We start from the raw sequence: 72,089 nt of genomic DNA on the forward strand, positions 1-72,089 counted from the left end.
TTCTATGTTGGTCATGTACAATATTTTTCTGAGAACAAAACAAATATTTGCTCTTATTTTTTCTGCTCGACCAGCTAGCACCTGTCACAAACTCTTACAATCCTCCTAATAAAAATAATGTTGATCACCAAAGCACAAGCAGTTGGACTCCCTGTTGTGTGCAACACAAACTCCACACTTTACTTTGTTCTATTAGCCAATAATAGTGGATCTTTGTACAATGCTCCTAATATCATTGCCCCGCAAAAAATGCTTCTAATATGATTACCCCGCAAAAAATGCTTCTAATATCATTGGACACAAATAGTGCTATCCTACCCAGTCCCTAAACCTAGCCCACACTGGTTCATGAGAGTCTTTGTTGCCTCGGTAGTGAAGCAAGAATGTTGTACCAAGACTTTACTATTTTTATTATAGTGCGATATTTTTGGGGCATCACCGCATCACTAAGGAATGCCAACAAATATGTGAAGAGATACTCGCAACCAGGTAGATATTTCTGTGATTTAAATTGCACACACCTACAGTACAATTATGAATTCCTTTCACAGTTATGTTTTTGCGCAACACATCTTTTCATGTTGTTTTTCATGTGGTAATGTGGAAGATTTCAAAGAGTTTACTAATGTCATCATGTCTGGCAGTCGGGCGTGGGAGGAGGACATGTCCGGCAGTCGGTCATGGGAGGAGAAGAGGGAGTCTTGAGCTATTTGGTTTAGGACGTATGGTTTTTTTCTTCTCCTCCCATTGCAACGCACGGGCATTTGTGCTAGTAACACATAATAGATGACTATAGACTTGCAAGATAGGATCAAGAACTCACATATATTCATGAAAACATAATAGGATCAGATATGAAATCATGCTCGCGCCCTAGTGACAAGCATTAAGCATAGCAAAGTCATAGCAACATCAATCTCATAACATAATGGATACTAGGGATCAAATCCTAACAAAACTAACTCGATTACATGATAAATCTCACCCAATCCATCACCGTCCAGCAAGCCTATGATGGAGTTACTCACACACAGCGGTGAGCATCATGAAATTGGCGGCGGCTCCGTATCATAAAACACGATGAATCCTTCTCTTTGATTTTTTCTCCTCGAACGTGAATATATAGAGTTGGAGTTGAGGTCGGTGGTGCACCAGGGGGCCCACGAGGCAGGGGGCACGCCCCCACCCTCGTGGACAGGGTGTGGGCCCCCTGGCCTTGATTCTTTTGCCAGTATTTTTATATATTTCAAAAATATTCTCCGTTGATTTTCAGGTCATTCCGAGAACTTTTATTTCTGTACAAAAAAACACCATGGCAATTCTGCTGAAAACTGCATCAGTTCGGGTTAGTTCTATTCAAATCATGCAAGTTGGAGTCCAAAACAAGGGAAAAAGTGTTTGGAAAAGTAGATACGATGGAGATGTATCAGCGCCACCTCATGTGGCCTGCCTCCTCCTCACCACTATGGCCCATGAGGCCCATTAACTTTCCCGGGGGGGGAGGGGTCCAGGAACCTCCCGGTACTCCGAAAAATCCCCGAACCTCTTTGGAACCATTCTGGTGTCCGTACCTAACCTTCCTATACATGAATCTTTACCTCTCGACCATTTCAAGACTCTTCGTCATGTCTGTGATCTCATCCGGGACTCCGAACAAACTTTGGTCACCAAAACGCATAAGTCATAATACAAATCGTCATCGAACATAAAGCATGCGGACCCTACGAGTTCGAGAACTATGTAGATATGACCGAGACACATCTCTAGTCAATAATCAATAGCGGAACCGGCATGCTCATATTGGTTCCTACATATTCTACGAATATATTTATTTTTCAAACCGTAAAAACAACATATGTTATTCCCTTTGTCATCTGTATGTTACTTGCTCGATATTCGATTGTCGGTATCATCATACCTAGTTCAATATCGTTACCGGCAAGTCTCTTTACTCGTTCTGTAATACATCATCCTGAACTAACTCATTAGTCACATTGCTTGCAAGGCTTATAGTGATGTGCATTACTGAGAGGGCCCAGAGATAACTTTCCGATACTCGAAGTGATAAATCCTAATCTTGATCGATGTTAACCCAACAAACACCTTCGAAGACACCAGTACATCATCTTTATAATCACCCAGTTATGTTGTGACGTGTAATAGAACACAAGGTGTTCCTCCGGTATTCGGGAGTTGCGTAATCTCACAGTCGGATGAATATGTATAAGTCATGAAGAAAGCAATAGCAATAGAACTTAACGATCATTATGCTAAGCTAACGGATGGGTCTTATCCGTCACATCATTCTCTAATGATCTGATCATGTTCATCAAATGACAACACATGTCTATGTCCAGGAAACTTAACCATCTTTGATTAACGAGCTAGTCAAGTAGAGGCATACTAGGAACACTTTGTTTTGTCTATGTATTCACACATGTACTAAGTTTTCGGTTAATACAATTCTAGCATGAATAATAAACATTTATCATGATGTAAGCTAATATAAATAACAACTTTATTGTTGCCTTTAGAGCATATTTCCTTCAGTCTCCCACTTGCACTAGAGTCAACAATCTACATTACATATTCGTCTTCCCTGCTCCTAGCGCTCCCCACTCCCCTTCTCCCGCGGGTGGCCACTCTGGCACTGGCGTCCAGCCTCCTATGCCGGCGACCACTCCGGTCCAGGGGCCCACCCCCTTCCGCCAAGCCGGTTCCCTCTCTTCACTTACGCATGGCCTCCAGTGCCTCTAGCCCGGCCTCGGTTTCGTCCCTACTGCAGCCCATGGTCTCCGGGCTTGGCCTCTCCGCCTCGTCGGGTTCCTCCGCCGGCGTGCGCCCTGCAGCGGGTGGGGAGGATCCGGACCCGGCCGTTGGCACAGGCCCTGCTGAGCCATGGAGGAAGCTTGGTCCCTCACGCAAGGCCCGCTGGCGCGGAAGGAAGTGGGAGATGCGGCAGCAGCAGCTTGCGGCGGTGGCGCGTCCTAGGTCGCGCTCTCCGACATCCTCGCAGGAGCGGCATGAAATCCCGTCGGATCTATTCGGCCTATGCTTCAAGTGCTTTAGGGAAGGTCATCACCAGGAAGATTGCACCTTTAAGCCCCTCTGCATCTGCTGTTGGTTGGAAGGGCACATCTCTTCAGAGCGCACGCGCCCGAGGAGTCTGCTCCCAAGGAGGAGCAGCTTCGGTGCGAGGCCAGGGCTAAGGTGGCATGCTACGGCCAGCAGTTGCCGCCAGCACGACTTGCGGGGAGGTTGTCGCTAGAGACCTAGGCATGCCTCCCCTAAGAGGCGGCCCTCGTCAGTCGCGGTGGACACCGTACCTGTGGGGTCTTGGCTGGTGCCGTCAGCTGCGACCGGTGATGTCTATGCCATCTCGCGTTCGCTGGAGGTGGACGACATGGAGCGGCGCCTCCGTTTGTACGTGGTCGCCTACATCGGTGGCTCGCGCCGGCTGTTTCATGTGTGGATGCGGCAGAGGCCATCGCAGAATAGTTAGACATTCCAAAACATAAGTTCTTTGTGCTCAATTACCATCCGGAAGACTTCCTCGTGGTCTTCGCGGTGCCGGATCTTTGCAACAAGGCGCTGGACAGCCAACTCGGTGGAGCATGGCTTCTTCAAGATCTTCTTAAGGCCATGGCTTTGACAGGCGCAGGCAGTGACCAAGGTGATGCATTCCCAGGTGGATCTGATGATCGAGGGCATCCCTTCCCATGTCTGGACGAGGGACACGGCTGCAGAGCTCCTCGGCACCAATTGCCTGGTGGATTGTCTAGCACCGGAGACAACCAACCGGGACGATCTCTCGCTGTTCAAGCTGCGGGCGTGGTGCGTCGATCCTGATGAGGTGCCAGTGGCCAAGCGGCTATGGGTGCCGGAGGCTGAGGTGGTTGGCAACCCAGCGGATCACCGGCCGTCGTCCTGCCAGTTACTGGAGTACAATACTCTCGTCCACATTGGCAGAGTCAGGGAGCATGCGGGTTGAGAGGGTTGGCTTCGCCCTCCTAGCTCCGATGGCAGCGGTCTGCCAGAGGACTCCGGCATCTTTTCGGGGAGTGGTGAGTGGCGAGTTCTCCCGTGGACGCGTGGTGTTCATGATGCTCGTGGTGGCGCTCCGGCGAGTGGTGTTCCGGGCGACTCATATCAACATGCTCTCTTGGGACGTGTTGGTCCATCCGATTGGTGCATTCCTCCGATGACCTTGGGAGTCTCTAGTGTGCCACCGCAGCCGCAGCCCGAGCGTTATGTGCCACCGGCGAGGTGTGCGGCCAGTACGGCGCCTACTGCGGTTGCCACAGTGGATCTTGGGCTTGGAGTTGTGCCGCAGTGGAGATTTCACCGACCGTAGGATTGGCCACAAAAGATCATAGTGATGGGACCGCGGGTCAAGAGTTGGTAGTGGTAGAGGTTGTCCGTATGTTACCCCCTTCTCTGGGCCAGGAGTTGCCCCCTACAGCTGGCATAGAGGAAAAAACGGCTGATTCGGTCCTGGTGGAAGCAGCGAATCCCGAGGCTGGTGCCACCGCGACCGTGGGGACTGGCCTGGATGTCCCTGCGATTCCGAAGGAGACCGGTCAAATCATGGTTCCTGCGCAGGTTCTTCGTCAAGAGGGGCTGATTGGGGCTTCGGTCCAGGAAGGTGTGCCTGTGCCCGGCAAGGCCCCGATGGAGGAAATTTCGTCCGGTGCGCCGCTGCATGCTGTGGTGGGGCCGGACCGACCAGTGGGGACTGGCACCGATCCTGAGCCAGAGACGGGCGGGGAGCTGGTTGGCTGCATGGAGGCGCCTTGCCTGATGGGTCATGCCAGCTGCGTGGATGGTGACACCCCCATGCAAGTTCAGGGTGATTTTTGGCTACGTCCTAAGGAGCAAATTGCGGTGGCGAATTTAAAAGCATTCTGCACTGGGCTATCGAAGAAACTCGCCCCTTGGCTTCTCAAAGAAATTGAAGATGTCCGCGGCAAGGGTGTTGCGTAGGAAACACCACGTCGGAACACGCCTTCCTCATCTGCTTGCGCACCCAAAAAGAGCCAGCACCACAACAGCGGAGACCATGGTCCTGAAGGCACTTGGTATCACACCGGATGGACTGGCGGTCACGGACAACGCTCTGGGTTAGCCGCGGCAGATGTTTGATTCCCCGATCCAGGAGCCGCAGCTGAGGGCGATGGCAGCGATCTTTGGGAAAGTGATCTAGTTTGATCTTGGGATGGAGGAGGCCTCGAGGGTGGCTCTGCTTGCTTCAGCGGTTTGCTACGGAGTTTCTAGGCCGACATCATGTTTTCACCCACCTTGGAGTTGGCGTGTTGGAACATGTGCGGTCTCAATAGTTTGGTCAAGAAGAAGGCACTTCGGGAGTTTGCGGATACGGCACACCCTTCGATTTTTTGAATCCAAGAGACTAAACTCGCCTGTATTGATACTTTCACGGTGATGCAATGCCCGGGCCCAGTGTACGATGGGCTTTACTACTTACCAGCCTCTGACACTAGGGGTGGAGTCCTATTAGCTTGGAAATCGGAGTTGGTGAGCATCACGAATTGCGTGCGGGACACGAACATCATTTCTGGCTTCGTTTGGCCCACGGATGGTGCGCCCTGGTGGCTTACCACGGTTTACGGCCCCCTGGAGGATCAGGAAAAAACGCTTTTCCTTGTGGAATTGGACGCTAGGAGAGCGCTATGGCCGAGCGCATGCCTGGTTATTGGAGACTTTAACATGATCCTCCAAGCCACGGACAAGAACAACTCGCTCATTGATAGATGCATGATGCATAAATTCCGCTAGTTTGTCGACCACAACGGTCTCAAGGAGTTTTACATGCACAGGAGACCCTTCACTTGGAGCAATGAAATAGACTCCCCCACCCTTACGAAGATCGACAAGGCCCTAGTTTACGTGGATGGGGAGCTAGCGCACCCGGACTGCCTCTTGCAAGCTCTCTCCACTTGCTCCTCGGATCATTGCCCTTTGCATCTTACCCTTCAGGAGAACATGCATTCACAGAAGCGCCTCAGATTTGTGGTTTTTTGGACCAAGCTCGAAGGCTATGAGGATGCGGGAGGGAGGCTTGGGTGTGCGACCCATCCATGCATGACACCTTCAAACACTTGGATATGTTTCTAAGGAACGTGGCATGATACTTAACCGCGTGGGGGAAGAAAAAGATAGGCAATATCAAGATGCAGATTGCGATCGCGAACTGGATCATCTTCCAGTTGGATGTGGCGCAAGAAAAATGCCCGCTCTCGGATGGGGAATGGTGGCTTAGGAGGACGTTGAAGTTCGCCACCCTTGGTCTTGCCTCGCTCGAGCGCACGATCGCACGCCAAAGATCTAGGATTCGTTGGCTACACGAGGGCGGTGCAAGAACCAAGCTATTCTACCTTGTGGCAAATGGGAGAAAGATGAAGAATTTCATACCAGCAATATCGCATGATGGGAACTTGATCACAGATCAGCTTGGGAAAGAGCGGCTCTTCTTTGATGCTTATAAAGATTTGCTAGGCATGGCAAGGAGGCGGGACAACACCATGGACATGGACTTTCTTGGGATCCACCCCATCAACTTGAATGACTAGGATGCTTTGTTTACGGAGGACGAGGTGTGTGCACCATTAAAGAGATGCCCGCGGATCGGGAGCCCGATCCGGATGGTTTCATTGCCTTGTTCTTCCAAAAATCTTGGAGTACTGTCAAAGGAGATGTGATGGCTGCTCTGCACCACTTGTTTCTTGGAAATGGCCATAGATTTTGGCGCCTCAACCAAGCGCTTATCATGCTAATCCCGAAGAAGCGAGGAGCTTGCCAGGTGGGAGATTTCAGGCCCATTAGTTTGGTGCATAGCTTGCCAAAGATTGGCTCCAAGTTGTTGGCAAACATATTAAGACTGCACATGAATGAACTCGTGCAGCCCAACCAGTCAGCGTTTATCAAAGGAAGGAACATGCACGACAACTTCTTGCTTGTCAGGCAAGTGGCTCGGTCGCTTCGCCGACGAAAAGCTAAAGGAGTTATGCTTCAACTGGACATCTCGAAGGCCTTCGACAGTCTATCTTGGCCTTTCTTGTTCGAAGTCCTCCGAGCCAAGGGTTTTTCAGAAACATGGCTATCTTGGATATCTACACTCCTATCCACGGCATCTTCCCGCGTGGTAGTTGTCGGTGTCAAAACCGGTGGATCTCGGGTAGGGGGTCCCAAACTGTGCGTCTAAGGATCGATGGTAACATGAGACAGGGACAGGATGTTTACCCAGGTTCGGGCCCTCTTGATGGATATGAGGGTTACAAGAGTTGATCTACCTCGAGATCATATGTTATGGTCAAAACCCTAGAGGTATGATAAGTAATATCATAATAATCTATTGATTAGCCTGGCCTCGGCTTATATAACATACCAGAGGCCTAGGATAACAAGAGTCCTAGTCGAATACGTCGGTGGAGTGGAGTCCTTGTCTTGATCACCAAGTCTTGTGGAATCTTCCTCGTATATGTCTTCGGCTGTCCGAACTGGCCCATGAGTAACCGGCCATGGGGATCCTCGGCCCAATCCAACTGATCGGGAAACGATGTGGTGAGTACCCCCTAGTCCAGGACACCGTCAGTAGTTAATGGCTATGCCGGTCAGAAATTCTTGCATGCTCAAGGTTTATGCCACGGAGACCCTGTTTCACCACTCCTATTCGTCATTTCTATGGACGTGGTCACATCTCTCATCATCCAGAGCACAGGAGTGCAATGTGTTGAGTACTATGCCGAGTTGCATGCCGATGCAAATGATTTATATCTACGCGGATGATGTGGTTATGTTTATCAGGCCCACTGCCTCTGATCTTCGGTTTGTCAGAGAGGCTCTGCACATATTTGGAAATGCCTCGGGCCTGTGTATCAACTATGAGAAATCGATGGAAATCCTGATCAGAGAGGAAGATGGAGACAAGGATCTTTTCCAAGGGGCGATGCCGTGGCGTTTGGAGAACTTTCCCTGCAAGTACCTAGGCCTCCAACTGTCCATTTGGCAACTAACGCGCTCGGAATGGCAGCCGTGGTGGATAGCGTGCTTAACTTCATGCCGGGCTGGCAGAAGGGTCTCATTACTAGAGCTGGGCGGCTGGTTCTCGTTCACGATGTGGTCATGGCGCGGCCGACACACCACTTGATCATCGCGGACGCCCCAAAATGGGTTATTGAGAAAGTGAACAAGCGATGCCGTGCATTCTTTGGGGAGGGATCTGAGGAGATACATGGAGGGAAGTGCTTGTTCGCCTGGCAGAGAGTATGCATGCCCAAGAAACTGGGTGGACTCGGGCTGATCGATCTAAAGCGTTAGTTTTTGGCCTTAATACTGAGGTGGGAATGGTTGCGGTGCACTGATGCGAGTCGCCCTTGGCATGGATTTCCCATGACTAAGGACCCGCAAGTTCAAGTGGCCTTTGACAGCTTAGTCCACTAGAGAGTTGGCGATGGGGCCACCGCGCTCTTCTAGAAAGATAGATGGATGGGAGTTGTGTCGGCCAAGGAGGTCGCACCGGTTGTGTGGGGTGCAGTTCACATCCAGACGGTCAATACACGAACAGTGAAAGAGGGCCTGCTTAACCATCGATGGACGGCTGAAATATCAGTAGACCTTTCTACAGAAGGATTGGTGCAGTTTATCAGGCTCTGGGATCATGTGCTGGCCGCTCGATTGGACCCTAGCTTACAGGATGAGGCATTATGGCCATGAAATGCAAAGCAAGTCTACACCTCCGCCTCTGCCTATTGGATGTTCTTCAAGGGTGGAATCAGTGTTACATTTGCAAAGTGGGTGTGGAAGTGCTGGGCACCGCTCACCTGCAAGATCTTCATATACCTCTCGCACATGCATGTTCAAGGTCTCCTATGTCTCCATACATAATTAATTACCGTCAACCATAACCTACCACATCAAATCGTTCTCTTCTTGTATGCAGATAACTTCCGCCTGGATGGGTAAAACACACACTCACACTTAACAATCTCCTTCTAGCTACCCCCCTCTATCGCTCTTCCCCTATATCCCCGAAACCAATAAGACCATCGCTGCATTTAATTCCCGCCTACATCCACCATCGATATATAGTAGTCTTCCTTAGTGTTCGTCGAACAAACACGTTCTCTCGATGTCGACTCCTCTCACGCGCACACGCCTTCTCTTCCCTCTCTACGGGCCTTTTCTCTCTCACACCCCCTCGTTGGTGGCCTCGGACATACACATCACCTCTCTGTGATGAAGCCACACACACTTAAATTACTTTCGCCACCGAAGACTCCTCATCACACACACACACGCACCCACCCAACCATGCACCCACCCACCCCCCACACACACACTAAGACTCCATCTCACACACACATGCTCTAGGCGGAGCAATTATTCCTACCACCCTTCGTCCAACCTTAACCGTATGATAAACAATCACCTTAATTTACTTGTATAACATGGACAAATTCCACTTTACTTTAGTAGTTAACAAACTTATCAAAATTATATAATGCAAATCACGAGTAGGAAATGACATTTTTTACACAACCACATTAACATGGCCACGTAAATCACTAGCTAAAGTGTAATACCATTATACTAATATCCCGATGCAAATGGTTGAGTAAATGTCCGAAGAGTAGAGTCACACACACGTACTCTGTCTCTTAGAATATCACACACACACACACCAGTTACATGACGCCCCCTTAAGCAGACATTACAATTTGTACACCCGCGGGTGCACTTGATGGTACACATTTATTTAAGACAGACGATGAACCCAAACAGTAGTTGCATTCATTCCCCTCCCGATGCCTCTTCTCTGGTCGGTGTCGCCCGATAGCCATTCCTCGGCCAAAGGTAACGAATACACCATACTCCTACCAGAGCGGCGCTTTAATCTGGAGGCGGCCCGAATCCTGGATCGCAGCCGCGCCCTGCCTCCGGAGTCTAGACTAGCCGGAGCCAGAAAAGGAGGCTTTGGAGGCGGAGCAGCATGCGGAGGCGGAGGACGAGAACGACGATGCAAAGCCGGAACAGGATGACGATGATGTGGGCGAAGCAGAGCTAGAGGAGGACGATGGTTTCCATTATACTCAGACACAAAGGACCTTGAGTTTCATGCCACATTTATTTCATAGAGATAAGAGAAAGGAAATTTTAGTGGTCATGTATGCATCTTTTGTGCTAGCACTCCTATATAACGGTTGAACGGTCACTTCCCGCAGACGTGAATGGGCAGTGGAAGAGGAAGGAGAAGGGAAGCGGGCTGTAGAGTAACGTTTTTACCACAATTTCTTAGGAAACTGAGTGCAATAATTGAGTAGTTTTGCAAACTACCAGTACTACACCTGAAACGGTTCAAAACCAATACCAGCACACGCCCGCGTCTGATCGCCCTAGCTGACCCAACCCCCTTCCCTTGCCAGTGCATGCTTCCCACATGAAACAATCAACATCACCTCGGAGAGTTAGTGAAGCATTAATACCTGGCCAGAGCGGAGGCGACCTCTCACTGGCACCGGCTTTGAAGCAGCGCGACGGCCGAGAGAGCGCCGAGGCTAGCCATAGTTTGGATGAGTCTCCATCGTGGGGAGCCACACTAGCTGCGATGATATGGACTCACGTTGCCCATAGTTATGGATCATTCCATCTATGAAGAACACGTGCGACTAGAACTACGAGATGGACATGTACCCAGGAGTGGACGTATGAACCTGAGTAATGTAGCGCAGTTCGTGAAGTAGAAAGGCACAAATAGTATGAACATGTGTGGCATATAGGCATTTGTCTCTTACTACCACGAAATGTTGTACGTGCAATGTACGGTGATGTTATGATGTACGTTCCTAAGTACTCTACTTGTAACACCCGGATGCAACTTTACATATTCGTAACTCCGACTCTTGCCATTTTCGGCTCGAAGTTATGAGATTCCCTCATGGTTGGGTTTTGTCTTCCTTTTGCACCTTGTCCATGTCATGCATTTCATGTCATGTCATCACGTGCATCTCATTTTGCATACGTGTTCGTCTCATGCATCCGAGCATTTTCCCCGTTGTCCGTTTTGCAATCCGACACTCCTATGTCCTCCGGCGGCCCCTTTTGCCTCTTTTCGTGAGCGGGTGTTAAACATTCTCGGAATGGACGGAGATTTGCCAAGCATCCTTGGTACACCACCGGTAGACCGCCTGTCAAGTTTCATGCCATTTGGAGTCCATTTGATACTCGAACGGTTAACCGGGGAACCAGAAAGGCCTCGTGTGTGTTGCAGACCAACACCCCTCCAAAGTGGTTCAATAACCCATCCATACCAATCCCACGTCCACCGCGCCGGACACAGTCGTCGCCGGCGCCCGCGCCAATCCAGATGCTCCACGTGGCGTCTGCCACTGCTCTCCGCCGCCGGCCAGTGAGCCCGCAGCGGGCCCGCGAGGCCCATCCACCGCCGACCACGTCCCGCGCCTCCGCGCCGCCCGCGCCCGCTCGCTAGCGCTGCCGCCTCCACCTATCTCTGCCGCCGCACATCACCGGTCAATGCCGCCGCCGCCGTTCGCCGCTCCTCCGACCACCGAGCTCCGTGCCACCGCACCGGAGGCCGTGCCCGTCTGACCCCGAGCACCCGCACCGCGCCTCCTCTCCGGCGAGTTGTGTACCCGACGAGCCCCGAGCAACTCCGGCTGCCTCCTTCTTCCACTCCGGCGATGAACTCCGGCCAGTTCTCCGTTCATCCTCGATCCGCGTGAGAACCCTAGATCTGGACCAGAGGTTGACCTCGGTTTCCTCTCCAAGTCATTTTCTGCTATACTATTAGCCCCAGTTCATCATGCCATAACTTCTCATCCGTAGCTCTGTTTCGTGCGTGTGATATATCAAACTGTTCATCATGATGTACTCTTAATTTTGTTACATTGTGCCATGCTTGTTTGAGTCCATCCTGATGCCCAAATCGTGGATGCAAGAGTGCTATAAATTGTTAGGTGCTGATTCTTATCAGAGTATGAGGATTTGCCATTTTTGCTACATTTGTTGTGTGCATCATATGGGAATGAGCTCTACATGTGTTTTGATATATGCCATGCCATATTTGAACGTGTTTATGCCATGTATTTTTGTGATATTTGTGGTGACTAGCACAAGCATGCTAAGTAGCCTTCGTGATATTGCTGATTTATGGATCTTAGGATTTTGGCTAAGTCTTTGTCTGCTGTTATTTTGATGCCATGTAACCATGTGGCTACAGTGAGATACATGCTTTATTTTAGTTGTTTCTGTAAGGATGATTTGGACATATGGTTATGCTCTATCCATCCATGCCCCTATTTGCGATTATGGAGTGCCCTAGCATGTCTTAATCTTGCTCATCTTTTGCTATAAAATGTTCCTCGCAGATTGTTTACATGTTAATCAATTTTGCCATGGTTATTGTAGTTGATCCATGCATGCTATGAACTTGCTATTGCCTTGGTTAGCTTCTTGAGCATGTCTTCTTGCTATTGCTATGCTTAGTTTGTCATGCAAGGCTTTGTGATGGGTGAATCGAGCTTGCAAAGATGCCTTAATAACTCTGTTTTTCCATGCTCTGTTTTCTGCTAAGTCTAAATCTGTAAACGAAACTTGCTATGTTTACTTGGGTGCCATAATATCTTCTGTGACTTTTTGGCTCTTGGTCGGTAAGGGACTTTTGTTCTATGCTTTGCGTAGATTCATGCCATACCTTTGTTTGCTATGATATGTTCCTGTAGCATGTTGTTATCTTGCTCTAAACATTGCTTACAGATGTTAATTCCTGACATGTTAGAATTTTCACTATGTCTGTGAAGCTGATATCTTTTGCACTTTTGCCATGCTTGTTTGAACCTGCTCTTCTATGATTTAGCCTTAGCTCAGTGTTCATTTTTGTCAAGCATCTTGAGTAGATCACTGCCATATGTTTTGTTGCTATATTGTAGGGCAGTAGCTTAGTTTCTTGTTGCATTCTAGATGGCATCGTGTTGTTAATCGCAGAATGGTGCCATTCTTGTTTTGCTTGCCATTTGCAAACCGTGCATCCGATTCCGGTGATATTTATATCGATTTCGACCGAAATCATCTCATCTTTCCAACAGCACACTTTGGTTTCCAAGTTGATGCCTTGTTCATCCTTTTCCTTCCGGAGCACGCATATGCATTGCATATCACATCTCGCATGTCATGCCATGTTTTACATCATGGTGCTTGTTCATTGCACCGTGGTTGATTGTTGTTCCTTTGCTTGTGTTCTTGCTTTGGGTAAAGTCGGGAGACGAGTACGTGATCGGGGTACCTGTTGAGTACGCTTACGAGGATCAAGCTTTCGTCAACTCGGAGAACTTTGCAGGCAAGATGACCATACCCTCGAAATCACTTCTATCTTTGCTTGCTAGTTGTTCGCTCTATTTCTATGCCACGATAACTACCACTTGCTATATCATGCCTCCCATATTGCCATGTCAAGCCTCTAACCCACCTTTCCTAGCAAACCGTTGTTTGGCTATGTTACCGCTTTTCTCAGCCCCTCTTATAGCGTTGCTAGTTGCAGGTGAAGATGAAGTTTGCTCCATGTTGGAACATGGTTATTGTTGGGATATCATTATTATATCTTGTTTGCTTTAATGCTCCTATATACTTGGTAAAGGGTGGAAGGCTCGGCCTTATGCCTGGTGTTTTCTTCCACTCTTGCCGCCCTAGTTTCCGTCATACCGGTGTTATGTTCCTTGATTTGGCGTTCCTAACGCGGTTGGGTGTTATGAGAACCCCTTGACAGTTCACTTTGAATAAAACTCCTCCAAGAAGGCCCAACCATGGTTTTACATTTTCTTAACAACCTATCACCTTCCCTTAGGCTCTGCAGACCCGAGGGTCATCTTTATTTTAACCCCCCGGGCCAGTGCTTGTCTAAGTGTTGGTCCGAACCGAGTAGACTGCAGGGCCACCTCGGGGCAACTTGAGGTTTGGTTTTACTCATAGGATGTCTCATCCGGTGTGCCCTGAGAAGGAGATGCATGCGACTCCTATCGGGATTTGTCGGCACATCAGGCGGTTTTGCTGGTCTTGTTTTACCATTGTTGAGATGTCTTGTAACCGAGAGTCCGAGTCTGATCGGGTCGTCCTAGGAGAAGGAATATCCTTCATTGACCGTGAGAGCTTGTGATGGGATAAGTTGGGACACCCCTATAGGGTTTTGAACTTTCGAAAGTCGTGCCCGCGGTTATGGGAAGATGGGAATTTGTTAATGTCCGGTTGTAGAAAACTTGACACTTGACTTAATTAAAATGCATCAACCTAGTGTGTAGCCATGATGGTCTCTTTCCGGCGGAATCCGGGAAGTGAACATGGTTTTGGTGTTATGCTTGAACGTAAGTAGACTCAGGATCACTTCTTGATCATTTCTAGTTCATGACCGTTGCATTGCTTCTCTTCTCGCTCTTATTTGCGTAAGTTAGCCACCATATATGCTTAGTGCTTGCTGCAGCTCCACCTCACTACCTTTCCCTACCCATAAGCTTAAATAGTCTTGATCTCACGGGTGTCAGATTGTTGAGTCCTCGTGGCTCACAGATACTTCCAAACAGATGCAGGTGCCGATGATGCCAGTACAGGGGACGCTACCAAACTGAAGTGGGAGTTCGACATGGATTCGGGCTGTTACTATGTTTCTTTTCCGGATGATCAGTAGAGGAGCCCATTTGGGGCGATCGGGGATCTAGCAATTGGGGTTGTCTTTCTTTATTTAGGTTCCGTAGTCGGACCTTGATTGTATTCTGGATGATGTATGCTATATTTATGTATTGTGTGAAGTGGCGATTGTAAGCCAACTCTTTATCCCTTCCTTATTCAGTACATGGGATGTGTAAAGATTATCCCTCTTGCGACATGCCTACCATGCGGTTATGCCTCTAAGTCATGCTCCGACACGTGGGAGATATAGCCGCATCGTGGGTGTTAAAAGTTGGTATCTGAGCCATCCCCGACTTAGGAGCCCCCTGCTTGATCGAATCGCTGACGTTGTTGAGTCTAGAGCAAAATGTTTTGAGTCTTAGGATTATATATATCGGAGAGTAGGATTCTTTTTACTCCGTAGTCCCTTCGTCTCTCTAGTGAGGTCTCCTGACGTAGAAGTTTTGACTCTTCTCTCCTGAAATTTCATGGAATTTTTTTAGGATCACGCGGGTATCTTGGAATCGTTCCGATGGTTTTGTGACGAGAACATTGTTCTTGGTGCCTCCTGACATTTAGGGGTTCTGGCAGTGTCTCGGGGAGTTGAGCTCCGAGGTGTTGTCATCACAATTTTATCGTTGCAGTTCTGGAATACCTGAGTTTGCCGACATCAAAAATCTCTTTTATGCAGTTGTTGGTGAGATAACCTCGACGCCACCTAGTACTAGGGCGGGAGTTCGGGAGTATTGCCATAAATCCTATAACGGATGCTTTTTGAAGGTTGAGGTAAATGATTTCCAAAGGTTTCTTGGTTATGTGTTGAAGGATGGATACAGTTCGATATAGGATTTGCTAGTTTTGGGTGACATATTATGCTTCCCCTGTATCCCCAACACCTAATTGCATAACCAGAAAGTTTCGGGAGTTTATATGTGGGAATTCAAGTAGCTCCTAGAATTTCTTTCCAACAAACAGATGATACGATATGGGATCTATCATATGTTTGTTTCCGGCTTATTTTGCAAGCCAATCCTTTTTTTATTTTAAGCTGTGGTATTCGAGTTGCTTCGAAGTCAGGTTTTGACACTAGTAGAAAACGGAGCTTTAAAACCGGTTCTCAAGGGCCTTTAGTGCCAGTTCCATAACCAGCACTAAAGGGTGGGCACTAAAGGCCCCCCCTTTAGTACCGGTTCGGTACGAACCGGCGCTAAAGTGCCACCATGTGGCGTGAGCTCGTGCCCTGGTATGGGGGACCTTTACTACTGGTTGGCGTACCAACTTCCCGGCCGGTCACCCATCTTCTTACTCCCCTAGCTTGAGCACGCTTAACTTCGGAGTTCTAGTCCCCCTACATTCCAAGTCTGCACTTGTTGTTTTCGTGACAAATGTAAGCTGTCAATCCTATTAACCCTCAGCATTTTAGCTTGAGCATTAGGTCACACGTTTCACCGTTTGAGTTTGCAACTATTATTCTAAAAAACAGTAATTATTTAGTAACACTAATATTTCTTGAATAAGTTTGACCATAGATTGACCACAGTTTGACCAGATTTGACCAAAATTCAAAAAATTGTAACAATTATTTAGTAACACTAATATTCTTGAATAATTATGTAGTAACATTAATACTTCTTGAATAAGTAGTTTGACCAGATTTAACCAAATGTTTTTAAAAAAACTGAAATTTGACCATATCTTTTTTTCCTTTTGTAATTTGAGGATTCTAAAAAATTGCAAACAGGCCGTAGGCGGTCTCCATCGGATGCGGATTTTTGTGCTGAATTTTTTGATATATTATACATTTTTTTCCGACAACGTATGCAAAAGTTATAGCCGTTTTACATTTTCCCTACAGTTTTTGCAAAACATGTCCAAATTTAAGTTTTCAAATTTTCCTAACTAGTAGATGTAGTAATATAACTACCTCTCGAAGGATTTTATTTTTTGAAGTTTTTATCATTTTCTTTTGATTTTTTCAAAACTGAAATGGCGATACACGGGGCAGGGGGTAGAGTTTGAAAATTGGCCCCTTTAGTGTGGGTTCGTGGCACGAACCGGTACTATCGGTTAGACCTTTATTACAGATTTGTGTCACAAACCGGTACTAAAGGGGCTCGTGGGGACCCGGCCTAACGCCAGCCTGCCACTACCCCTTTAGTACCGGTTCGTGGCACGAACCGGTACTAAAGTCTCAACATGAACCGGTACTAACGCATATGGTGCCTTTAGTGCCGGGCCAACTTCAAACCCACACTAATGTGTCTCACATTAGACCCTTTTTCTACTAGTGTGATTCCATACCTTTCCTAAGTGGTTTTCTCATATTTCTATGTGAATACAAATCCTTCTTGATCTTTGAGTTTGCCATCTCAATTTCTTCTGAACCGGTGTGTTTCTCTTCAAGTGGATCCGATCTTTTTCAACATCCGCAAGAGCAATTCAAGTCTTCTCAACGTTGTTTGTTTCATCCGTCCCAAGTTGCCTTTGTTTTCCCGCCCTCCCACCCTTTTTCTTCGAGGACTAAGATTTCTTAATCAAGTACCCATCTTATTGATGTGAAGTCTCTCCATTCTTTTGCGTCAGTATTCTTATCTGCTGATTCTCAAGAAGATACTAAATGGAGCTGCAAGATCATCATTCTTCGTTCTCTTTCTTCTTCGGTGAATTCAAGTCAAGATTTGCCAATCATATCTTGTCCATGTTCCAAATGTCTTATCATGCCGGTGCACCTCATAATCATTCCCCGCTTTCTATTCATTTGTTCGGGAGTGCTGAAGATACCTCGAAGATTCCTGTTTCCACTCTGCATTCGTTCAAGGTCTTTTGAGGATGTTATTTATTTTGAGCCATTTAATTCAACCGGTGCAATTTCTTTTCAAAATCGTTCAATGGTGTTTCTCTTGAGTGGGCCCTAACCCACAGGTCTTTTCCCAGGATCTTACCTGACTCTTCTAACTTTTCCCGGAGCTATCCCCAAAAATCTTTTTAAAGTTTGACGTAAGAATGAGTTATCATCTGTTAAATGCCTTTCTCGAAGATGTTTCAAATTCTTTCATCGTTGGTTCAACCTTTCTAATTTTCATTCCGGTGTGCCTCAACTATTTTGTGGTGTTCTTCTCGTCATTTCGGATTTGAAGACCGAAGACGAGTTTTTCCTCCAAATCTTATCCGTTCTTCCAAAGATGTGAAGTTCAAGCTTGACACCGTCCTCTCATAATTTTTTTCGATTGTGAAAATTCTTTTCACTCATCCGGAGCAATTCATGAGTCTTTTCAGTTTGATTTTCTGGAGCCCATCATCTCAGAATTATTCATTCCAGCTTTCAGCTCTCGTTCCCCAAATCTTACCGGTGCATCATTCAAATTTCTCTAATCAGCTCGGGATCTCTTCGTTCACTTGTATCTAAATTCTCTCAAGCATCTTCATTCTTTTGCTAATTCTTCCCGGTGTTTCTTTATCTTTTCTTCGTTCATTTTCAATTCTTGCGGTGATTCTTTCGAGATTCTTTTACCTTCGTTTATCATATCAATTTATTCGTTGTTTCAATCCTACCGGTGGCTTGTTCAAGACTTTTCTCAAGTTTACGATATATCTCTCCTCAATCCTTTTTCTAGAAGAATAAGTAGTATGCCCAATCCGTTGCTCGTCATCAATTTAATTGATGAAGGTTAAGCATAAGGTAATTCTTATTCTAGTTTCATCGAGTAAATTCAATTCTTTCCTTATTCCGGAGGCTCATCAAATTCTCGGTTTTATTGTTTCATCTTTTCTTTTCCTGGACTTCCAAGCTCTCATCATCACGAAGATCCATCTAAATCATTGCAAGGCTTCAATGTTATTCTTTTCATCCTTCACTTCATTTTGATCATTCTTTTATTACCGGAGTTCTTCATGGAGGCTCTACATGGTGGTTCATCTCTCCTTGTTGATATCAATCCAATCTATTGTTTTTTGGTAGTGGCAGATTTTCACCTCATAATTTTGAGATGTCTTCCATAAGCCCACATCAATCTTATCCTTTCATTGTTGATAATCCAACAACTCTGTTCTAGCATTTGTTGTAAGCGTGATCTCCGAAGATCTTGTTTCCCTCCGTTCATTCCATTCCGTTCTTTCATTTCTTCCGGAGGCTTTGTGATGTTGCTCTTTTCAATCATCACCTCGTCTGGTGAGGATATTGTTCTTTTTGTGCCTATCCATTCAACCGGAGTGTCGTGTTCTTCATTTAAGTTCTCTTATCTTATCAAGTTTTGCCTCCCTTCTCAACCGGAGTGCTGTCCGAATTTGCTCTTCCTCGTTCCTCTTTTCTAACGGAGAGTTGTCAACTTTGTTCATCTTTGTTGTATTCTTTCTTTCAAGTTGTTCAACCTTTCAAGGTTCTTTGGTTTCACTAGTTTGTAAAAGAAGCAACTTAGTTTACCTCTTATCTTCCTCTTCAGTTTCCCTCCGGTGCCATCCTAGATCTCAGGACGACATCCTCTCATAAAGGTGGAGTGTTGTAACACCCCGGATACAACTTTCCATATTCGTAACTCTGACTCTTGCCATTTTCGTTCTAAGTTATGAGATTCCCTCGTGGTTGGGTTTTGTCTTCGTTTTGCACCTTGTCCATGTCATGCATTTCATATCATGTCATCATGTGCATCTCATTTTGCATATGTGTTCGTCTCATACATCCGAGCATTTTCCCCGTTGGCCATTTTGCAATCCGACACTCCTATGTCCTCCGGCGCCCCATTTTGCCTCTTTTGGTGAGCGGGTGTTAAACATTCTCGGAATGGACCGAGATTTGCCAAGCGTCCTTGGTACACCACCGGTAGACCGCCAGTCAAGTTTTGTCTCATTTGGAGTCCGTTTGATACTCCAACGGTTAACCGGGGAACCGGAAAGGCCTCATGTGTGTTGCAGACCAACACCCCTCCAAAAGTGGCCCAATAACCCATCCAAACCTATCCCACGTCCACCGCACCGGACACAGTCGCCGTCGCTGCCCGTGCCAATCCGGACGCGCCACGTGGCATCCGCCGCCGCCGGCCCGCTAGGCCCTTCCGCTGTCGTCCGCGTCCCGCGCCTCCGCGCCGCCCGCGCCCGCTCGCTAGCGCCGCCTCCTCCATCGATCTCCGCCGCCGCACCTCGCCGGTCAACTCTGCTGCCGCTGTTTGCCGCTCCTCCGACCGTCGAGCTCTGCGCCACCACACCGGAGGTTGCGCCCGTCCGACCCCGAGCACCCCGGCCTGCTCCTTCTCCCACTCCGGCGACGAACTCCGGCCAGTTCTGCGTTCATCCTCGATCCACGTGAGAACCCTCGATCTGGACCGGAGGTTGTCCTCATTTTCTTCTCTAAGTCATTTTCTTCTATACTTTTAGCACCTATTTATCATGCCATAACTTCTCATCCGTAGCTCCATTTCATGCATGTGATATATCAAAATTTTCATCATGATGTGCTCTTCATTTTGTTCCATTGTGCCATGCTTGTTTGAGTCCATCTTGACGCCCAAATCATGGATTCAAGAGTGCTACAAATTGTCAGGTAATAATTCTTATCAGAGTATGAGGATTTGTCATTTTTGCTACATTTGTTGTGTGCATCATATGGAATGAGCTCTACATGTGTTTTGGTCTATGCCATGCCATCTTTACATGCGTGTATGCCATGTATTTTTGTGATCTTTGTGGTGACTAGCACAAGCATGCTAACTCCTACCTCTTGAGCACTGCGTTGGTTTTCCCTTGAAGAGGAAAGGGTGATGCAGCTGAGCAGCATAAGTATTTCCCTCAGTTTTTGAGAACCAACGCATCAATCCGGTAGGAGGCCACGCACGAGTCCCTCGCACCTACACAAACAAATAAACTCCTTGCAACCAACGCGATAAAGGGGTTGTCAATCCCTTCACGGTCACCTACGAGAGTGAGATCTGATAAGATTATATTTTTGGTATTTTTATGTTAAAGAGAATTAAAGATGCAAGTAAAATAAAAGGCAAAGGAAATAACTAAGTATTGGAAGATTAATATGATGGAAAATATACCCGGGGGCCATAGGTTTCACTAGAGGCTTCTCTCGAGAGCATAAGTATTACGGTGGGTGAACAAATTACTGTTGAGCAATTGACGAAATTGAGCATAGTTATGAGAATATCTAGGTATGATCATGTATATAGGCATCACGTCCAAGACAAGAAGACCGACTGCTGCCTGCATCTACTACTATCACTCCACACATCGACCGCTATCCAGCATGCATCTAGAGTATTAAGTACAAGAGAATAGAGTAACGCTTTAAGCAAGATGACATGATGTAGAGGGATAAACTCATGCAATACGATATAAACCCCATCTTATCCTCGATGGCAACAATACAATACATGCCTTGCTGCCCCTACTGTCACTTGGAAAGGACACCGCAAGATTGAACCGAAAGCTAAGCACTTCTCCCATTACAAGAAAGATCAATCTAGTAGGCCAAACCAAACTGATAATTCGAAGAGACTTGCAAAGATAACCAAGCATACATAAAAGAATTCAGAGAAGATTCAAATATTGTTCATAGATAAACTGGATCATAAACCCACAATTCATTGATCTCAACAAACACACCGCAAAAGAAGATTAAATCGAATAGATCCCCATAAGAGAGGGGGAGAGCTTTGTATTGAGATCCAAAAAGAGAGAAGAAGCCATCTAGCTAATAACTATGGACCCGTAGGTCTTAAGTAAACTACTCACACTTCATGATCGATACCCCCTCTGGCGGAGCTTCGGAAAAGGCCCCAAGATGGGATCTCGTGGATAAGAAAGTTACCGCGGTGGAATTAGGGTTTTGGAACCGTTTCTTGTAGTTTGGGGGTACATAGGGATATATAGGAGGAAGGAGTACGTCGGTGGAGCAACGTGGGCCCCGCGAGGGTGGAGGGCGCGCCTGGGAGGGCGGGGGTAGGCGCGCCCCCTACCTCGTGCCTTCCTGGTTGATTGCTTGACGTAGGGTCCAAGTCCTGAGGATCATGTTCATTCCGAAAATCACGTTCCCGAAGGTTTCATTCCGTTTGGACTCCGTTTGATATTCTTTTTCTGCAAAACCCTAAAATAGGCAAAAAAACAGCAATTCTGTGCTGGGCCTCCGGTTAATAGGTTAGTGCCAAAAATAATATAAAAGTGTATAATAAAGCCCAATAATGTCCAAAACAGGATATTATATAGCATGGAACAATCAAAAATTATAGATACGTTGGAGACGTATCAAGCATCCCCAAGCTTAATTCCTGCTCGTCCTCGAGTAGGTAAATGATAAAAACAGAATTTTTGATGTGGAATGCTACTTGGCATAATTTCAATGTAATTCTCTTAATTGTGGTATGAATATTCAGATCCGAAAGATTCAAGACAAAAGTTCAATATTGACATAGAAATAATAATACTTCGACCATACTAACTAAGCAATTATGTCTCTTCAAAATAACATGGCCAAAGAAAGTTATCCCTACAAAATCATATAGTCTGGCTATGCTCCATCTTCACCACATAAAGTATTTAAATCATGCACAACCCCGATGACAACCCAAGAAATTGTTTGATACTTTTGGTGTTCTCAAACTTTTTCAATCTTCACGCAATACATGAGCGTGAGCCATGGACATAGTACTATATGTGGAATAGAATGGTGGTTGTGGAGAAGACAAAAAGGGAGAAGATAGTCTCACATCAATTAGGCGTATCAACGGGCTATGGATATGCCCATTAATAGATATCAATGTGAGTGAGTAGGGTTTGCCATGCAACGGATGCACTAGAGCTTTAAGGATATGAAAGCTCAACAAAAAGAACTAAGTGGGTGTGCATCCAACTTGCTTGATCACGAAGACCTAGGGCATTTTGAGGAAGCCCATCGTTGGAATATACAAGCCAAGTTCTATAATGAAAAATTCCCACTAGTATATGAAAGTGATATCATACGAGACTCTCTATCATGAAGATCATGGTGCTACTTTGAAGCACAAGTGTGGAAAAAAGGATAGTAGTATTGCCCCTTTTTATTTATTTATTCTTTTTTTGGGCCTTCTTTTTTTGGCCTTTCTCTTTTTTTATTGGGACAATACTCTATGAATGATGATCATCACACTTCTATTTATTTACAACTCAATGATTACAACTCGATACTAGAACAAAGTATGACTCTATATGAATGCCTCCGGCGGTATACCGGGATAACAATGATGCATGAGTGACTTATATGAAAGAATTATGAACGATGACTTTGCCACAACTAAAATGTCAACTACAGGATCATGCGAAACAATATGACAATGATGGAGTGTGTCATAGTAAATGGAATGGTGGAAAGTTGCATGGCAATATATCTCGGAATGGCTATGGAAATGCCATGATAGGTAGGTATGGTGGCTGTTTTGAGGAAGGTATATGGTGGGTGTATGATACCGGCGAAAGGTGCGCGGTATTAGAGAGGCTAGCAATGGTGGAAGTGTGAGAGTGCGTATAATCCATGGACTGAAGATTAGTCATAAAGAACTCACATACTTATTGCAAAAATCTATTAGTTATCGAAGCAAAGTACTACGCGCATGCTCTAAGGGGGATAGATTGGTAGGAAAAGACCATCGCTCATCCCCGACTGCCACCGCGCTCTTCTAGAAAGATAGATGGATGGGAGGTGTGTCGGCCAAGGAGGTCGCACCGGTTGTGTGGGGTGCAGTTCGCATGCAGACGGGCAATAGACGAACAGTGAAAGAGGGCCTGCTTAACCATCGATGGACGGCTGACATATTGGGAGACCTTTGTACGGAAGGATTGGTGCAGTTTATCAGGCTCTAGGATCATGTGTCGGCCGCTCGGTTGGACCCCAGCTTACAGGACGGGGCATTTTGGCCATGAAATGCAAAGCAAGTCTACACCTCCGCCTCTGCCTATTGGATGTTCTTCAAGGGTGCAATCAGTGTTACATTTGCAAAGAGGGTGTGGAAGTGCTGGGCACCGCTCACCTGCAAGATCTTCATGCACTACAAAAAAAATACACTTCCGTGATGATACGTGTTTGTCATAGTAGGTCGCGTTTTTTGTCATGCATGTACATCCATGAAGATTTTATGACATAATCAAGATAGTCATACCTGTGCTGTCGTAGAAGTGTTCCATGACATTACCAAAATTATCGTCACGGAAGTGTCCACTTCCATGACAATAAATCGCGCGTCACAGAAGTGCTTTCGTCAAGGGTGACCGACACGTGGCATCCACCGTAACGGAACACCGTTAAGCTATCGGGTCCGGTTTTGGATCCGATAACCTGTTAACAGCCCGGACCAATGGGGATTTTCCACGTGTAAAATCATCATTGGCCGCAGGAAACACGTGTTGCCTCACCGTTGGGACAAATGTCATCCACTCATTGGACAGGAGGCGCCTATGATAGGTCGACACGTGGCATGGCCCAACAGTGGCCCATTCTAGTGAAAAAGGCTGGCACAGTAAGAATTAGCAGGCCGGCCCATATAAGGCCTACTTGTGTCAGGTCCATTTAAAGCCCATGGCCCATGCGAGATGTGCCAATTCGGCCCGTCAACGGCCCGTTAAAGATTTGACACCATTGCATCCCATCGTCAGTTCGAGCCCATTAACAGCCCACTATATATTCGGGCTCAATATCGGCCCGATGAGATTTCGGCCTGTTAACGACTCATTTAATGGATGGGCCAATTTTCAGGATGTACACCTTTCGGCCTTTTAGTGACCCATTTAAATGTTGGGCTAATTTCCGGCCCGGTGTGTCTTTCAGTCTGTTGACAGCCCATAAATCTGATGGGCCATTTGTAGTCGGACCTGAGTTTCGGCCTTTTAGCAGCCCATTTAAGTGTTGCACCAATTTCTGGCCTGGTGTCACTTTCAGCCTGTTGACGGCCCATAAATCAGTAGGGCCATTTGTAGTCGGATCTGAGTTTTGGCCTTTTAGTGACCCATTTAAGTATTGGGCCAATTCCCGGCCCTATGTGCCTTTCGGCATGTTAACAAACCATAAATGAGTTGGGCCATTTGTAGTCGGACCTTAGTTTTGGCCTTTTAACGTCCCATGCCCTTCATGGTCCAATACGAGTCCGGTTTCTCTTTCGGCCTGCTAAAGGCCCACAACACAGTTGTGCCGTTTACAATACGCCCTGACTTTCGGCCTCTTAGCGGCCCATGCTCTTCATGGTCCAGTACAAGCCCGCTGTCTCTTTCGGCCTGTTAAAGGCCTACAATATAGTTGGGCCATATGTAGCCCAAACTTAGTAACGGCCTGTTAACGGCCCGTGAAATAAATTGGGGCCACCTGTTGCCCGCTTCTATGTCGGCCTGTTAATGACCCGGGAGGTAAGAGGGCCGACCATTAACTTTCGGCCTAGTAACGGCCCATTAACTTAATGGGCCCACTAAAGTTCTTTCATGTCTTTAGGCCAAATTAGATAATTTGAGCCCCTTACGATGAGCAATTATGCACAGGACCAAAACCGATCAAGCTAAGGTACGGCATACAGGGAATAACGTTGCACATCCATCATATATTACAGGAAATTACATCCACTTGGCAATCAAAGATTGATGCCAGTGCAAATAAATGAGTAGAACCTAACCATCTACAACGTCACAATCTGCAACCTCAGCACAGATGACGCCCATAAGCATGTGGGCAAGTTCTTGCTGCTTTGCTACACTGTCTCTGAAAACATTGATCAGTTGTTGTGTCGCACGACTCTGCACCTCTGATTCATCCACCATTTCCATCATTGCTTCAGCCATTAATTGGTTCACAAACATACATTTATTCCGTTGCATTCGAGACAGAGGATACTGAACAGATTCAGATAGCGATTTTGGCAGGCTTGTATTATTGATAGTGGTGAGTGTCTCGACCACTACATCATAACATAAATTAGGACGGGAACCAAACAGATTAATCATGAGTTATTGCCATATTACCTGGCCTAGATTTACTGGAAACAAAACAATGGGGTTGCCTTGCTGTTTTCATAGTTTGTCTTCTTGTCTTCAGCAGCCTGCACAAAATTAACACACTAGCATTGCTATCATTGGCCAAGTCAGATAATAGGAAAGCAACATTGACACAACAAACATTTAGGCAACTAGCCTACACCAAATTAACACAATATGGCACAACTATCATCAGCCAGGTAAGGTAATATGAAAGCAACATTGACACAATGAATGAATGGGCAACCAGAGAAGCACTACAATCCAGTAATGTGCGTGATATGAGATAGTACATTCATGCAGCTCAGTATGCAAAACTACCAGGCAGTTTTCCTTACAAAAATCAACATTGGCGCCTTTAACATTTTGCTACAACTAATTTTAGATCAGATAAAGGTTAGATTCACGCCAATTAACAAAATACATGATGATGTAAAAATATAGTGATATACAACATGTACTTACATCAGCATTGGAGAATAGAGAATTCCCGCAAGATATTTTCCTCGAATACAATCCCAATGGAGGAAGTCTTGTATCGTTTAACCTTATTTTCTAAAAGAGAGATGGGTAAGAAACATGTAGAAAATATGATCAGAATGTTATAAAATTTCATGATGCGAGGATACGCACACGCTTCTTAGAATGGAGTTGACATTCTTTTGATGGACTGGAGCGGACTAGTTCTTTGGCCACTGGAATCTGCTTATTATCAGTGGGAGTTGGGTTTCTCTGTGCTGGAGCAGTATCTATGAAAAATGGAGTTGGTTTATTATCTCCTATCGTTTGGATCTTTTGCAAAGACCTGGTTTGTAACCCTTCAAATTCTAACATAGCCGTCTTCCCCTTGCATGCCTTATATAGAAGAATGGTGATTCAGTTATAAAACATGCTACAACAGATATGGAATAGGTACTGAAGAATAGAAAGGCATGACATATTGACATGTATTCCCTCCATCCGGAAGTAAATGGATGGGTCTAGGCGTATTTCAGTTCTAGATACATCCAGTTTTATCCATTTCTGTGACATTTAATCTAGACGGAGGGAGTATGATGTAAGAGCTAGGGATATGATACGACAACATAGTAAAAAAAACACCGAAAAACCCAGTGCAGAACCAAAGTATTCAAACCCACTGATATGAGATAGTACACTCATGCAGCTCAGGATGCAAAACTGCCAGGCAGTTTTCTTTGCAAAAATCAACATTGTGGCCTTTAATCATACATTTTGCTACAAGTAAATTTAGATCACATAAAGGTTGGATTCACGCCGATTAACAAAATACATGCTGATGTAAAAATATAGTGATATACAACAGGTAACTTACATCTACATTGGAGCACAGAGAATTCCTGCAAGAATCTTTCCTCACAAACGATACCATTGCAGAAATTCTTCTATCTGTTAAGCTTATTTTCTAAAAGAGAGATGGGTAAGAAACATGTAGAAAATATGGTCAGCATGCTATAAAATTTCATGATGCAAGGATACGCACACGCTTCTTAGAATTGAGTTGACATATTTTTGCTGGACTGGAGCGGACTAGTTCTTTAGCCATTGGAATCTGCTTATTATCAGTAGGAGTTGGGTTTCTCTGTGCTAGAGCAGTATCTATAAAAACTGGAGTTGGTTTATTATCTCCTGCCGTTTGGATCTTTTACCCTTCAGATTCTAACATAGTCGTCTTCCCCTTGCATGCCTTGTATAGAAGAATGGTGCTTTAATTTTAAAACATGTGACATCAGAGAGATGGAATAGGTACTGAAGAATAGAAAGGCATAACATATTGACATGTATTACCTCCATCCGGAAAAAAATGGATGGGTGTAGGCGTATTTCAGTCCTAGATACATCCTTTTTTATCCATTTCGGCAACATGTAATCCGGACGGAGGGATTATGGTGTAAGAGGTAGGGATACGACAGGAAAACACAGCAAAAAAACACTAGTTGAATGTAAACTGTATGCTAGGGGAATACGTACAGAAATAACTAAGGCAACATACACGTGTATGATTGGGAAAATAAGATGGCATTGCAATAGAGCACTAGAACAGCACTTCAATGTAAAAAAACATGGTATGGTAGACAGGTGAAGTACATACTGAAAGTGCGTTATATCGACTAGAGGGGGGTGAATAGGTGATTTTTACGGAAGTCTTCGAAACGTGGAAGTTTCGAAGACAAACGATAGAAATAAACCTACTACCATGCAGCGGAAGGTAGACTACACTAGGCAAACCATAGTCAAGTATTCAATGAAGTGAAAGCACAATGACTAATAGCAGCAATGTAGTAAGGATCAGGTAAGAAGATATTATGAAGCCAAACAGAACACACAGTCACTCAGTGAAGACAAAAGATAGTGCAATCATACAATGACTTCAACAGGACCAACAGTAAGTAAAGGGAAGGGAAGGATGAAACCAGTGACTCGTTGAAGACAATGATTTGTTGGACCAGTTCCAGTTGCTGTGACAACTGTACGTCTGGTTAGGGCGGCTAGGTATTTAAACCTGAGGACACACAGTCCCGGACACCCAGTCCTGAACACGCAACTCAGGAAACCCAGTCCTCACCGTATTCCCCTTGAGCTAAGGTCACACAGACCTCTCCCAATCACTCTGGTAAGTCTTCAAGGTAGACTCCCAAACCTTCACAGACTTTGTTCACCAGCGATCCACAATGTCTCTTGGATGCTTAGAACGCGACGCCTAACCGGCTGGAGGATTCACAGTCCTCAAGTGTAATAAGTCTTCAGATCACACAGACAAGAAGACTTAAGTGTTGCCTAACACTCTTTGGCTCTGGGTGGTTAGGGCTTTATCCTCGCAAGGAATTCTCTCTCAAAGGCTTCGAGGTGGGTTGCTCTCAAACGACAAAAGCCGTATTCTAACTCTGAGTAGCCGACCGTTTATGGTTGTAGGGGGTGGGCTACTTATAGCCACTAGACAACCCGACCTGATTTGTCCAAAATGACCCTGGGTCACTAAGGAACTGACACGTGTTCCAACGGTCAGATTTCAAACACACATGGCAACTTTACTTGGGCTATAAGCAAAGCTGACTTATCCGACTCTGGACAAGATTCGCTCTCATAGTCTTCACTCGAAGACATAGGTTTTGGTTAAGCATCACTTTAGTCATTCTGACTGGTTCTCTTGGACCCCACTTAACAGTACAGTGGTTCCTATGACTCAACAAAGAAGAAAAAGAACTACGAAAGACCTAAGTCTTTGAGCTCCATAAGCTGAACTGATCTGTTTGGTGCGAAGCGACTCATTTTCTTTATAAAGATCTTCATGAGCCGCTCTCATTTTCTCAAGATCATGCTTCCTCTGAAGATAATCATAGGAAAGCCTTTCATGAGCTGTTGAGAGCGTTTCATGACGACTTTCAAGTTCCTCATACTTAACGTGAAGATTTTTTATGTCTTCAATTAAGGACTGAGATCGAGTCATTTCAGCGTCTAACAGATCATCGCTTTTGTCTAACAGTTTTTGAATGTGTTCCATGGTTTTCTGTTGTTCAGTTGCAATTTTAGCGAGTGTTTTGTAGCTGGGTTTGGAACCACAATCAGAGTCATCATCACTAGATGTTTGATAGCGAGTAGTGTGTGTGTTTACCTTGGCACCGCGTGCCATGAAGCAGTAGGTAGGAGTGGAGTAGTCTTTGTCATTTGCACAGGTGTCGGTGATGGAGTCATTGTCTTCAGTGTTGAAGATGGACTTGGCGACGTATGCTGTAGCCAGACTCGCAATGCCAGAATCGGACTCCTCCTCAGACTCCACCTCCGCCTCCTCAGAAGCGGACTCCTCCTCTGAATCCATTTCCTTGCCAACAAATGCTCGTGCCTTGCCAGATGAGCTCTTCTTGTGTGATGAAGACTTTGAGGAGGACTTGGAAGAAGACTTGGAGTATTTCTTCTTCTTCTTGTCATCAGAATCATACTCCTTGCTCTTCTTTTTCTTCTTATTCTCAATGTCCCACTGCGGACACTCAGAGATGTAGTGGCCAGGTTTCTTGCACTTGTGACATGTTTTCTTCTTGTAGTCATGAGCAGAAGCTTCATCATTCCTTGAGCTTGATCGTGAAGACTTTCTGAAGCCTTTCTTGGTGAATTTTTGGAACTTCTTCACAAGCATAGCAAGTTCCTTTCCAATGTCTTCAGGATCATCAGAACTGCTGTCAGATTCTTCTTCAGATGAGGAGACAGCTTTTGCCTTCAAGGCACAAGTTCGCCCATAGTTGGGACCGTAGATATCTCTTTTCTCAGAAAGCTGAAACTCATGTGTATTGAGCCTCTCAAGTATGTCAGACGGATCGAGTGTCTTGAAATCAGGACGTTCGTGAATCATGAGGGCTAGGGTGTCAAACGAACTGTCAAGTGATCTCAGCAGTGTCTTGACGACTTCATACTTGGTGATCTCAGTAGCGCCGAGGGCTTGAAGCTCATTTGTGATGTCACTGAGTTGATCAAACGTGAGCTCGACATTCTCATTGTCATTTCTCTTGAAGCGGTTGAAGAGGTTGCGAAGGACACTAATTCTCTGATCTCTCTGGGTTGAGACGCCTTCGTTGACCTTGGAGAGCCAGTCCCAGACTAGCTTAGATATTTCCAAAGCACTCACGCGGCCATACTGTCCTTTGGTCAGATGACCACAGATGATATTCTTGGCAGTAGAGTCTAGTTGAACGAACTTCTTGACATCAGCAGCAGTGACACCTTCTCCAGCCTTGGGAACGCCATTCTTGACGACATACCATAGGTCGACGTCAATGGCTTCAAGATGCATGTGCATCTTATTCTTCCAGTAGGGATATTCAGTTCCATCGAAGACGGGGCACGTAGCGGAGACTTTAATTATCCCTGCAGTCGGCATAGCTAAAACTCCAGGTGGTAAACCGAATCACATAGAATAAGCGAGTACCTTGCTCTGATACCAATTAAAAGTGCGTTATATCGACTAGAGGGGGGGTGAATAGGCGATTTTTATGAAAGTCTTCGAAACGTGGAAGTTTCGAAGACAAACGATAGAAATAAACCTATTACCATGCAGCGGAAGGTAGACTACACTAGGCAAACCATAGTCAAGTATTCAATGAAGTGAAAGCACAATGACTAATAGCAGCAATGTAGTAAGGATCAGGTAGGAAGATATTATGAAGCCAAACAGAACACACAGTCACTCAGTGAAGACAAAAGATAGTGCAATCATACAATGACTTCACCAGGACCAACAGTAAGTAAAGGGAAGGGAAGGATGAAACCAGTGACTCGTTGAAGACAATGATTTGTTGGACCAGTTCCAGTTGCTGTGACAACTGTACGTCTGGTTAGGGCGGCTAGGTATTTAAACCTGAGGACACACAGTCCCGGACACCCAGTCCTGAACACGCAACTCAGGAAACCCAGTCCTCATCGTATTCCCCTTGAGCTAAGGTCACACAGACCTTTCCCAATCACTCTGGTAAGTCTTCAAGGTAGACTCCCAAACTTTCACAGACTTCGTTCACCGGCGATCCACAATGTCTCTTGGATGCTCAGAACGCGACGCCTAACCGGCTGGAGGATTCACAGTACTCAAGTGTAATAAGTCTTCAGATCACACAGACAAGAAGACTTAAGTGATGCCTAAAACTCTTTGGCTCTAGGTGGTTAGGGCTTTATCCTCGCAAGGAATTCTCTCTCAAAGGCTTCGAGGTGGGTTGCTCTCAAACGACAAAAGCCATATTCTAACTCTGAGCAGTCAACCGTTTATGGTTGTAGGGGGTGGGCTATTTATAGCCACTAGGCAACCCGACCTGATTTGTCCGAAATGACCCTGGGTCACTAAGGAACTGACACGTGTTCCAACGGTCATGTTTCAAACACACACGGCAACTTTACATGGGCTACAAGCAAAGCTGACTTGTCCAACTCTGGACAAGATTCGCTCTCATAGTCTTCACTCGAAGACATAGGTTTTGGTTAAGCATCACTTCAGTCATTCTGACTGGTTCTCTTGGACCCCGCTTAACAGTACGGTGGTTCCTATGACTCAACAAAGAAGAAAAAGAACTACGAAAGACCTAAGTCTTCGAGCTCCATAGGCTTCATGCGATGTCTTCTCTTGTCATAGTCTTCAATGTGAATATCTTCATATACCACCTTTGACATCAATGTCTTCATGCATTTTTAGGGGTCATCTCTGGTAGGAAAACTGAATAAATGAGGGACTTGTACCTGTTTTATCCTGCAATTCTCACAAACACATTAGTCCCTCAACTAGGTTTGTCGTCAATACTCCAAAACCAACTAGGGGTGGCACTAGATGCACTTACACATACTGATGAATAACAATGCATAAGATATTCAAAAGCATGATGTCCAAAATAAGAAGATGGCATTGCGATAGAGTAGAATGACAGTATTTGAATTTCAAGACATGTTATCATGAATGGAATAGGTACTGAAAAACAGAAAGGCATGGCATATTTACATGCATGATCAGCATGCTAAGCACATGGCATTGCAACAGAGTAGATACACTCCAGGATATTATATGCATGTTGTACCCATATCACAAACCAAGTTAGAGCAAGGACCTTCTGGGGTGAAGAGGATTCATCATCTTTCTGCAAGTCTTCTGAAGAACTGCCATTACATGTGCCATCATATTGGGTATCATTGACATCAAGTTTATTGGCCTTTACATTGCTCCGTGAGGTTCTTGTGGATATATCAGTGTGTGCAATTATATCTGACATGCATGGAAGACAGCTAGTAGTTTTATTTATGTAATGAGTGCCTGTAGGAGACGACATAAATAGTAGGACTGGGGTTAACTTGCAGCAACAGGTCTCATAAACTAAAGGGAGAACACAGATGAAATCTACAGAATATGTATCGTTTGTACTCAAGATTAACTAGATGGCACACAAAAGTATTAAAGAACAACATAGGTAATACTAGAAGTGGTATAATACTATAATCACCAGCCTATGGGATAGCATTGGCTGATGGATGATAACTATAGAACATCGTTACCTAAAGAACAAGTATCTTAGCTGAACTATGGAACAACGTTAACTCCTGAACAAGACCCGTAAGAGATCAGCATGAATATACAGTGAAATGTGATGATCTATTTTCCATGCTTAGATGAAAAGCAAAGCCATAAATGTTGCACACAAGTAAGATGAGGGTACAACCAATCTGGCTGCCATCCATAGGAGTGAGCATCATGTGCTAACTTGTCGATGGCCCTGCAGTTGTTGTGGCTATCCATGTCGGGCACGCGCATTCGATGCAGGGAACTGTTAAGTGGGGACTATAGCTCCCTTCTGGTGTATGCTTCCCTTGTTGGAGCAGCTGCGGTGAGTCGGAAGACAGTGTGTCTGAAGATGCAGATAACGCATAATGTTAAGAACGACATATCTCTTTGATCTGAAGAAATACACTAAGAGATCAACAGCAAGGTGCGAGAGTGGTCACACGTCTGTTGACTGAAGACTAAATTGGGGTCACACGACTTTATTTTATTTTGCTACTGTCCGATCTACGCCAGATGGCTGGCCGTCTTGTGCCTCCCCGCTGACACTGTTCGGAATCTTCCCCGAAGAGCCAGCGACCAATGACAGAGCAGCCTGCCTCCACCGTCCGTGGCCCCAGCCAAAACCCCGCTTCCCGCCCCACCGCACTGCCGTGGTTGCGCCGCCCCCGGGCCAATCCATAAAGACTCCCCGTCATCCAGATCCGGCTGGCAGTACCTTCAACCCATGCAACTCTAAAATATAGCCATCTAAGCGCTGCTTCCGCGGCGAACTTGCGGCCCTGCACCCATACGTTAGACACCAGCCAACCGGCAGCCTAGGAGTTCCGCCGCCTCGAGGAGTGCTGCTTCCCATTGGGAATCGATTGTCCCAGAATAAAAATTCAGACAACTGACGCCTAAATAAAGTGATTTGAGATGAGGGTGCGACCTATCTGGCGGCATGGTGAAGTAGGCAGGTCCAGCTACCGAGTTGGTGAGGCCGGCGCAGTTACGGTGGTGACCGTCGGCAGGGAAAGAGCGATGTCGCGGCGGTCGACGGCTACGCGAAAGCAGCGCCAGGACTCTGGACGGATCCAAAGTTGGAGCCGCTCCGGCGCCATCAACAACGGCGGGGGTAAATCGGCTCCGGTACGGTTCATGCAGCCGTCGTCGAGGCAGCACCAGCAGCACGGAGTAAGAGACACACGGCCGAGTGCACGACGGCAAATGGACAGCGTCTCCAGCATTAGGGAAGAGGGCGGCTCTGAAATTGGTGCGGTGGGGGCGCCATGGAGGTGGGGCTGAAGTTTCGCGGCTCAGGAGAAGGGAGCTTCCCGGGGAGAAGGTGATTTGGCGCCCACGAGGTATGAATGGGGGGGGGGCGGTGGGGGGGATTGGGAGGGGAGTGGAACCATGTCTTACGGACGCATTTGTCTGAAATGTGAGGGGGAGTTACAGTTCTACCCTTGCCTATAGGCTTCTCGGCTTGGGTCTGTGTACTGAGGGTCGGGGATAGTAGAGTAACTTTGCTTCTCCCCAAATAGTGGTCTGGAGCGATTTAGGGCGAGGAGGGTGTGTTTTGAACTATAGTGGGCGCGAGCGATTTCGGGCGAGGAGAGCGTGTTTTGACATAGTGGGCACGAGCTATTTCGGGCGAGGAGAGCGTGTTTTGCTGACCATAGTTATGAATTATTCGGCACATGTCATTTCGGCCAAGGAGAAGGCGCACTTGGATGAAGTTACGAACCTACCCTCAATGTACAACGGGCCAATTGATGCGTGTCCCACATAGGACGGTAATTTCGCGTCTCCCATTTATTTGCTCGGGCGAATTCCACCGAGCAGAGAGGATGTTTAACGGTTCGTTCAAATTTTGGGAGAAGGAGCATCCAGGTCTACCTTACCAAGTCGATTCGGATCAAATTTTGAAATATTAGCTTGCCACTTCTTTTTTAGATGGAGAGATGATGCTCGGGAGTAATGTGTTATTACATGCTCATTGCTAGTGATTTACTATATGACAAATAGTTGACCCACTCAAAAACGCGAATCAAACCCAAAATTAAATATCTCGATTCAATGAAATAGCTTGTTCAGTTGGTCAAAATAGTGAACTAAATCCAAAATTGAACACCTCAATCGAGTAGCATGTTGTATAGTATTATAGTACTCCATGAACATGTTGGAAGTCAAATTAATGAACTTGTTTGATATACGCATATATCCGTTCATGTGTGGATTGCAGACAACATGCTCTCCAATTTAAATATTTGAATGCAAGTTTATATTGAAACATGGTTTATATCAGTCTTTGATGCATAAAATGCGACCTCCCCCTCTCTCGGACTCCTGTTCTCTCTCTCTCTCTCGCGCGCGCGCCGACAATCTTCAATTCTGTCGCACGCATCTGACACAAAAACCTTGTTGGTCCCTCTCCCTTTCTCTCCATCTCTCTCTCTCTATCTCTTTGTGTGTGTGGGGGGGTCTTTCTAGTTCGCATGCATATATACACCATCTATTGGTCTCTCTCGCACACTATGTATGATACTCTAGCTAGTCCAAGCTAGATATCTTGGGTGCACTCATCGGAGCTCTTCCCCCCTCTCTCAAACTCTCCATCCACCTGGGTCACACATACACATGCATATCTCACTCGCACTCGATAGGCCCATCTAAAACTCTATCTCCCCCCTCGTTCTCTCTCCATCTCACACGCGCACACACACAATCTCATGCCCAGCTAGCCAAGTATGATGGTCTCTCACTCAATTGTAGGCACACGCAGTCCCCCCTATATGTATATGACTAGCTAATATTAGTCCCCGTCACAAACATGTGCATGGTCTATCTCGATTTCTCTCGGGGCATCTTTCTATCACGCACCCACTCCCTCGATCTCCCACTCATATTGTCCCCTCACGATCTCGACGGGATCTCTCTATCACAAACACACCCTCTCTCCCTCCCCATGTGTCCATGCCATCCATGTGTCCCTCTCGACCTTTGTTCCTTGTTGGCCAGACCTCTATTCGACATGTGCTACAGGGGTGTCTCTCTCCGTTGCAAACAATCACACACTAGCTATCTTCGTGTATCTCCTCGCCTCGCTTTTCCATCTCAGAGATGCATGCGTGATATGTTAGCATAAGAAATGAAAAAAGACACTCTCTCTCTAATTTATCGTTTGTTGTCACTTTCTCTTTCACACACATACTCTTTTTGCACACTTACTCATTCTCCTTCACACGCACTTGATTTGTCTCGACTGAGGCACTCTCCTCGGTCCATAGCATATAGATTTATTGAAAAGTCAAACATCACAAAATTTGACCATGTACGTGGAGAAAAAGAATTACATCTAGTACGGCAAACATATACCATTAGATTCACCATGAGATGTAGTTTTGTATGATGTATCTTTGGTATTGTAGATATAAATAACATTTGCGTAAACCTAATCAAAGATTCCAAAGTTTGACTTCTAAAAAATTTACATGCGCTGCATTATCGAGCGGATGGAATATCTCTTTCCCCCTCTCAGCTATCAGACGCACCACTCAGCCTTATCGGGGCTCCTTAGTCTCTCTCAAACGTTATTGGTTAGTTTGGTTCGTGCCCTGACCCTCATGCCTTGATGGCCACTACTTCCTGGTGTGGACGTGAGATGTAAAATATTTCTATCTTGCCAGGCTTGTGTGGTGCCGAAGCGTTTGGTTCATGCCTGGGCCAGGCAAAGCATCAACGTCCCATCAATCAATCCATGCATCAATTATTTAATGCTGATATCCATCCATGTTGCTGTTAGCCTCGTGGCCACACGACCAGGCACGACTAGGCATTCGAAATCGGTCGCCTGGGCCAGGCTACTTGCAGTGTCTGGAATTCAGCCAGGCTAACTAAAGTGCAAAGGAACCCAAGCCAGGCGGGCTTTCTTTTTCACAGGGTAGCAACCAAACAAGCATGCATGAAATCCAGCCACAACCCTAGGCCAGGAAAAATATGCTTAGGACGCAAGCCAAACTGGCCTTATATCTCCCTGGTTCACAAATACACATGTCACGCTCGCGCTATACATATAGACCCATCCAACCCTCTCCGCCCTTGTTCTCTCTCCATGTGACACACCCCCCCCCCTAAGTACCATAATCCCTCACTCCATCATAGGCGCAAGCACTTCCCCCCTCCTAAGTATGATTATCTCTTACTAGCCATCAGGAACACACGTATTGTCTCCTTCCATCCATACGTCTATCTCGATATCTCTCGGGGCATCTTCTATCACGCACACACCTTATCACTCGATCTCCCACCCATGTAGTCCCATCACGATCTCCAGGGGATCTCTCTATGACAAACATACACTCTCTCCTCCCCATGTCTGCACTTTCTCCGTACGTCTCTCTCGACCTCTCTCTCTTGTTTGTCAGACCCCTCCTGGTCACATGCTAGGGGTCTTGCTCTCTCGGTTCCAAACAACCACACAGTATCTCCTCACCTTGCCTCCGTTGCCGAAGATGCATGTGTCATATGTTTGCATAAGACACACACGCTTTTTCTCTACTTTTATCGTGTGTTGTCCATGTCTCTTTCACACACGCACACACACTTTTTTCACTCACTGTCTCTCTCTCTCTATTTAGGGACTCTGTCATGTCCATAAGCATATGATTGTTTTGAAAAGTCAAACCTCAGGAAAGTTTGACCATGTATATGTGGAGAAAAACATTTACATCTGGAATGATCATTAGATTCATCACAACATGTACTTACTTCATGCTATCATTTATCTTTGGTATTGTAGATATAAGTAATTTATTTATAAACTTGGTCAAAGTTTCAAAAGTTTGACATAAAAAATGTTGGATCTACATTATCGAATGGAGGGAGTAGCTCTTTCTCTCTCTTTCTGCTTTCCCTCACGTGCCTCCCCTCTCACTCAAACTCTCTATACCGACGGATTATACGCTCAATGTCACATCCCTAGTTCCGGTATGTTATAGGTTTGCTTTGTGCACCATGTTAAGTTTCAAATGAAATTGAAATGGGGATGTTTCAAACCCTAGCACCAAAGCAAATTCAAATAGGTTCAAATTAAAAATGGAATTTCAACGAACCCAAAATTCTTTTCAAAAATGTTCATGGTCTTTGGAAAATGTTGGAAACAACAACTAGGGGTGATGCACATTTTTGCTAGATATTTTGGATTTTTGAATGAACCCATATGTATTTGAATTGGAGTTGTTTAAAATAATATAAATATTTTAGAGGCTCCAAAAATGTTGGATTTTGGTGAGGGCCTCTGGTATTTTATAACTAGTGGCCACAAGGAATCTCAACATTTTTATATTTGTGCTGGTATTTATTTTTAAGTCATAAAAAAATGTCAGAAATAGAAAAGAAAACAAAAAAGGGAAAAGGCTTACCTGGGCCTTACCTGAGGCCTGGCACTGGCCGCCCAGCTGGCCGGCCCAGCCAGCTGGCCCTGCCAGTCGTCTTCTCCACCGCGCCAGGAGGACACCGAGCGCGTGGCCGACGCACGCCGGCGCACGCCCGGCCACCTCCTGCTTGCCGCCTCCCTCTAGACGCCCCTGGAGATGCCACGCACCCTCCCCGACCCCCTCTCACTCTCCCCCGTGCTTCTCCTCTCCTCTGTCACCCTCTCTCGCCCGCACCCGAGCGCAGCCGACGCCATCGCTCGCCGTTTCCGCGGCCACTGCCTCCCCCTCGTCCCTCCGTCGTGTCCACGTGCTCCGCCACTATGGGCTACGCCTCCTCGACGAGACGCATGGCGCCGGAAGCGCCTGGACGCTGCAAGCACCGTCGTTCCCCTCGTCGGCCATCGAAGATCCTCGCCATCGATTCGCTGCCCACCGGCCGTCCCCGTGCTTGCCGAGTCCTCCGTTAGCCTCGCTGTGAGCTCCTCTGCCATTTCCCTCTCTCCCCGTGCTTTGTTGCGTCGTGTACCCACTTTTTCCACCCCGGCCGAAGCCATCGCCGCCACAGCCCCTCGCCGTCGTGGCCACAGCCCCCGCAGCTCGCAGCCAAGCTCGCCGTTGCACTCACTGCACTCTGGCGAGTTGAGCGGACCCGCTCGTAGCTCCTGCTGTGCCCCAAAACACCCCGCGCGCACCTGGCCGAACTCCAGCCGCCACACTCGTCGTCGCCGGCGCCACTCCGGCCGCTCCCCGGCCGCGCCAGCACCACGGCTGGATGCGGACGAGCGTCCGCATCCCATAGCTGCACTCCATGCACCAAATGGCCCCCTGTAGGCCAAACCCGCAGAGCACCGCCGCGTTTGCACTCACCGGCAGCTAAACGCCGGCGACCGCTGACTTTTGACCGGCGTGGGTTGACCCCACAGCCCAGTTTGACCTCCCCCCTCTCTCTCACTGACTTGCGGGCCCCGCCTGACTAACTATTATAGTTAGCACTAATTAACTAACTAGGTTAGCTACTACAGTCACTGACTAGTGGGCCTGCCTAGTTAGTTAGGACTAACTAACTTAGTTAGTTGACTGGGTCACTGACCAGTGGGACCCACTGGTCAGGTTTGACCTGGTCAGCCCCGTTGACTCGCTTACATCATGCTGACGTAGTGCTGGCGTAGTTATTCTTTTTCTGGAATTATTTTTACTCAGGAAATTCCAGAATATTGCCTAAACTTCAAAAAATCATAATAATTCAACCGTAGCTCAGAATGAAATAAATTATATATGAAAAATTATCAGAAAAATGCAAGGAATCCATTTGTGCTAGTTACATGCATGAAAAACCAACTTATACATGCTGTATAAGTGAAAACATAATATGGGCATTTTAAATGTTTCATTTTGAATTGCATTTGAATCTCTGATTCAAATGGGCTTCGACCAACTTGGTAGCATCTTGGTACCGTTTCTTCATGATAGGTTCCACTCCAGAAGGTGTTCCCGAGTACCTGTCAGAGGAGCCGTACCCCTTCGTCGTTCTATCAGGCAAGCAAACCCCCTTGAGCATCTCGATAAATCCCACTCTCTCGCTCCTGCTCCTTTTACTGCATTAGGACAACAACAATTTAAAATGCTACTTTCTGCTGCGGTAGTTGAACTCATTCCTCTGCATGACCTGTCATTGCCACAATAAATAGTTGAAACCCACTAGCATGAGTAGGAGTTGCTTGAGCCTTGATGTGCCTGCTCATCCATGCTTGTTTTCTTTATGCCACCTATGCTTAGAGTTGTGTCAGGTCTGATTCATCGGGAATGAATCGGAGTGGTGAACATGTCCTACCGATAAAAGGCTTCGAGTGTGAACACGTTTTGGTAAAGGTAGCAATGAGAGGCCATGTAGGAGTACATGGTGGGTTGTCTCATTGGAACCGTACCTAAGCACTGAGTTCTGTGTATGTTATCCAAGTCCGGTTACTACCACACATAGGGTTCCGGTTATCCGGCCCCTCTCGGCTTATTAATCCACTTGACCTCTGTACAGGAGTTGCAACTAGTTTCTGGCGTTTGTAGGTAGTTCTACTTGTCTACCAGGTGGTGTCCGGCGGGACAGGCTTGGGACAGACTAGGCACCGTGGCACGGTGTACCAAGTGGCACCCGGATGGTGGGCTTGGGAACCCTGCTCACATCGTTTGGGGGCATGAGCGACACCCCAGCCGGTCTCCTTGTAGATGGAACCCGAATAGGCGATAAACCTGGATGAGAGACTTGTGTGGTTAGTAAGGTCGTGGCCGACACCCTCGCCCGGCTTCCACTTGAAGGTTGTCGAGGTACATGACGTGTATAGGCCTATAAGTGGCGAGAGCGTGTGTGAAGAAGTACACCCCTGCAGGGTCAACGTTATCTATTCGAATAGCCGTTTTCCTCGGATATGGAAACTTGGAGGACTTATGTAGTACATAGACAACTTGAAGTGGATACCCTAAAATCCGCAAGATAAGCGTGAGTGCTATGGATGGCCTTCTTGTAGGGAGATGGGAACGGATCCATAGTGGAGTATTGATATGGTGAATATGTGGACTCATATGCGTCTTCTCACCTCAAAGAAGTTTCTGATACTTATAGTATAGGCTAGCCACTGAGTCAAAGCTGGCTTGCTGCTGTTAACTCCACCTCCCCTTGTTGATAGTGTTGCATATGTAGATAGTTCTGATGTAAGACTTCCTGAGTAACTTTGTACTCACGTTTGCTTATTTATGTTTTGCAGTTGGTTACACTAGTGACTTCGACGAGTAGCTTGTATCCCAGCTACGATCTTGTACCCTTGGGAGGGTAATGTTTAGTCAGGCTTCTTAGTCTTTTCCTTTTGTAGTTGTCTGTACTCAGACATGTAATGCTTCCGTTGCTTGTATGCTCTGAATGATGGGTCATGAGACCCCTGTTTGTATTGAATGCTATGTGGCTCTTCTAGGCATTTGTGTATATGAGTTTGAGTTATGTTGTGATGCCATGTTGTACAACACATACTTGCATGTTATGCGTACGTGTAACGTGTATTCCTATGTGTGGGATCCGACAACCTAGTTGTTTATCCCTCGTAGCCTCTCTTATGGGGAAATGTAGTCTTGTGCTTCCATGAGCCATAGTAGTCCGCTACAGCCCGGTTCACCGGAGTCCTGCTAGCCCAGCACTACTGCGTCGGAATATTTGACTGGCTGGCATGTGATTCACTTCGTTCCTGTGTCTGTCCCTTCAGGGAAATGTCACGCAGTGACATCCGGAGTCCTGCCTAGCCTGCTACAGCCCGGGTTCCCGGAGTCCTGTTAGCCCAGTGCTACAGCCCGGATTCATACGCTGTTGACCGACATGCTCGAGGTTGATTCATGTATGCCTGTCCCTGTAAGTTAGTGCTACTTTGGATTCACGACTAGTCATGTCGGCCTGGGTTCTTTGTCATATGGATGCTAGCAACACTATCATATACGTGAGCCAAAAGGCGCAAACGGTCCCTGGCCAGGAAAGGTGGCACCCGTGGGAATACCGTGTGTGAGGCCACAAAGTGATATGAAGTGTTACATGCTAGATCGGTGCGACTTAGGATCGGGGTCCCGACAGCGTTGGTATCAGAGCCTGACTGGCTGTAGGATTACCAAGCCAAACTGGTTGAAGTTGAGTCTAGAAATGCTTTAGTTATATAAGGGAATTGATAGTGGAAGGGAACGTAAGGCTCTTTTTACTCCTTTACCTCATGTCATTCTTTCTGAGTCAGCCTCTTCTTTTCTACGAGGGTTAAGGCCTAGGCTTCTCTCTATCTCTCATGTTGTGTTACTAAACCGTAAAGTCTTAGGATTGTTGGGTTGTGTCTCCGTACAGTTCTACTACTTCCGTGTGTCCTCAATTTGACCCAGAACCTTGATATTATGATGCTGATTGATTATGCTAGTCCTTTAATGAATGTCTCAAAATCCTTTTGAGCATTTACAGCCGTTATGCTGCCGAAATTGTCCTAGGATTTAAAGAGTTTCCATTGCTTTTGCATTACATTCCGCATCCTTATGTCGATGCTAATTCCATCCTTGTTTCCTTGGTTTCTGTGCCAGGATGTCGTCTGCTAACCGAGGTTCAGTTGCTCATAGCAAGAACCACGGAGATGGTAGGGATGAGGATCCTCCTGACCAGCCTTTGATGGCAGAGTTCTTGTTAGCATCCGAGAGGAACAAGCGTCAGACTAACCGCCTGCTGGCACAGATTGAGCAGAACACCGCACATCAACGTAAGGAGTTGGTCTCCATCACCGACTTCATTGGTCTGAAACCACCCACCTTCCATCATTCCATTGAGCCACCCGATGCAGATGACTGGCTCCGAAGCATCACTCACAAGTTGCATTCTGCGAACGTAGCTGAATGTCACAAGGTCACCTATGCTACCTATCACCTGGAAGGTCCTGCTAGTATTTGGTGGCAGAGCTATGAGGCTATGCTTCCAGCTGGCCAGATTCCTACCTGGAGGGATTTCACCGAGGCTTTTCGTGAGCACCAAATTCCTCAGGCTCTCATTGACCGCAAGAGGGAGGAGTTTTGCAGCTTTACCTAGGGTAAGCTCCATGTTGATGCTTACAGTAGGGAGTTTGGAAACCTCGCCCGCTATGCTACAGAAGAAGTGTCCACGGACGCCAAGAAACATGCTAGGTTCCAGAAGGGTCTCAACCCTAAGTTGCGTCATGATCTCCACCTGCATCATTGTGATACTTTCCAGGCTCTTGTGAACAAGGCCATTAATGCAGAGACAGCTCAACTCACTTACGAGGAGTCTCGTAAGCATAACCGTGATATGGGTTCTTCCTCCCGCTCTGGCTCTCGGAAGCGATGGATTTGGATTCCGAACTCGGCTCTTCCACCTGGATATGCACCGAGGCCATCCGATGTGGCGCCTCACCCAACTCAGCAACGTGCTCCACCCAGGCCTATTAGTGGACCACTTGCCAATGTAGGTCCGCGTCCTACCTCAGTAACTTGCTTCACCTACGGAGAACCAGGACACTACGCACGTGACTGCCCTCAGTCCAGTTATACTCCACCCCAGTCTGAGAGGTCTGTTGGCCGTGAAAAGCCATTAGGCAAGATGATCAGTACCAAGCCAGCCCCCATTGAACGAGCATGTGTGCACCATGTCTCAGCTACAGAAGCTCAAGATGATCCCGACGTCGTACTGGGTACGCTTCTTGTCAATTGTCACCCAGTTTCAGTTTTGTTCGATACCGGAGCATCCCACTCCTTCATATCCGAAGGTTATGCTCGGTTGCACGACATGTCATTTTGTGATATGCCGACTCCACTAATAATCCAGACTCTAGGTTCCAAATGGAAAACCTCCAAGGTAAGCTAGGGTAATGAAATCCTTGTTGACAGACTGGTATTCCTTGCTTCTTTGATATCTCTCAAGTCTTTAGATATTAACATCATCTTAGGCATGGACTGGATGACAGCTCATCATGCCAAGATCGATTGTTACACTAGATCTGGTCAACTTACACATCCATCTGGCAAAATAGTCACTGTCTCTACAAGAGTTGCAAGGCGTCAACCCTATTCTCTTAATGCCAGCCCTCTTCGAGACCTTGAAGATATTCCGGTAGTCCGTGACTTCCCGGATGTCTTTCCAGAAGAACTGCCAGGTGTCCCACCTGACAGAGATGTAGAGTTTGTCATAGAACTTATCCCAGGAACTGTTCCAATCTCTAGGAGACCATACAAGATGGCACCATTGGAGTTAGCCAAGCTTAAGAAACAACTTGACGAGTCCTTGCAAAAGGGTTTCATCCGTCCCAGTTCTTCTCCTTGGGCTTGTCTTGTCCTCTTCATCAAGAAGAAGGATGGTACGGATCAGATGGTTGTAGATTATCGTCCCGTTAATTTGGTCACGATAAAGAACAAGTATCCGCTCCCTAGGATCAACGACTTGTATGATCAGCTTGCTGGATCCTCAGTCTTTTCCAAGATGGATTTGAGGTTAGGCTACCACCAAATCAAAATCAGAAACGGGGACATCCCCAAAATGGCCTTTGTCACTCGTTATGGTCAATACGAGTACACTGTGATGTCTTTCGGCCTAACCAACGCTCCATCTACTTTCTCCCTCTTGATGAACTCAATATTTATGGAGTACTTAGATAAGTTTGTCGTGGTTTACCTCGATGATATTCTTATTTACTCGAAGAATGAGGAAGAGCATGCCGAACATCTTAGACTTGTGTTAGAAAAACTCAGAGAGCACCGCCTTTATGCCAAGTTCTGCATGTGTGAATTTTGGTTGCCAGAAGTGACCTATTTGGGCCACGTGATCTCTGGTAAGGGCATTGCTGTCAATCCCGAGAGATTTAAAGCCGTTCTCGATTGGACTCCACCCGAAACGGTCAAACAAGTTAGGAGTTTCCTTGTTCTAGCCAGTTATTGTCGCCGCTTCATTGAAAACTTCTCCAATGTGGCCAAACCCCTCACGGAGCTTCTCAAGAAAGATGAAAGGTTTGAGTGGACCCCACAGTGTGAGCACAGTTTCCATGAACTGAAAAGACGCCTGACTTCTGCGCCCATACTCGTGCCACCGGATTTTACTAAAGACTTTGATATCTATTGCGACGCTTCGCGTCAAGGACTAGGTTGCATTCTTTTGCAGGATCGTCATGTGATTGCCTATGCATCTCGACAGTTGCATCCACATGAGGAAAATTATCCTACACATGATCTAGAGCTTGCAGCGGTAGTCTATGCACTTAAGACTTTGCGACATTACCTTCTTGGTAACCGTTGCGAAATCTACACTGACCATCAGAGTCTCAAGTATATCTTCACCCAACCGGATCTGAATCTCAGACAGTGACGTTGGTTGGAGTTGATCTCGGATTACGACTTAGGAATCACCTACACCCTAGGCAAAGCCAATGTCATGGCTGATGCTTTAAGTCGTAAATCCTATTTGCAACAACCTCATGTTGCAACAATGTCAACCACCCCTCCATGAGGAATTCTGTAAGCTTAACCTTCACATAGCTCCTTAGGGTTCCCTTTCTACCTTGGTGGCGAAACCTACCCTTACGGATCAGATCATAGAGGCTCAGAAGCTGATACGGGAATTTCCCGGATCAAGAAAAATATTTCAAAGGGAGTTGCCAACTGTTTCTCTATGGATGAACGAGGTGTTGTTTACTTTGGAAACCGTTTGGTGATTCCCAAATGTCAACAGATGCAGCAACTGATCCTTAAGGAGGCCCATGAATCTCCTCTCATGATTCATCCCAGTAGTACCAAGATGTATCAGGACCTACGCCAGAGGTTCTGGTGGACTAGGATGAAGAGAGAAATCACTCAGTATATTGCCAACTGTGACGTTTGTCATCGCGTTAAGGCAGAGCATCAAAGACCTACTGGCACCCTTCAACCTTTAGCTATTACCGAGTGGAAATGGGACAAAGTTGGTATGGACTTCATCACCGGCTTTCCCAGGACCAAGAAAGGAAATAATGCTATCTTCGTAGTCATTGACCGTCTCTCCAAAGTGGCTCACTTCCTACCTGTTCGAGAGAGTATCGCTGCTAGTCAGCTCGCTGACTTTTATATTTCCTGAATAGTGTCACTCCATGGTGTTCCACTAGAGATCAATTCAGACCATGGTAGTCTTTTCACCTCTCATTTCTGGGAAAGTTTCCAAACTGCCATGGGCACCCATCTTTCCTTCAGTACCGCTTTCCACCCTCAATCAAGTGGTCAGGTGGAACGGGTCAACCAGATTCCCGAAGACATGCTTAGAGCTTGCGTTATCTCATTCGGTATGGATTGGGAGAAATGTCTTCCCTTTGCCGAGTTTGCTTATAACAATAGCTACCAATCCAGTCTTAAGAAAGCACCCTTCGAGATTCTGTATGGACGAAGATGTCGAACACCTTTGAACTGGTCAGAAACCGGTGAAAGACAATTCTTTGGACCAGATATGATCCAGGAGGCAGAAGAGCAAGTTTGCAGCATTCGTGAAAATTTGAAAACAGCCCAATCTCATCAAAAGAGCCAGTAGCACCGTCGTCATAAGGAAGTAGCTTATGAAGTTGTCGACAAGGCTTACCTTCGGGTTACTCCTTTGAAGGGTACCCATCGTTTCGGTAACAAGGGCAAGTTGGCTCCTCGTTACATCGGTCCTTTTCACATTCTCGCTAAACGAGGAGAGGTTGCCTACCAATTGGAACTACCCCCACATCTTTCTCGAGTTCATGATGTCTTCCACGTCTCTCAACTCAGGCGTTGCTTCTTGGATCCCATCCGCGGAGTGGACCACGAAATGCTTGATCTCCAAGATCATCTCACTTATTGAGAGTACCCCGTTCGCATCCTGGATCACGCAGAGCGTGTCACTCGACGTCATAACATCAAGTTTCTCAAGGTTCAGTGGTCTCATCATGCCGAGAGAGAAGCTACTTGGGAGCGAGAAGATCGTCTTCTACTTGAGTACCCCGCTTTTTTTCCGCCGACTCCTGAATCTCGGGATGAGATTTTTTCGAGTGGGGGTGAGTTGTCACATCCCTATTTCTGGTATGTTATAGGTTTGCTTTCTGCATCATGTTAAGTTTTAAATGAAATTGAAATGGGGATGTTTCAAACCCTAGCACCAAAGCAAATTCAAATAGGTTCAAATTAAAAATGGAATTTCAATGAAACCAAAATGCTTTTCAAAAATGTTCATGGTCTTTGGAAAATGTTGGAAACAACAACTAGGGGTGATGCACATTTTTGCTAGACATTTTGGATTTTTGAATGAACCCATATGTATTTGAATTGGAGTTGTTTAAAATAATATAAATATTTTAGAGGCTCCAAAAATGTTGGATTTTGGTGAGGGCCTCTGGTATTTTATAACTAGTGGTAACAAGGATTCTCAACAATTTTATATTTGTGCTGGTATTTATTTTTAAGTCTAAAACAAATGTCAGAAATAGAAAAGAAAACAAAAAAGGGAAAAGGCTTACCTGGGCCTTACCTGAGGCCTTGCACTGGCGGCCCAGCTGGCCCTGCCAGTAGTCTTCTCCACCGCACGCCCGGCCACCTCCTGCTTGCCGCCTCCCTCTAGACGCCCCTGGAGACGCCACACAGCCTCCCCGACCCCCTCTCACTCTCCCCCGTGCTTCTTCTCTCCTCTGTCACCCTCTCTCGCCCTCACCCGAGTGCAACCGACGCCATCACTCGCCGTTGCCGTGGCCACTGCCTCCCCCTCCTCCCTCCGTCGTGTCCACGCGCACGCCGCTGTGGGCTACGCCTCCTCGACGAGACGCTCGGCACCGGAAGCCCCTGGACGCCGCAAACACCACCGTTCCCCTCGTCAGCCACCGAAGATCCTCGCCGTCAATCCGCTGCCCATCGGCCGTCCTCGCGCCTGCCGAGTCCTCCGTTAGCCTTGCTGTGAGCTCCTCTGCCGTTTCCCTCTCTCCCCGTGCTCTGTTGCACCGTGTACCCCCTTTTTCCACCTCGGCCAAAGAAATCGCCGCCGCAGCCCCTCGCTGTCGTGGCCACAACCCCCGCAGCTCGCAGTCGAGCTCGCCGTTGCACTCAGTGCACTGTGGCGAGTCGAGCGGACTCGCTCGCAGCTCCTGCTGTGCCCCAAAACACCCCGCGTGCACCTGGCCGAACTCTGGCCGCCGCACTCGTCGTCGTCGGCGCCACTCCGGCCGCTCCCGGCCGCACCACCACCACAGCTGGATGCGGACGAGCATCCGCATTTCGTAGCTGCACTCCGCGCGCCAAATGGCCCCCTGTAGGCCAAACCCGCAGCGCACCGCCGCGTTTGCACTCGTCGGCGGCTAAACACCAGCGACCGCTGACTTTTGACCGGCGTGGGTTGACCCCACAGCCCAGTTTGACCTCCCCCTCTCATTCACTGACTTGTGGGCCCCGCCTGACTAACTACTATAGTTAGCACTAATTAACTAACTAGGTTAGCTACTACAATCACTGACTAGTGGGCCCTGCCCAGTTAGTTAGGACTGACTAACTTAGCTGACTGGGTCACTGACTAGTGGGACCCAATGGTCAGGTTTGACCTGGTCAGCCCTGTTGACTCACTTACGTCATGCTGACGTAGTGCTGGCGCAGTTATTCTTTTTCCGGAATTATTTTAACTCAGGAAATTCCAAAATATTGCCTGAACTTCAAAAAATCATAATAATTCAACCGTAGCTCAGAATGAAATAAATTATATATGAAAAATTATCAGAAAAATGCAAGGAATCCATTTATGCCAGTTATGCATGAAAAACCAACTTATACATGCTGTATAAGTGAAAACATAATATGGCTATTTTAAATGTTTCATTTTGAATTGCATTTGAATCTTTGATTCAAATGGGCTTCAACCAACTTGGTAGCATCTTGCATTAGCCCAAACACTAACATTTGCACATGCCATTTTCATGCATCATATTGTTGCATTTGTTTGTGTATTGATTGCCGGCACCGTTTCTTCTCAATAGGTTCCACTCCGGAAGGTGTTCCCGAGTACCTGTCAGAGGAGCCGTACCCCCTTCGTCGTTCTATCAGGCAAGCAAACCCCCTTGAGCATCTCGATAAATCCCACTCTCTCGCTCCTGCTCCTTTTACTGCATTAGGACAACAACGATTCAAAATGCTACTTTCTGCTGTGGTAGTTGAACCCATTCCTCTGCATGACCTGTCATTGCCATAGTAAATAGTTGAAACCTACTAGCATGAGTAGGAGTTGCTTGAGCCTTGATGTGCCTGCTCATCCATGCTTGTTTTCTCTATGCCACCTATGCTTAGAGTTGTGTCAGGTCTGAATCATCGGGAATGAATCGGAGTGGTGAACATGTCCTACCGATAAAAGGCTAAGAGTATGAACACGTTTTGGTAAAGGTAGCGATGAGAGGCCATGTAGGAGTACATGGTGGGTTGTCTCATTGGAACCGTCCCTAAGCACTGAGTTCTGTGTATGTTATCCAAGTCCAGTTACTACCACACATTGGGTTCCGATTATCCGGCCCCTCTTGGCTTATTAATCCACTTGATCTCTCTCCAGGAGTTGCAACTAGTTTCTAGCGTTTGTAGGTAGTGCTACTTGTCTACCAGGTGGTGTCCGACGGGACGGGCTTGGGACAGACTAGGCACCGTGGCACGGTGTACCAAGTGGCACCCAGATGGTGGGCTTGGGAACCCTGCTCACATCGTTTGGGGCCGTGATCGACACCCCGGCCGGATCTCCTTGCGGATGGAACCCAAATAGGCGATAAACCTGGATGAGAGACTTGTGTGGTTAGTCAGGTCGTGGCCGACACCCTCGCCCGGCTTCCGCTTAAAGGTTGCCGAGGTACATGACGTGTACAGGGCTATAAGTGGCGAGAGCGTGTGTGAAGAAGTACAACCCTGCAGGGTCAACATTATCTATTCAAATAGCCGTTTTCCTCGGATATGGAAAGTTGGAGGACTTATGTAGTACATAGACAACTTGAAGTGGATACCCTAAAATCCGCAAGATAAGCGTGAGTGCTATCGATGGCCTTCTCGTAGGGAGACGGGAACGGATCCATAGTGGAGTATTGATATGGTCAATATGTGGACTCGTGTGCATCTTCTCACCTCAAAGAAGTTTCTAATACTCGTAGTATAGGCTAGCCACCGAGTCAAAGCTGGCTTGCTGCTATTAACTCCACCCCCCTTGTTGATAATGTTGCATATATAGATAGCTCTGATGTAAGACTTGCTGAGTACCTTTGTACTCACGTTTTCTTATTTATGTTTTGCAGTTGGTTACACTAGTGACTTCGACGAGTAGCTTGTATCTCAGCTACGATCTTGTACCCTTGGGAGGGTCGTGTTTAGTCAGGCTTCTTAGTCTTTTCCTTTTGTAGTTTTCTGTACTCAGAGATGTAATGCTTCTGTTGCTTGTATGCTCTGAATGATGGGTCATGAGACCCCTGTTTGTATTGAATACCATGTGGCTCTTCTGGGCCTTTATCTATATGAGTTTGAGTTATGTTGTGATGCCATGTTGTACAACACATACTTGCATGTTATGTGTACGTGTAACGTGTATTGCTATGTGTGGGATCCGACAACCTAGTTGTTTATCCCTGGTAGCCTCTCTTATGGGGAAATGTAGTCTTGTGCTTCCATGAGCCATTGTAGTCCGCTACAGCCCGGTTCACCGAAGTCCTGCTAGCCCAGTACTACTGCTCCGAAACATTTGACTGGCCGGCATGTGATTCACTTCGTTCCTGTGTCTGTCCCTTCGGGGAAATGTCACGCGGTGACATCCGGAGTCCTGCCTAGCCTGCTACAGCCCGGATTCATACGCTGTTGACCGACATGCTCGAGGTTGATTCATGTATGCCTGTCCCTGTAAGTTAGTGCTACATTGGGTTCGTGACTAGTCATGTCAGCCCGGGTTCTTTGTCATATGGATGCTAGCTACACTGTCATATACGTGAGCCAAAAGGCGCAAACGGTCCCGGTACAGGTAAGGTGACACCCGTGGGAATACCGTGCGTTAGGCCGCAAAGTGATATGAAGTGTTACATGCTAGATCGGTGTGACTTAGGATTGGGGTCCCGACACTCACTGTGTCAACGTATAGCTCTGTATATTGTTTAATTGACTAGTCAACCAATCCACATGCACCCCGCATGCTAGTAAATTGAGGGCGCATTGAGGACAAACTTCTTGCGCGCAAAGGACGCACTCGCGCACAATTCACAACTGCGAGGTGGCATGCACAGAAGGACGCACTCGCGCACACCCCAGCACAAAACACACACCAGCACACGTGTACACCGGCATCGCTGCCGGTTGAGATGGACGGCGAGGCAGCCAACAAGCGGAGGCGGCTCGAGCCAAAATTGCATCCGGCGAGCCTTTACTTCATCAGCAGCCTCCCCGATGACATGCTGCTTGTCATCATCGTCCTCCTCCCCACAAAATCTGCCGTGCAGACCACCCTGCTCTCCCGGCGGTGGCACCCCCTCTGGCGCTGCGTCCCCCTCAACCTCACCGTCGATAGCTGCCTCTGCGACGGGGATTGCAAACGCATGGCCGCATCTCCAAGATCCTTTCATCGCACCCTGGACCAGCCAGACGCCTTGACATCCGCATGTTCAGTACCAACTGCAAGGTCCAACCCAAGTTCGACGAGTGGTTATTATCCCCCGCTCTAGATCAGCTCGAGGAGCTCAGCTTTGAAGCTGGATGATGTCGCTCTCTGCCGCCGTCGGCGCTCCGCCTCACGCCAACGCTGCGCCGTGCCAGCTTCAGCTGCTGCTATCTTCCCCAGATTAATGTCGCGCCCGCCCTTCTTCTCCCTCAACTGAAGCAGCTCGACCTCTTCGACGTTGTCATCTCGAAGAAGGCTATGGAGCACCTGCTCCGCAACTATACTGCGCTCGAGTACCTTCGGCTTGAGCAGATCCACGGGATCATTAGCCTCCACATCACCTCGACGAATCTTCGATGGATTTATGTGTCTTGCTGGCCCCGCAACAAGACATCAATTGGGAAGAGATCACTCCAGCTGTTCCACATTATGATCATGGAGAATGCGCCTTTCCTTGAGAGATTGCTTGTATCGGATCTAGAAGGTGCAACAAAAATCAGGGTCACTGACGCACCAAAATTGACAGCGTTGCTGTACTCATCTGCCAAATTCTCCGAACTCGTTATTGGATCCGTAATCGTTCAGGTACAACATCCAGTTTCTTCTTCATCTTCTTGAATTCACATTTTTAAATTTCTTCTTGATGTATTTACGACCGTCTTCCAGAAAATGATTCCCACAAGCTTGACCCAGTCCATGCGCACAGTGAAGATCTTAGCACTAAAATCTATCGGCCCCAATCTGGATCAAGTTGTTGGATTCCTTGCACGGAGAAGCTACTCGTCGAGGTGAAACTTCTTTCCTATAAGTAAACGGTAATCACAACGTAGCTCAATTTTTTCGTAATTTTCCAAAATTACGATGACAAGTGTAGAATTCAAAACTGCATCTACGCACTTCACCGAAAGAAATGTTTTTAGTATTTTTTCTCACGTGATCACCTGCGTCGTTTTTATGATGTACTACTATAGTAGCATTGGCTAGTCATAGTGGAAAGTAACTTAGACTACTCCAGTAACTCTATGGTTACCCTAAGAGCAAGTACTACCTCTGTCCTGGTTTACTCTTCCTATTTTGTAGTATCAAAATGTAACACCCATGATGCGACTATATCTCCCACGTGTCGAAGCACGACTTAGAGGCATAACCGCATTGTAGGCATGTCGCAAGAGGGGTAATCTTTACACATCCCATGTACTGAATAAGAAAGGGATAAAGAGTTGGCTTACAATCGCCACTTCACACAATACATAAATATAGCATTACATCATCCAGAATACAATCAAGGTCCGACTACAGAACCAAAATAAAGACAATCCCGAATGCTAGATCCCCGATCGCCCCGACTGTGCTCCACTACTGATCAACTGGAAACGAAACAACACAACGAACACGATCTTCATCGAGCTCCCACGTGAGATCAGTTGTGTCACCTGCACTGGTATCATCGGCACCTCCAAATTGGTTTTGGAAGTAATCTGTGAGTCACGGGGACTCAGCAATCTCACACCCTCGCGATCAAGACTATTTATGCTTATGGGAAGGAAAGGGTGGTGAGGTGGAGCTGCAGCAAGCACTAGCATATATGGTGGCTGACTTACACAAATGAGAGCGAGAAGAGAAGCAAAGCACGGTCGTGAACTAGAAATGATCAAGAAGTGATCCTGAAACTACTTACGTTCAAACATAACACAAGAACCGTGTTCACTTTCCGGACTTCGCCGGAAAGAGACAATCACGGCTAAACACGCGGTTGATGCATTTTAATTAAGTTAAGTGTCAAGTTCTCTACAACCGGATATTAACAAATTCCCATCTGCCCATAACCGCGGGCACGGCTTTCGAAAGTTCAAATCCCTGCAGGGGTGTCCCAACTTAGCCCATCACAAGCTCTCACGGTCAACGAAGGATATTCCTTCTCCCAGGAAGACCCGATCAGACTCGGAATCCCGGTTACAAGACATTTCGACAATGGTAAAACAAGACCAGCTAAGCCGCCCCAATGTGTCGAAAAATCCTGATAGGAGAAGCACATATCTCGTTCTCAGGGCACACCGCACTACAAGAAACTTATTAATGCATGACGGATTTCCCATGACATTTTCAGAAACTGTCATGGACAGCCCAGTACATCCCCCGCAAGCCCGCTCAAGCCCTCCCAAGCCCGCCAAAGCCCGACTAACCATTCCTGGTATAAAAGGCTAACCCTAAACCCTCTTGTTCGGTCCCTTCTCCCCCCTCATTCGCAGCCCCTCCTAACTCCCTCCTCTCCCAGCCCTCGCCGCCACCCACCACCTGCCACCAGTCTTCCTCCCACCACAGCTCACCGCCGGCCGTCCCCTTCCCTCCACTCACCTCACAGCTCGGGCCAGCCGCCAGATCCGCCGCACCCCCATTCACCCATCCCTCTCACAACCTGTCTATCTCTCATGAAATCCCTCGTGCAGCGACAGCCCGTCGATTTCGGCAACGTCCGCCCCTGCGCAGCACACTCTCGAGCTTGTCTGTGATCTCCGCCCCCCGGGTCCTCCAGGCCTCCTGGATCTGCCGCTCCCGGTGTCCGGCGCTCGCCCGCGACCCCTAGCCGTGGTTAGGGTTTCGATTGCAGCATCACAACCATCGCTGGTGTGTCTCCGTCGGTTCCTCTCTGTCCCACACCGCACCCTCTCCGCCTCCTGGATGGAGCCCCCTAACTCGACGTGCTCGCGCGCGTTGGGGCTGGATGGTGGCGACCCTGACCTCCTCTATCGTAATCTCGACCTCCTCTGCACAATAATCCTGAACAGTTGCAGGTGGAAATGGATGATTTTGATGCCTACACTTATCTTCTTTGTAGGCATGTATTTAGTCGAGAAAATGCATTGTGTTCATACAAGTATTCTTTGTTGTTTCATGTGATTGACATATTGATTTATTAGTGTATATCTTGATTTGGGTAACTGACAGTCTGAATCTAGATTTTTTAGAGTCTGAATATAGTATCTCACTTCTTGAATTTTGTGCATAGCAAAATGTAAATGCTGCTCTCTCACTCCCGTTTTACTGTTTTGCATTGCCTTGTAAATTACTCTTGGACCTGCAATGGTGATCGTTGTTCTAAGATGTGAATTTGAATTGCAATTGTGTCTAGGGTTCAAGCTGAACATGTTTGTTACATGTTCTGTATGGCGTTTGGACACAATTTAGAAAAGCATTGATCCCGTCGACTCTGTCTTTTACGTGTTAAGAGCTAACATGTATTTTCGTAGTCGTAATTCTTCCTTTAGAGAATGTTGGACAGCCAGATCAATATCTACTTGATATATACCACATTCCATATATTCTGGACAATGGAGTTGGAACTTGCCTCTCATCATTTATTCTATTCGGCATACAATGTGTAGCGCGTTCTCTATGATATGTTTTAATTTTGTATCATCGCTTTGCAATAAGCTAAGACTTTGTTTTGTGATATACGAATATACAATATATCAAATGCTTACTGGTGGAACTGTTTGCATCTTGCATAAATTTCTAAATTAATAGCTTAAAGATATTCTAGGCACAGGAAAATATGTACCATGCTTGAAAAGGCAACTATAAAAATCACTACATTTTGAATAATAACTTAGGTTTATTATTGGCTAAAAAGTTCTGTTTTTTATAGAAACACGTAAAAAACTAGGATCCAACTAAAGGAATTAGAGATTAATAATAATAAAAGATTGATACTACTGGTATCTATCTCAATTTTGGTAAATGATAGTGTGAATCTAACATCTAACAAACTTCTTAATTTTTTTACATCTAAGTCTTAATATTGTAGCTCACAGTCTGAATATTGTGCTTGCAGGTGCATTCACATCACCTGATCTTGTGTAGGCTTTGGAAAAATACTCAACAGTTTGTGCCACTTTGAAATCTAACACCCAACATTCTTAAGAAGGTATATCAACTTTGAATCTATATACCATGTGCTTCCTGGCATCCTTGCTGCATTGAAATGATTGAGATCCTTGAATAAATTTAGACAATCTTTCCTCCATTGTTTTTCAACTCTTTTTAGGAAGCAAGCATGGACATAAGGAAATTATGTCGCCTAGTGCTTGGTATGAGGTCTTATCCGATGCAAATTCTCTTGGTATAATGGTTGGTGCTATATGCCATAAGCTACTTAATTCCCACTGTTGTAGTTTCCAGAATCACAACCCATTCGAGCTACAGTTATAAAAGTTTTATACAGAGTGCATTAGTTGGAACAGCTTTTGTTGTTAGTTGAAGTATCATATTTTTGTCATTACAGTATGATGCTTGCTTATATATATATTTCTAATTTGAATTTTTTATTCAACGGATTTATATTGCTTCAACTCGTGCTGTTGTAGTAATTGGAGTTTTGTGATATATGTTCTGTTACGTTGTCACTTATAGGTCAACTAGATTACACATCTGTTTGACACACTTCTATTTGGATCAATTCTAAGAAACCTCATGTTTATAATTATTTTATACAGTAGACACTTTGGTATTCTCATTTGTAGTCATGTTTAGGTTAAGAAATTTTGGACAACATGTAATTCATTGTTTATGTTTGTTGTAATTCATTTAGCTTAGATCGGAATGCTATAATTAGCAAACTTTAGTAGCTCAAAATTCATTATCTTACTTTCACTTAATATTCTTCTCCTAATTTATGCAGATCTGAACACCACCTTTTATCATTGTTGGGAGATGGATGAGCTTGAGGGCATAGCCGAGCAGCTATAGAATTGGGTCTCCACGATCGAATATATTCTGTGGTGCTAGTTAGGTTGTAATGGTTGATGTAAATGTTCTTGTAATGTTGCTTTATTAATGATGTGTATTCTGTAGATACAGTTGATGGTTGCATAAATTGGCATTATGATCTATGTAAAACTGGCATAATGATCTGTGTAAAACTAGCATTATGAGTAAAACTGGCATTATAATACAGGATGATGGTTACATAAATTGTCATTATGATCTGTGTAGAAATACTTAATCTTAAGCTAAAACCGGCATTAAGATCTTTCTAATATTATGCTAGAAATATGTACTGAGCCAAAATTAGGTGAAAAAATGTGCTTGAATAATTTAAATTGTGCTAAAACCCGTGACAATTCTATGAAAAAAACAGTGTCCATCTGGGAGCCACGTCATTCCAATAGGCCAATCAAAAATCCTACGTGGCATCAATCCATCATGGTTTGTTTCGTCACACAGGCACGGGCCTAGTTAGTGCTGGGGCGGGCTTGGGGTAGACCCATGACGGTCAAGAACCGTCACCGAAGGTACGATGTCAAATTATGACGCGATATACATGACGGATTTGAAATTCGTCAAGGATGCACATCTATGATGGTTTTGTACAGACCTATGACAGATTAGATCTGTCATGGACTAACAAATTTCTTGCAGTGCCGGATTGTCCAAACTTCCGGTAGGCCAACCCAGAGTTGCCCCTGGTGGCCATCGGCGGTTGACAGGTTGGACCAACACTCAGAGGAGCACTGGCCCGGGGGTTTAAAATAAAGATCACCCTTGAGTCTGCAGAACCCAAGGGAAAAAGGCTTAGGTGGCAAATGGTAAAACCAAGGTTGGACCTTGCTGGAGGAGTTTTATTAAAGGCGAACTGTCAAGGGGTTCCCATTATAACCCAACCGCGTAAGGAACACAAAATCAAGGAACATAAAACCGGTATGATGGAAACAAGGGCGGCAAGAGTGGAACAAAACACCAGGAATAAGGCCGAGCCTTCCACCCTTTACCAAGTATATAGGTGCATTATTAAATAAGAGATATTATGATATCCCAACATATCCATGTTCCAACATGGAACAAACTCCATCTTCACCTGCAACTAGCAACGCTATAAGAGGGGCTGAGCAAAACGGCAACATAGCCAAACAACGGTTTGCTAGGAAAGGTGGGTTAGAGGCTTGGCTTAGAAATATGGGAGCCCTGATATAGCAAGTGGTAGGTATCGCAGCATAGCGAAAGAGCGAGCAACTAGTAAGAAAAGATAGAAGTTGTCGGGGATATACCCTGCGGTATGACCCGGCTGGAAGTATGACCGGACGGACTTGGCGATTCACTGGTGACCCGCCCTGACTTGGCGACTCACTAAGTGACCTGCCCAGATCTCTCCACTCACTGATGACCCGGCCGAGCCAGGTGACTCATTGTTGACCCGGCCGGTGGAACAGAGGAGCAACAAGACCCGGTGGCCCAAGCAGACGGTTCATGGAAGGCCGGCTCGTATTATGGTGGGTCAGCTTAAGAGGAAAGCATAAGGAATATTACCTTACAAACGAAGCAACACTAGGACTCCACTTGTAACAGAGTAATCCTAATCCTAATAGGATTAGTCATGTAAACCGCCCCTGCAACATATATAAGGAGGGGCAGGGCACTCCAAGAGGGACAAGATTCACAAGTTGGACAAGTTAGGTTTAGACAATAGCTCTCGAGATAGAGCACTCTTGTAACCGTGATGATCATCATCAATATCAATGAAGCAGGATGTAGGATTTTACCTCCACCATGAGGGGCCGAACCTGTGTAAAACATCGCGTCTCTCGTCCCGCTCAACCCCTCTCAAGCTACCACATAGATGCGTTGGCCACGCGACTAAGTCCTAACACTAAGGACATCTGCCGTGACAATTCCACGACAGTTGGCGCCCACCGTGGGGCCTGCGCACGGTGGTGTTGAGTTTTTGGAGGGTTCTCATCTAGGGTTCGAGGAGTTCGCGTTTGGCCGGAGGAAGATGATCACAATTTTCTGACGGAATAAAAGCTGGAGCAAAAGCGCCGCCGTGGGCGTTTCTTCCTTATCTAATTTACTTGTGTTTTACATAAACACCTCGAGGCGGATCCAGTTGGCATCTACATGCGTCCTCGGACGGCCTGCAATCAATACCCCCGAAGACTGTTTTCAGACTCACCTCGTGGGAGCACAGGGAAAAGCTGCAGCCCGAGGCAGTATGAAGCAAATTAGGGATCTACTACTAATAAACAAAGTCAATGGAATCTGTCCGTGTGCAGAACTATGGGGTCGATGGCAGCCAAACCACAAGGGAGTTATTTAGCTTGGCACGGATTTCGAAGCAAGTTCATTAAATCTACCACATGAAGATACTAGTTATTTCGATTCACACAGCCGGACGATCATCAATGGGAAATCAGATCTGTCTTTTCTAGAGACATCTCGCAAGTTTTCTTTTTGGTTTGTTGCGCTCGATGATGCAGCCTGAGCCGGCGCTGGCCTCGACCGAGCCGCCACCACGCACTGCTTCAGTTGCTGCCTTGGACCTTGGGCCGGGCCGCTCCGGTGGCCATGACTAAACCATCTTGGTTCCCGCCATGAGTCACGAGTATCATCGCCCGTCGCTACCTTGAGCCGGCCCGCCTTTACCGCTACGGCCTCGTCATGCTGCGGCTAAATAGATGAGCCCCTAACGGATAGTTGTCCAAGTCCGAGGTGATCAAAGACAGCTAAAGACACGTCACGAGCATCATCCATTGGTACAGCGGCGATCAAGACAGTTGCTTCAGCCCCGTGAAGTATCCGGATTGATCTCGCACATGCACATGAATCAAAGTTCCAGGTGCTGATTATTGCAAAGCTTGACAGATTCACTAGCTCCTGGACGACAAGAGACATCAACTAGTACATCAACACATCAATTATTGTGCTGCGTGCCAAGACAAAATTGCTGCTGTCAATACATCAAAACACGGGTCAAAATCTGATGCATATTACGTGGGCATGAAAGACACAATCTCCAATCCGCCAGAGTCGACCGATTCGCCTGCTTCTGCCGATGGGTCACTTCGACCGGGTCACACGACTGACACCTACAGTAAACCGTCAGCTAAAGATCAGCTGTCGTCTGGACGAATCATGTGCTATTTATCTTATTTATTTTTAAGCACATATTATTTCATTCGAACAAAATTACCTTAGACCGTATATTTTGATATGCAGGACAATTATTCATTATAAACGTGGTTTATACCATGGGTGCGGAGCATGCGCTGGCAACATCCTGCCCGGTGTTGAATGGACGCGTGCAAAACGCCGCTCTTACGGCCCGATTTACATCAGCTTGCCGGGACCGCGCCCGCGATTAAACTCATCCGTCCGTGCCGGTTTACGACACCGGTGCCGATTTTCCCCGTCCGCACCGTCTTGCAACGCCGCGGACTACTCATATTGTTTTCATCAAAGAACAATTACTTTGGTCTGTATGTTTTTATGTGCAGCAAAGGAGGTGCCATGTTGTGCCTATGAAGCATACGTCAGCACCATCACGCACTGGCGTCTGAGCCCGCTTACTGATGGAACAGGTATGTGCAAGCTGCCGGCTGTGCGACTTAATCTACGTCAACCTGCCAGAGCCGCGTTGAGCCGCCCTTGCCGCTTTGAGCCGCTGGAATTATATTAAGTCGACGGTCTACCTGAGCCGCCGGTACCATATTGAGTCGCTGGTCTGCCTGAGCCACCTCTGTCGTGATAAACGGATCATCCCTCGTCCAAACAAATCAGGTTTTATCCATTCAAGTTTGATTTATTAGCACATGTTGTTTTTGTCAAAGAACAAGTTTATCTTTGCCTTGGTGTGCAATATATTTTATGCAGGGCAATTATTTATGACAAAAAGTGATATTATGCCGCAGAGATGGAGGCACGACAACATCTTTGGGCACAGGTGGTCATCATTACTCAACGGACTCCCGCACTATCTTACAACGCCGTGACCGTCTCTCGCGGCCGCACCGGCTTACAATGCCGTGGCCGTCTCTCGCGGCCGCACTGGCTTACAACGCCGCGGTCGACTCTCATGTCCACACCGGTTTAAAACGCCGCGGACGACAGATCTGTCAGCACCCGCGGCCGACTCGGTCGTGATTGATTTCAGTTTCACCATGGTGATCATCAACTCCGCGGTGATAATTGGTGACCTGACGCATCAGGTGAAATCCATCCAGCATATTTTTTATATATTGCTTTTGCTTTCTATAAAAGAGCAATTACCCCGGTTTGCAAGATGTCCCATGCAGGATTCAAACCGGTCTATATTACGGTTAATTATGAAGAATCTCAAGCCAACTCCTCAAGTCGCCTTGAGACTCGGGGGCTACGATGACATGACTCAGTAAATGATTGCCAATTTAAAGCAGATTCAAGAACTCCGGATCATTGGAGGGAAAAATAACCCGGCCCAGGAGGCTACTGCCTTATTGGTAAAAAAATTAAAGGCCGTCAGAAAATTTCCGCCTAACAATGATGCTTCGATTTACAATCCGGCTCAAGTTTGAGTTTTCAGGAAAAATTACAGGGACCAAAGAGAGTTTGTTGCACATCAAAACTCAAACATAAGCACCCGGCGAGCACAACTCAGAAATATATCACTTGGGGGCTTTCGGCTTATTGAGCTAAGCTATGATTACCCTTTGATCTGGCTCGTAGCCACATTTACAGGTCACTTGGGGGCTTCCTATTCAAACATAGGTCGTATTTGAACCAAAGAGAACACAGCTGTCGTAACCCTTTTGATCGGCGCAAAGCCAAACTCACTAGGGGGCTTCTTGATCGTATTCGAACCATAGCTTAACCCCTCTTGGGTCCGACTTGGATCATATTCGAATCAGGGTCGTTAAAAACCTCGCAAGGTCATTTGGGGGCTTCCTGTTCAAACATAGGTCGTATTGGAACCAAAGAGAACATAGCTGTTGGTACCCTCTTGATCGGCGCAACGCCAAAGCCACTGGGGGCTACATGATCGTATTTGAAGTCCTAGCTTAACCCCTTTGGAACAGTTTACTGATCGTATTCGAATCAGAAAACCTCGATTTTTATTTGGTTTAAGTTTTTGCAAACAATCTTTTGGGTTTTGAGACTTTTTGCTCATATCTGAAGCATATAAGTGTGGTTTCATTTAAACCCGGCTTGGCTTTGGACGATAAGTCGCCAGCATGTGACAATCATCATATATTTGGAAGTATTGGCTTCTAAGGATTGGGTTATCACCCTTACTGCACAGGTCATGTAAACCGGTAGTACAAATTAAATATCACAATAGTTATATGTGGGATATTATGATCCGCCCTGTGGTAAACTGCAAGGGGATCTTATGATTTACTTATGTGCAGGATAAGACTACATTTGAGTAGTTACCTGCCCTGGCTTTTAACGTTAAGTCGCCAGGGCATATGTTGTTTAAACTCTGTGCAGGATTTACAGAGCTATGACTTACATAAATGATTAAGTTCCAGCCCATCATCAAAGATTGAAATTGGTGTCTCAAAAGGGTTATCAATTCTTGATTTTCTCAAAGGCTATAAGCCGCCGGGTTATAAAATTCCGGCTTACAATGGAAGCATATTAAATCGCCGTCAGCCAAGAGCCACCGGGTATCTAAAGCTCCGGATTTACTTGTCAACAGATAAGGTACTTGAATCTTTAAATAGCCAAACTTGGCTAGATTTTCATTATGATATTGAGTGACTGAGGTTTTCAAACCGGGTTATTGAAATCTTTAATAGCCAACATGGCTGGATTTTTATTATGGTTATCAGTAACTATTATTATGATTGAGGTTTTCAAAGTCGCTTCAGCGCAATAGCTAGTGTTTTATCAATGAATATGATTTATTCTACAATGGAAGGAATAGTCCCGAGTTGCTGCAGGCTTACAACCCGGCACTTGGTGGCTACCTTATTCATATTGAAATTATATCAAATATGCAAGTCCCATGTCACTACCAGCATGCACCATGGCACTTGGGGGCTAATGCAAAGACAATTTTACTGGCCTTATTGAAGACCCGACTCATCACATCATAATGAGCCGGCCCTTGGGGGCTACCAATTGCTCTTGTTAACCATTCAAGATACATAAGATTTTATCCCATTATATTGAAGGGTCCACTACTCAGTTGGTAAATCACAAAGCTCTTAACCTTGTGGACGTGGGTTCAAGCCCCATGATGGGGGTTACATCATATGATGTTCTTTTCAAAAGAAATATTTATAAAGTCCCAGCTCAATATTATCTTACTAAGCCAGCCCTTGGGGGCTTCACGTTGTTGTTCAAGTCTATATGATCATATTTATAAAGTGGCTACTCATGATTTCTTAATGACCCGGCCCATTGGGGGCTACACTGGTTGAAGCTTTTATGAGTATATGGCAATTACAAGTCCCAGGTTGCTGCAAGCATGACAACCCGGCACTTGGGGGCTACATATATGGAGTATTCACTCTTTACCAGTGACTAAGATGAACAACATGGATTTCTTCAAAATAGCAATATTTATATTGAAGGAAGTCTTAAGTCATCACTTCGTTTCTGCTCAAGACTTGGGGGCTACAGGTAATATGGATATAAGGGAGAAAAATCTTCAAATTCTCAGTTTTGAGTAAACCAGATTGACCTGGCGTCACAAATAACTATGACCCGGCGTCGGCAACAATTATGACCCAGTGCTATCAATATTTACAAACCGGATATTTTTGCAATGATAAACCAGCAAAATTCTACAAGCCGGCTGAAAGTCAGATGAGTATTTCAAGACCAATATTTTTTAAGCCGGCGCTTTGGAAGTTGATTCAAGTGGATTATTTGTTACAATATTTCTCTACAAGAGACCAATGTCAGCAAATTGACTTTGAAGCTGGCCTATTGGCCCGGATTTCTCAAAAGAAGTATCTGGATTTTTTACATTGACAAAGTCAAAACATATCTGCTAAGGGAGATTTGCTATAAGATCATGGACATGTAGATATCAACAAGGAAATGACGAGGACTTAACGATGATCACACGCCGGCTTACAAGAATTTTTAACCGGGAGCACAACCTGTCAAATTTGTTCTTGTGTCTATTTTGCAGGATCAGTTTAACATGGATAAATCCAAATTAAACTGGGGCTAATGTCGGGATATACCCTGCAGTATGACCCGGCCGAAAATATGACCGGACAGACTTGGCGATTCACTGGTGACCCGCCCTGACTTGGCGACTCACTAAGTGATCCGCCCGGATCTCCACTCACTGATGACCTCGCCGAGCCAGGTGACTCATTGGGAACCCGGCCGGTGGAACAGAGGAGCAACAAGACCCGGTGGCCCAAGCAGACGGTTCATGGAAGGCCGGCTCGTATTATGGTGGGCCGGCTTAAGAGGAAAGCATAAGGAATATTCCCTTACAAAGGAAGCAAGACTAGGAATCCACTTGTAATAGAGTAATCCTAATCCTAATAGGACTAGTCATGTAAACCGCCCCTTCAACATATATAAGGAGGGGCAGGGCACCCCAAGAGGGACAAGATTCACAAGATTCACAAGTTGGACAAGTTAGGTTTAGACAATAGCTCTCGAGATAGAGCACTCTTGTAACCATGATGATCATCATCAATATCAATGAAGCAGGATGTAGGCTTTTACCTCCACCGTGAGGGGCCGAACCTGGGTAAAACACCGCGTCTCTCATCCCGCTCAACCCCTCTCAAGCTACCACATAGATGCGTTGGCCTCGCGACTAAGTCCTGACACTAAGGACATCTGCCGTGACAATTCCACAACAAAAGTGATTTCGAGGGTATGGTCATCTTGCCTGCAAAGTTCTCCGAGAAGACGAAAGCTTGATCCTCGTAATCATACTCAACGGGTTCCTCGAACACGAACTCGACTCCCGGCTCTACCCAAGGCAAGAACACAAGCAAAGGAAACAACAATCAACCACGGTGCAATGCGCAAGCAACATGATGCAAAACATGGCATGATATGCGAGATGTGATATGCAATGCATATGCGTGCTCCAGAAGGAAAAGATTGAACCAGGCCTCAACTTGGCAAACCAAGAGTGCCGCTGGAAAGATGAGTTGATTTCGGTCGAAATCGATATAAATATCATTGGAATTGGATGCACGGTTTGCAAATGGCAAGCAAAACAATAATGGCACAAATCTGCGATTAACAGCACAATGCCATCTAGAATGCAACAAGAAACTAAGCTACTGCACTCTAACATAGCAACAAAGCACATGGTAGTGATCTACTCAAGATGACTGACAAAACATGAACACTGAGCTACGGCTAAATCACACAATAGCAGGTTCAAACAAGCATGGCAAAAGGGCAAAATATATCAGCATCACAGACTTAGTGAAAATAACATGTCAGGAATTAACATCAGGAAGCAATGTTTAGATCAAGATATCAACATGCTACATGATCTGATCATAGCAATACAAGGAATGGCATGAATCTACTCAAAGCGTATAACAAAAGTTCCTTACTGACCATAAGTCAAAAAGGATCATAAGATATGATGGCAACCATGTAAACATAGCAAGTTTCGTTAGCAGATTCAGACTTAGCAGAAAACTATACATGGCAAAAACAGAGTTACGAAGGCATGTTTGCGAGCTCGATGCACTAACCACAAGGCATATCATGACAAGCTAAGCATACACCCAGCAAGAACACATGATCAAGAAGCTATCCATGGCAAGAACAATCTCATAGCATGAAAGGATCAACTACAACAACCTTGGCAAAATTGATTAACACGTAAACAATCTGCCAGGAACATTTTATATCAAAAGTAGAGCAAGATTGAGTCATGCTAGGGCACTCCATAAATTCAAACAAGGGCATGGATGTATAGAGCATAACAATATCTCAAAATCATCCTTACTGAACATACTCAAAAGAAGCATGGATCACTCTGTAGCAACATGAATACATGGCATAAAAATAACAGCAGAGCAAAGACTTAGTGAAATTCTAAGTCTCTGAAATCAGCAACATCACGAGAGCTACTTTGCATGCTTGTGCTATTCACCACATTGATCACAAAAATACATGGCATACACCCCTGTAAAGATGGCATGGCGTATAACAAAACACATGTAGGGCTCAAGTCCATAGGAGGCACACAATAATCGTGGCAAAAATGACAAATGCTCATAACTGATAAGAATCAACACCTAACATTATGAAGCACTCTTGCAACAGCAATTAGGGCATCAAGATGGACTCAAACAAGCATGATGCAATGGATTGAAATGAAGAGGACATCCTTATGAACAATTTGAGAACTCATGCACGCAAAACGGAGCTACGGATGAGGAGATATGGCATGGCAAAGGTAGCACCAGAATATGCAAATCTCTGGACTTAGAGAAAATTCGAGGGGGGGGGAAGTCAACCTGCGGATCTGGATCTGGATCCAGATCAAGGCGGGGCCGGGCTCGCCGGAGGAGGGACGGGGCGGCGCCGGCGGGATGCGGCGCATGGCAGCGACGGGCAAAGGCGGCGGCAGCGGCAAGGCGCGGTCGGGCCCGGCACTGGGCGAAGGCGGCGCTGTGGCCGGCGGCAGCGCACGCGGTCATCGGCGGCGGAGCGGCGCAGGTCATCGGCGGGAGGTGGTGGAGGCGAGCGCGAGCGGCGGGGCAGGCGCGCGGTGGCTCAGGACCGTTGCGGCCCGGGGCGGGCCGGCCTCGGGCCCCGGTAGGCCGCGGCGGTGCGGGAGGAGAAAGAGGGAGGCGGCGCACTGAGGTGGCGGCGCCTGGTTGGCTGGGGCGACGGAGTAGGCGACTTGGCGCACCATGATTCGTCGGGGTGACACGTCTAGCGAACATGTCCGACGCGGGATGGACGTGTCCGGCGGCGCGAGGAGGGAGATGGCTAGGGTTTATCCGCGAAATTTCGGGGAGGCACACATATAAATAGGTAGAGGGAGCTGGGAAAGTCCAACTGAAGTGCCGTTTTCGGCCACACGATCGTGATCGGAGACCGAGAGGATGGAGGGTGTTTAGATGGGATTGGGCCACTTTGGAGGGGTGTTGGGCTGCAACACACACGAGGCCTTTACGGTTCCCCGGTTAACCGTTGGAGTAACAAACGGACTCCAAATGGCATGAAACTTGACAGGCGGTCTACGGGTGGTAAACCAAGGTCGCTTGGCAAATCTCAGTCCGTTCCGAGACAGTTTAACACCCGCTCACGAAAAGAGACAAAAGGAGGCGCCGGAGGACGTAGGAGTGTTGGATTGCAAACGGACAACGGGGAAAAAGCTCGGATGCATGAGATGAACACGTATGCAAATGCGATGCACATGATGACATGATATGAAATGCATGACACGCAAACAAATGACAAGGCAACAACAGCGAAAAACTGGAAGACACCTGGCGCAACGGTCTCGGGGCGTTACACAAAATTTGACCATAGATTTAACTGACAAAATGGTAATGCATGTCACTAAGAACTATATCATTGGATTCGTATTTGAACATAATTTCAAATGGTGTAATTTTTAGTGACATGCATTGGCATTTTCTTAGGTAAATCTATGGTCAAAATTTTATACTAAATACGAGGTAGTATTCCCTCCGTCCCAAAATTCTTGTCTTACCTTTGTTTAGATACGGATGTATCTAACACTAAAATGTAACTAGATACATCCGTATTTAGACAAATTTAAGACGAGAATTTTGGGACGGAGGGAGTACAAAAGTGGGCTATGTAGGCCAAAACATGTGCCAAATGCACTTGTGATGCATTTGGCATCGATGCCCCTCCATTGCTCACCTGGTGCCCCAATCTGAATCACCTACTTTGCTCCCGTGCCAAATTAACTCACGCAATGAAAAAACACTATGCGGGAGAGAGAGAGGACTGAGGCAATAAAAAACACTTGTTTGGGAGAGTGAGAGGCTAGTGTAGTTGGTTTGATTTATTTGTTTATACATGTGGGTCTGTGTGCACACCGGTGCCAATTCTCTCACATCGCGAGAGCGGTGCCAAAAATCTTTTGATTTGACATCGATGCGTATTATCTGGCATACTTTTGCGAAATATGGCATCATCTACATAGTGGAAGGCAACAAATGCCCGAGATCTTCACGTGCTCCTATTTAAATGAGAGGAAACAGAAAGAGAGAGAGAGAGTGAAAAAATATCACTAGCCAGCCAACCCTATCATATGAGCGAATGATATTGGTACCTCTTGATGACACAGCAATCTTATGCAGCCAGCTACTCTAATATGTTCTCTTCTTTTGCAGATAAAAAAAGACACGAAAGTGAAAAATGTGCTGCACTATAACAATCTCATCGAATGCCTTGGTCTCCCTCTTACATAAATTGATTTGATCGACTACCGAGGCAGCACATCTGAGATTAAATTGGCCAGGCTCTTTGTTCTGGAGGCAAGTGTGCTCAAGGTAATGAGGTTTGGCATTCTCTGGCGCAACAATGAATGGCGTGCTGATCACCGCAAGCGTCTAAGCCTAAATGACAAAGTCTCCGCAAAAGCTGAATTTGTTTTTGAAACATCAAGTGGCCAGAGACTCGAAAACTTATTTGCCCATTAGTGACATGTCAGGGCGGTGGATTTTAGTTTGTACGATAATGCTGCATCCACCTAAAGTAACGAAAGTTCTTACGTAAACTTCCTAGTAATTCCGTCTTCGTAGGTGCAGCATTACTCCTAACATTTGTAATATCAGTTTGAAACTTGTAATATTGTCGTGTCCTATTCCTGTGTTTTCAAAATCCTGTGAATCAAACAGGTCATGAGTTGGTGATGATGGTGTGCCTCCCATCTTTCACCAATAGCCGTAGGATCTAGATCTGACGCATACAAACCAAGCTTCTCCATTTTTGCAAAAAGATGCCCGCACTTGTTCCCTATTTACAAACAACTCCTTGTCTCTCATAATCAGCCTTATCTCCTCCCCACCACATCTAGAAGGCCGTGGAAAAATCTAGCGCGATGGACGCTACCGGAGCCGTCCACCCCCAATCTTGGTGTTCCATGCAATGAACGGGCATCTACGCACGGGAAATTATGTCGAACAGGGCTAGTTGTAAGAAGGCTAGCTCTACAGCCATGATGATAGTGACTGTAGACGGTGAGGCTGACTATGGTATGCCGAACACGGCGCCAATACTCAGGTGTCATCTCCGGCCCAGGGTCTTGTCACTTCACTGTGAGGGGCAGCACGTAATAATTTGACCAACGGGTAGTACAGTGCTAGTACTCCTACTACTACATTGGTAATACTACTACTAGTACTAGTAGCACCACCGTCTGGATTTAGGAGTACTACCACATCCATCTGGATTTTAGTATTTGACTAGCAATATCTAGTAATGCATGTCACAAAAAATGTACTACTCCCTTTGTAAATAAATACTTGGTGTCTTATTCGTATCGGCGAGAGAACTTAATGTTTTTTTGCTAACTAGAGGACTAATAGGATTACATGCAATGAACTAAACACTTCATGTCATGTTTGGTAATCTCAAGTCATTGAAAGCATGCACGTCCCACATCTCTCATTGGTTGATATGTCATGAAATAAGAAACAAGGAGGGAGTTAATGCACCGTGCCTAAGTATTTTGGGATTATTTGGTTTTCGTAAGGTGACTTACACAACATTTTTGTTTACATGCATTAACATTTTATTAGTTAAATCAAAGGTCAAAACTTGGCACAAAATGCAAAGGGGACCAATATACCAGTAAACATCAAACTTCTCTCGTTTGGCCCCAACTACAGGTCCGGTGAGATGACTATACTGCACCAGCACGGAGGGGGACGCAGCTTCATTGACTTAAGACAACTGCCCTTGGGTGAATGACACGTTGGCCCAGGGGGTGGCTGGCCCACCTATCATACAGCCAAAGGCAGGTGCAGTAGAGGGCCGAGGAGTAGTACGAAATCCTACGCACCTATGCACGCTAACCAAGGGCAAGAGTGATCACTCGAATCGCAAGATCAGTTGACTAGAAGGTAAGCTAGACCCATGGAGGCGATGAGCGCGAGCATCAGTCGGCTGTGCCGGATGGTCCACGACGCCGGCCTACGGCCCGGCACCGAGGAACGTCACCAGGTAGTATTACTTGAGGCCACCAGGGCGAGGGGCCGCCTGGACGACAACTTCTTCTCCTTGTTCGACGAGGTCCTTGTCAGTTTCCTCGACAAGTTCACCATCGTCAAGAAGCTTGCGGACGACTTTGACGTAAGCCTCCAGCCGACGCGCCTAGGCTCTGCAATGCCCGCCACCCTCAACGGCCACTATGGTGACAACCTCTTCGACGCACTGGTGACCCTGCGACTGCCCGCCGTCGCGCCGGAGAATGTCCACCTCGAGGTCGCGCTCGCCGTGCAGCGCCTAGCGCAGTAAGACACCATCGACATAATCACCCACGTCTACGCGCAAATCGTCCACAAGGACTGCTACATGCAAGAGGAGGACGATAGGACACTGGCCTTCTTGGACCATAGGGAAACCTTGGACGGCACTGTTCAGAAGCACGTTGAGCTCGACGCCAACGCCGCTGCTCCTCACACGTCGGTTGGTGACCCAGCGCACTAGGGCGTGAGGATGTCGTTGATGGATCCGTATGTATTTTTATCTTTCCGTCAAATCCATGTAGTAGTATATGATACTACAGTAATTATCTTACCTTTCGCATCAACTTCATAATTTTCATACGTACTCCATGCATGAACAGCGCCAGAACCAAACTTCTCCTTACACTAGGCAAAATCGTTATTTTCTATCTATCGGTCGCGCCATGGAGCAGAACCAAATTTTACATGTGACAAGTTCAAAAGGAAAAGCCTATCGTGTTCGCGTCGCACCCCCACACAGTTGGTCCGGCACGCTGCTCAAGCGGGAATGCGTGCGGCGTTGCATTTTCACTTACAAGTGGGACCGCAGTTGAGCAAACTGACTATCGGCCAACCCCCACCTCGCCCACCGCGTGATGGCTGAGAAAACGGGAGGTAGAAGAGATGGCTGTAGCACGGACTCCAAGAAAATTGGTGTCGGATGGGCCTCGTGTGGGTGGCGTGTGTCGTACTGCTAGATGTGAATGCTAGTTATGGCCCATGCCACCCCACTATATCGAGCCTATATCAAGGTACATAGAACAAATTTCCTGCAGTCCGTGCTCAGCCCCTCCTCTATCTCTCTTCTCAGCCAGCCAGCGGACGCGCGGAGCCCATCCTCTTTTTGCTCACATGCGGCCCCACATGTCAGTGAAAACACAAGAGGACCCACTGAACCTGCACATCTTTCACCTCGACGTGCTGGTGATGAAAAACAAATCCAATAAAGATCTTCGGTGGCCGCTTTTGGAGTTACTCAAGAGTAGTAAGATTCTATTTACAGTTTAACCCAAGATACATATCTCGTGGCTTCAACTACCACTCTATTTTCTTTCATGACACGACCTGGATGCTGGATGTCCCACGTGTCGGCAAAAGGAGGAAGAACCCGACCAAATCTTCGGTTGTGCTCTCGAATTAGACTAGTTGTGCTAACATAAAAATTTTATTGTGTACTCCCTCCGTTCCAAAATACTTGACTTCCATTTGTCCAAAAATGGATGTACCTATATACTAAAACATGTCTAGATACATATATATTTTGACAAATAGAAGACATGTATTGTGCAACGGAGGGAGTAGAATGGATGCAAGTTTTTGTATTGGGAAGAAGAGTACATCCATATATTGATAGAGCGCAATTTAGTAGATGTTCTATCACTTTTAGCTAGCACAGAGGCTAGAGATGAGATTAGTGCACTTGTTAATACTCCTACTAGAATAGAGGCTAGACATGAGACTAGATGCGAGGAAGCAACGCCTACTTCTTTACACTCGAAGAAGAAAGAAGCATGCAAGATCGAGCCTCCGCAGATCAACAATGAACGCATCGAGAAGGCACTAATCCAACTTACAGGAGTAGTAAAATGTAGACTTGTGATTCTTGCTTTCTTTGGTCTTGCTTTTCTAGTAAAAATTATCGTTGGAGTTCGTGCAAAACGGAGGTCCGTTTGGCGTCGTGCATTGGAGTTGGCCTTACATGTGGGACCATAGTTAAGGAAACCGACTATCGGCAAACCCCCACCCCGCCTGCCACGCGATGGCTGAAGTTAGAGAAACGACGAGGTTGAAGATATTTCTCTAGCACAGACTCCAAGAAATAATATGGTGTTAGATGGATGTCGTGGTGGTGGCGTGTGCCGTACTCCTGGACGTGAATGCTTGTTCTGGCCCATGCCACCCTACTACTCCTACTACTTACTCCTACTATATAGTACCAGTATCGAGGATTCGAGGTGCTGGTTACGTAGAAGACAGGCAACAAGCTTGTCGAAGATAGCAACAACTTGATAGTTGTTGTAATTCCAAGAGCGGTTGGGAACTCGACAAATTGCTATCTTCCATAGAAGAAAGTCACCATGATCGTATTTGAACATGCGTACAATACCGGTGTGCTCAACCTCTGGGCAACCTGCTGATATTTTTGGAAGTGGAACCCGGTCACGAGTGTACACATTCACAAGTTCCCACTCGCAGTTGGACCCAATGTAAACAACCAAATCTCCATTTGCGCTAGCCCAAGCCTTTCCCTCAAGCGATGGCATCTTAACATCATACGTATCATTATCAAGCGGCATCAACTTGCGCAGGGTGAGGCCTCCGTCGTGCCGGCGCCAGTCATCAGGTTCACGGCGAAGAATATAGGGGATATCAAACCACTCCTTGACTCTTGGGTTCCTTGTAACAATGCCGGCGCCGGTCATCAGGGTCACGGCGACCGAACCTGCCATGTTAGCCAAGGTGATGAGGTCGCACCGATCAATGAGTTCCTCCACCACGTCATCTTTCAGATCGGGGCAAGAATAACGGGGTCGTTTCCGGCCTGTTCCCTCCATGGAGAAGACGATCGAACAATGGCAGAAGAAAGGGTGAAGGGTTGAAGGAAAATGGAGGTGGGAGAGGAAGAGCATGTGACA

This window comes from Triticum urartu, chromosome 7 (genome assembly GCF_003073215.2).
Source record: "Triticum urartu cultivar G1812 chromosome 7, Tu2.1, whole genome shotgun sequence".
In the NCBI taxonomy this organism is placed as follows: domain Eukaryota; kingdom Viridiplantae; phylum Streptophyta; class Magnoliopsida; order Poales; family Poaceae; genus Triticum; species Triticum urartu.